Source organism: Adiantum capillus-veneris, chromosome 8 (genome assembly GCF_014529385.1).
Source record: "Adiantum capillus-veneris isolate H3 chromosome 8, ASM1452938v2, whole genome shotgun sequence".
Classification (NCBI taxonomy): Eukaryota; Viridiplantae; Streptophyta; class Polypodiopsida; order Polypodiales; family Pteridaceae; genus Adiantum; species Adiantum capillus-veneris.
The window spans coordinates 28,317,246-28,389,334 of record NC_140938.1 but is presented as its reverse complement, the minus strand read 5'-3'; the positions used below and the strand labels follow the sequence as shown (position 1 = coordinate 28,389,334).

At 41.5% G+C, this 72,089-nt stretch overlaps 1 protein-coding gene across 1 annotated transcript; it reads right to left on the bottom strand.

Moving 5' to 3' along the window:
- Positions 1 to 45,416: 45,416 nt before the first annotated feature.
- LOC147451861 (auxin-responsive protein SAUR78-like) lies at positions 45,417 to 47,154 on the bottom strand. Its single transcript, XM_086518843.1, has one exon. The coding sequence runs from the start codon at positions 46,177 to 46,179 to the stop codon at positions 45,655 to 45,657; it is 525 nt and encodes a 174-aa protein (XP_086374969.1). The 5' UTR covers positions 46,180 to 47,154; the 3' UTR covers positions 45,417 to 45,654.
- Between the last annotated feature and the right edge of the window lie 24,935 nt (positions 47,155 to 72,089).

Genomic DNA, 72,089 nt, shown 5'->3' with positions numbered 1-72,089 from the left:
AGGACTAATGTGCAGACATGCTTGCGGCAGCCTCAGGCTCTCAAGCGCCAAATGGACTAGTCATCCATTATGGAATGATGTCGTAGGGTAACATAGGGATCCTCTACCCGCTAAGAAAAGGACTCATGCATATGCTTTATCTTCTCTACACCATAGTCGAGGACGACTATGATTTCAAGAGAGAGGTAATGTCATAATAATCAATATCTAATTCTCCTAAATGATTTTCTCATATTAAACTGATCATTTAATGTGGGGAAGTGCCAAGGGAGAAAAAGCTAGAATATTGGTTAAGCTAGCAGACCGGCCACAGTAGGGATCCAAAGGAGGGAAAATAGGGATCCAAAGGGGGGGCCATCTGCAAAAGAGCCATGTGAAACAATGGGCCAAAAAGACCCTAAGGTTCAGCCCATTAAGACTTCCAAAATGCTAAGGTTCCAAAATTCAAAGGTTGAGTCCAAAGGTCAACCCTAGGAAAAATTGGATGCTTTGTGTGTGCCCTAAAAGTCCTTGCACATCCCTACATGGGAGGGGGCGAGCCCCAAAGCTAGGGGATGAGAGAGAAAGCCACACACACACACACAGGCTCCCTTTACACAAAGGGAATGAGGGACACATGTCAGCTCCCTAGGCCAGATGCCCACAAGGTGTGCCCAATTCCTATTGGAAGACCCTTGAAGTGGACCAATGAGAATTAAGCTAGAGTAAATCTAGTTTAATTAATTTAAAAACATTTAATAAAAGAAACCAATAAGAATTAAGTGTCCTAGAAGACTATTGGGCAGTCTCCCAAGGGGTCCAATGAGCATTCAGGAGCCCCATGGCTTGCCTGATTCCTATTGGCCAGGAGGCAAAGGGGTCCAATGAGAGTTTAGTTTAATTATTTAATTACCTAAAGCTCTCACAAAAGGGGAAAGGGGGACACATGTCAGAAGGCTATCACTTATGCTGCTTAATCCCTATTGGCTTGACCTGGGGAGGTCCAATGAGGCAAAAGCCAGACTTATTTAGCAGCTAGGGCTCGCCCAAGAGAGGGGGGGGGCTGATTTTTGCTTGGCATTGACACACACACTCTCACACTTGACCATGTGTGAAGGAAAAATACTCTATCTCCTCCCAAGCTTTAATGGAGAGCTCATCACCTACTCCAAGCTTGTGAGATAGAAGCCTACATCAACACTCTCTTGGCATGTGGATGCAAATCCAACCAAGAGCCAAGCTTCAATGCATGCTCATCTTCTCTACCAAGCTAATTACTAAGCTAAGCTATGCTAATATGAGTGATTATGTGAGGAGATGTACTTCTTTCTCGTAAGATACTTCTTTTTCCTCTCAATCTACTCTCATACCCTGCTAGCTCTCACCATTTTCGAAGGTGTGTGAGGTCTTGGGTATGAGAACGGGGATAATTCAAGTTGTGTTTGATTAAGTGTTTTGCTTGGTGTATGAAGCTTCCATCTTCATTGCACTAGCTAGTCTTGAAGGAACACAAAGAATTGTATTGTACAATGTCTCTCTTGATGGGAGAAACCATAATACAAAGCCTTTTGGAGGGGGGACCGGCTCCATGCAAATCCGGTCCTCAACTGTTGTCAATAGCTTAATTGCTCTCTCTTTTGAAAGTATTGTCGATGCTATCTAACTAGGTTTTATGCTTTTTGTTGCTCTCTCCACTCAAGCACTCTTGTAAATCTCATTAGGAATCAACTCTAATGAAATGCCCACTATGTTCATGCTAAATTCCGCTACACAAAAGATTTTAGGCCATTAAATGTTACAGGAAGCTTAAAGATGTTAGGCATGTTCCTTCTCTTTGCAAAAAAATGATCTCTACAGAACAATTGGAGGATGAAGGTCACAACATTGCATTCGAAAACAAACGGTGGAAGATTGGCAAAGGGATCTTTGGTGGTTGCCAAAGGAATATTTGGTGGTTGCCAAAGGAGAAAAGGTTGGTACACTTTACTTGTGTACTGTCAGCACACAATCTTCAACTTGTGCAACTGCTACAGAATTCGCCAACGCATATGCGTGCCAAAGGAATGCAAATCTTTCAATCAAAGAAGCTTCTACCAAGTTTGAAAGAAGTGGACTTAGAGTTCTGTGAAGATTGTGTTCATGGTAAACAAAAGAGTGTAATATTTCAAAAATCAAAAAATGAAAGAAAAAATACAAAACTTGAATTTGTTCTTTCTAATGTTTGGGGTCCAAGTACACCATTGCTTGGTGGCTCATCGTACTATGTAACATTCATAGACGAATCAACTAGGAAAACATGGGTTTATGTAAGGAAAAATAAATCCAATGTGTTTTCCATATTTCAAAGGTGGGAAGCCTTTGTGGAGAATGAATCAAGTACCAAGCTTAAATGCCTCAGATATGATAATGGAGGCAAATATTGCAGCAGCCAAGATTTTGAAAGATTTTATGCTAGCAATAGCATTCAAAGGCAAAGGAAAACCCTAAGGACACCTCAACAAAATGGAATTTTGGAAAGGATGAACATAAAAATCATGGAGCAAGCACGAAGCATGCGGCTACATGCAAGCCTACCGCTTGAGCTTTGGGCAAAAGCAGTAATAAGTACGTTTGTTTACTTAATCAACTGATCACCCTCAACGGCATTGGATGGGGGAGTTCCAAAAGAGGCATGGATAGGTAAACCGGCAAATTATACATTTCTCAAAGTGTTTGGATGTGAGGCTTTTATGCACATAGATAGAAGCCTAAGGTCAAAGGTAGATGCAAAGTCCAAAAAGTATTTCTTCATTGTCTATGGAGAAGCTGACTTGGAAAGCAGTCGTGCAGGGTTGGTGTGGAGATCAGTCTCCAAGCGGGAGATTGTTAAGTACAAAGCCTGATTTACCCCTTTGCTCGAGACTCAATTCGCCAGAATATTCTCTTTTTTGTCAAAATATTATGGCCAGATGGCGATCAAAAAGTGATTGAAAAACGGCCAATTGGTTGGCGGGTGACAGGAAGTCAATGGCCGGTGGCCGCCGGGCGGAAGTCTTTGGCTAGTGGCCGCATTCAATGGCCATTGGCCAATTTCTAAGCGGGCTTGTCTTCTCAAGGGCGGACACACATGGGTGCATTGTAGAGTCCAATTTGGACTTATCTACACAAGGGCAGCTACATATGACCGTCTCTCATGAGAGAGGGCATCCCTTTTGGCGTATAAAAGGAGACCTCTTTTACACACAAAGTGACATTGTGAAATTGATGAAGCAAGGTGCATGTGAGGTGGTGAGAGTGAAGCAAGGCGGGAGTTCCATTAAGGGTATAATCCCTTTGTAGCCTACTTCTACTTTGAAGTACTAAATCCATTGAGTGGTTGCTTTCTCGTGGACGTAGCCCACATCGTGCTCTCTCTCTCTCTCTCTACACTCTATAATCTCTTGTGTGTGAAAATTATCTCTCTCCATTAAGTAAACTACTTTAACATCTACTTAGATACGTCCTATTTCCTAACACATTTAGCCATAGAGAGGTACATGAGCAACAAAGAGGAGCTATCGGAACTCCCAATACTTGATTTGGACATGTGTGCTAGGCTAGAGTTCAGTTCTTCAATGTTTGAACCAAGAATCAAATCAAGGAATCAACCCAACGTATACAAAACACTATAGATGTGAGAAAAATCCATTGTTGTTGGTCGGATTCTAGATTCTAGATAGGACGTGTTCCAAAGTTCATTATCTTGTAAAAGTTTGGTCGTGATGTGTTCAAATTTCAAGAATGGGGATTCTTAGATGTAGTGTGGTCTACAATATTCAACCTTCTATGATGCAAGCAATGCTCAAGATGGCATTCTTTTCAAGTGATAGGTTGATGGTAGCAAATCCAACGTGTATGTAGGGATGTCCATGGTAGCTTCCTCATTGACTTCGTCTTCCTACATATGTCCACTATGAGTTGCAAAAAGGGTATTAAATTTTATGCATCTCATGTGAATGCCCAATGTGTTCTAGCATTTAATTTGTCTAGTAGGTATTTATTTTACTTATTTGACATGATTCTAGGTGTAGGGAAATTTAGTGAGGGGGGTACATAAGGCCTCCAAGTTAGTACATAAGCAACACCTCTACACCCATTGTATCATAATCTAATTTATTGCTAAGTTAGTTGGTTCTAAGCAATGTCTCTCTCCTTCTCTCGTGCAATTGCTCCCTAACTTTGAACTCCCGCATTGTCCACTTTGAAAATCATTAGTTTGATGCTTTTATGAAGTGTCAAGGGCATAGGTAAAGCAAAAAAAATTATTGCATCTACACGAGAGGAAGCTACAAATGGTGGTCTTTTTATTTTAATCTTTATGTGGATGAAATGCTCATTTCTAGGAAGAAAAATCTTAAGGTAGATGCATTGAAGCGAAAGTTGCATGGGAACTCTGACATGACGCATTAGAGTGAAATAATTAAAAAGGGGTTTCTACTTGTCACAGAAATAGTATATTTGCCATGTTCTAAAGTGTTCCCATATGGAGAGGGGGGAGCTATTATCAAATCCATTATCTCAATATGTGAAACAAATCAAGGAGGATTTCCCCAAATCTTATGAGAAAAGGGTTGAGATGGCTAAGATTCCTTACACGTGTGGTTGGTTCTTTGGTGTACGCCATGATTGGAACTCATCTAGAAATTGCATTTGTAGCGGGAGTCATTAGCAAATTATGGCAAATCCTAGTAAGAAGCATTGGAAGGTAGTGAAGGGGTGATGAGATCTTTGAATGGTACAAAAGGGTTGTGCATTTGCTTTAGAGGGAAAGACCCATGTGTAGTTGGATACACGGATGTAGATTATACAAGGAGTGTGGAGAAAAAAAGGTTTGTGTGATAAGTTATGTCTTTACATTCACTAATGCAGTTTCAACGGTCTTGCTTGCAAGATTGTAGCTCTCAGACTTATCATGGATGTAGAGTATGTTGAAATGTCAGATACCATCAAGAAAGTTGTATGGATTACTTGTCTAGTAGGCGATTTGGGAATCAATGCAAAGGTTCCAGTTTTTCATGGTGATAGTTAGAGTGCTATATCCAACTAGCATGGAATCGACCATTTCATACAAAGACAAAGCACTCTCATGTGAGGTACTTGAAGATAAGCGTATAGAGCTTGTCAAGATTCACATAGATGATAACCCTAATTTTCTACTTACCAAAGGTCTACCCTCCAAGAAGCTTGTGCCATGAGTGCTTATGGGCATTGTGCAAAGATCAAAACTCTGCATACCTTATATACAATTATAGCCTGCTTAGAGGCAAATTGGGATTTAAGTAGGAGTTTTGCGAGATAAACGGGACACTATTCTCTATTGACTATATCCGTCCACCCAACTCATAACCTTTACTAACTCATTATTATTTTTATCACTATAAAATCAAATAAGGGAGCTTCATTACTTGTTGTAGAAGCTTGTTGTCTACTCTCTCTCTCTCTCTCTCTCTCTCTCTCTCTTTGCATGTGTGTGTGTGTGTGTGTGTGTGTGTGTGTGTACACGCGTGCACACAGAGCAAAGTGACATGTAGTGGTACCTTGAATAGTGAAAGATGATGTGGACAATTTAATGTTGAATCTATCATTTGAATTCTAGCTCCCTCATTTGAAGGATATCATAAGCACCACAAAGGTTCAATCCACAAACGCTTTTGCTTTCATCTAGATCACACCTTGCATTGTAATGTGGTGAATAACAACATTGATACTTAGCCCATGTACCATTGACAATTGGGTTGCACAAGTTGGCATGAACCTCACATTCAAGGAGGTTTGTAAAATGTTGGAAGGGAGGTAATGAGTAGAGAATCATGGCTACAGATTCTTCCCCTGCAATAACGCATCTAATGGCCACTAAAACTATAGAGAAGGAGTCAGAACATATGATCTTCTTGTAGTTTGCTATTCCTTTTAAATGAGAAGTAGGGCAAAGAAGAAGCTTCGTGCCATGCAATGCCTAACCTTTGATAAGAGAGAATCCGAGGGATCATAACTTTGAAGTGGGGGAAATTGTGTGTACAAAGATGTACGTGTTGTGTCTACAAGCAAGGCCATCCGCCTTGCAAATAACAAATGAACAATGTTGCCCAATCTTAGAGAGAGAATGGTACAGTGGATGACCTTGTTACTAAATGGCATGGCCCAAATTAGGAAACACTGCACATATTTGATCTCCAAGCCTTTGCTTGCCTGGCTGATGCTAATCGTCGCTGGCTGATCTTCTTCTTGGAAGGGAGGACTTCATGCGGGAAGCACCCATACCATGGAGAGTTGGGCTCTGATTCCATGTGCGTGCGTGTGTGTGCAGAAGCATGAGATATGAAATGAAATGAAATGTTATATTAACGTCTTCAAAAGGCCAAAATGATCCATGAGACCAAACTGTTACAAAATTGTGAATATGATACCATGTTTGGGTACAAAAAGACTAGAACAAAAATACTACTACTACTAGAATCCATCCTCATCTGCACTTTGGATGTCGAGAGAGTATGGCTCAAATCCTCTGCTATAGTTTTTGTCGATGTTGTGTAGCCCATCTCCTCTATGTGGTCGTCCAGATTTCTGTAGCTCCAGTGCTTGGTCGATGAGAGTGCCGGTAGTGGTCGAAACCCAAGAAGACATGGTTATCACGCTAAAGCCATGCTATCGCACGACAATGTCTATGAGGGCATAGCAAGTGTACACTACCTTAGTTCACTACCTAGTTCACTCCATAGCTCACCTCCTAGTCTGCCCCTAGTTCCTGCCCCTAGTTCACCTGGACAATGGCACAACGGAGATCAAAGCCACTCCGCACCATCTAATTTGGGCCCTAGATCCTCATGGTGAGGAACATCATGCCATATAGTGACTGTTGGGGTATAAATCCCAATGTGTTAGCCCAGGTAAGTGGGCGGGCCGCCAGGTATGTACACATGTTCTTTTGTAAAAACCTAATAAGAACTCACTATGCTCTACACATTACAGTAGAGCGAGTTCACCATATCGTCGCGCTCTTCTTCTCGCACTCTCTCTCACGTCGCACTTCCGCTCATACTCCTTCAACTGGTATCAAAGCTCAGATCGAGGCTCGGGGCAGCACTGCAGGAGGCTAGAGTCACCAACTCAAATTGGAGTGAAATTCGACAGGCGAAGACACGGCCCCAAATCTTGTGGGAGGGCCCGAAGGCCTTGGTGTTCTCAGAATTTCATTCTAAGGTCATCTCGGCCACCGTTCGGCTTCGACAAAGTTCTGCGCATGCCATTTTCGTCTACGTGGTCTCAGTGGGTGCAGATCCGACTCTGCAAATTTGGGGTTTTCGGCCTACGACTGCAGGTGCTGAGGATATCGACACTCCCAGAGTGTTGATTTGTGGCTGTCTACACATCGAAGGACGGCTCACAGTTCTCGGAAGCGTGTCACATACGACACGGGCGCATCTACACACAGACTGTAGGCGACATCCACTAGTTCATCAGGTAGCTTGTGTTTGCTGCTTGATATTCCAGATTTCATCCTGACATTGCAGGTACTTCCACATGGGATGTATTGTCAGAGATGATGTATGTCTGTTGAGGGTTTGCTGGCTGTGAGTCATGCAGCAAACAACCGCCGTAGCGGTTATAGCATACAGTGGGAAATTTGTGGATGTATGACTTTGTGGGAATTCTATGTACTGTCAGATTTACTGCAGCCTTTGTTGAGGGTCGAGTGAGGTTTTATTGAGCTGGGGGATTCTCGAATGTTGAGATCCTTTCGGTGATACCGGTCTTGGAGCGATCCCTCGAGCACCCTTAGATAAGCAGCTAGGATGTATTGACTGTGAGTTAGACAGTTGGGATTGCATCTTTGCTTTACTACCGTTGAGGCATTGTCGCAGTCTATGCTTACAGGACAGTGACAGGACAGTCAGAGACAGTACAGGTGCATACAGGTTTACCCCCAGCTTACAGTGTCAGAGAGACAGTGTTTTTTGAGCTGTTTTTTGGTCTGTTTTTAGTACACCAGAGCCATTTTACAAAGGAGACTCTGCCGAAATTTATGCAGAATCTGAAGCTTTCTTGGTTCATTTGACAGGTTGATATTGGTTCAGAGGTCAGTTTACAGGGGAAAATCTGCCGAATTTTTCCCACGAAAGTAAACCACTGTGAAGCGTAGCTATGGCTGGATCACAGGACACTGCTCTTTACAATATCAAGAAGCTGGATGGAACCAATTTCCCATTGTGGAAGAAGCAGATTTGGCACGTGTTGGTACAAAAGAAGCAGATAAAACCTATAAAGCTCAAGGGGATAAAACCAGAAGATATGGACGAAGATGAATGGAGCGAAATGGATGAATTGGCACTTTCTACCATTATGTTGACTTTGGCAGAAAGCGTTTACTTCAATGTAGCAGACGAGATGTCGGCTTATCAAGCATGGTTAAAGCTAAGTGATCTTTATGAGAAGCAGAGTGCAGCTTCACAGGTATACTGGCTTAAGAAGCTTGTTGACTTGAAGATGAAAGAAGGGACACCTATGTCCAATCATCTGAATGAATTCAACACAATCTACTGTCAGTTGTCAGCTCAAGGTGTCAAGTTTGATGAACCTGTTAGAGCTATGTCCCTGTTGATCACATTGCCGAAAAGTTGGGACACTTTTCGCACAGCTTTGAGTAATTCTGCACCTCCAGATGGTTTGAACATAGCAGGTGTAGAAGGAAGTCTGCTTACTGAAGAAACCAATAGAAAGACAATGGACAAAGGCAAAGGAACAGCCTTAGTTGTCAGGGGAAGGACCAAAGAAAAGTACAAAGGTGGAAAGAGGAATCAGTCTCGTAGCAAGTCCCGCAGTGCTAAAGGCAAGAGTGACATAGAATGCTACCATTGTGGCAAGAAGGGTCACATGAAAAGAGACTACAGAGAATGGAAAGCAGAAAAAGGCAAAGAGAAAGTTGAAGACCATGGTGAGAAGAACAAGTCCTCAATGAAGATTCAAGAAATAAATGTGACAAACACTGTTGCACAGGATGACAGTCTAGTGTCAGGAGACATCTACTTCTTGAAGAATACAATGGACTCAGCTCTTCTTACAGCACTGAGTGACTGGATTATAGACTCAGGGGCATCGCTTCATGTGTCTCCAAACAAGGAGTGGTTTACTTCTTATGTGACCACTAAAGATCATGTTCGGCTAGGCAATGGGCAGACATGTGAGATCTTAGGTGTTGGAGATGTTCAATTGAAGTTTCAGAATGGCTCTTCTTTCACGCTGAAGAATGTGAGACATGTTCCCGCAATTACAAAGAGCTTGATCATCACAGGTTTACTTGATGATGCTGGCTACGTCACCACTTTTGGACAGAACATGTGGAAGATATCAGAGGGTTCTATGACAGTAGCACATGGAGTAAAGTCTGGAGGACTTTACATGATTTATGTATCAAATGTCTCTAAAAATGTAATCAATGTAACCGAGCAGCCGAACGTTTCTTTGTGGCATAGCCGGTTAGGACATATGTCCAAGAAGGGAATGGAAATCTTGTCTCGTTCTGGTTATTTGCCTGGCTTTTCATTTAATGATTTTGAATTTTGTGAACATTGTCTGTATGGTAAGCAAACACAGCAGCCACATAAGCATAGAAGCAGTAGAAGAGATACACAGTTGGCACTTGTTCATAGTGATTTGTGTGGACCTATGCCTAACCTATCTCTAGGGGGAGCTTCTTACTTTATGACATTTATAGATGATTACTCGAGGAAAGTATGGGTTTACTTTCTCAAGCACAAGGATGAAGCATTTAGTGTTTTCAAAACGTTTGTGACACTTGTGGAGAATCAGAGTGGCAAGAAGCTTAAATGCTTACGCATTGACAATGGTGGAGAGTATGTTTCAAAGGCCTTTCAGGACTTTTGTGAGTCAAAAGGTATAAAACGTGAACTTACTGCTCCTTACAATCCTCCTCAAAATGGTGTTGCTGAGAGGATGAATAGGACCATACAAGAGAAGGTCAGAAGTATGTTGTCTAATGCACAGCTGCCAAATGGGTTTTGGGCTGAAGCTGTATCAACAGCTGTTCATCTTGTAAATAGATCTCCTAGAAAGGTTTTGCAGAAGGATTTAGTGCCAGAGATGGTATGGTCAGGCAAAATGCCCTCATACAAGCATCTCAGAGTCTTTGGCTGTGAGGCATATACTCACGTTCCAAAAGAATTTAGGAACAAACTTGAGCCAAAGAGTAGAAAGTGCATCTTTCTAGGCTATGGTAATTTTGGTGAGATGCGGTACAAACTTTGGGATCCCGAATCCAGAAAGGTTGTCCGCAGCAATGATGTTCACTTTAATGAATCCAAATATCATTCTAAACCAGAGAGGGTTGAGGAGATTAGAAGAGTTGTCTTCCAAGAAGATGGACCTGCACGTGCAAGACAAAATGTCAGGGCTCAAGAAGAGCAAGGACAGGATAGAGTGGAACCACAGGTTGTGGCTGAGCCTGAGCCACCTATTGTGCGTAGATCTGGACGTATCATGCGACCTCCTGATAGGTTTGTTCCATCTATGAACTATGTCATGTTAACTGATTGCAATGAGCCTTCATGTTACAAGGAAGCAGTGCAAATGAAGGACTCCGGGAATTGGAAATTGGCCATGCAGTCAGAGATGACAGCTCTGCATAAAAACCAGACATGGAAGCTAGTTAAATTACCACGGGGAAAAAAGGCTCTACCCTGTAAATGGGTTTACAGGTATAAGATCACCGCTCATGATAGTCAGCCAAAGTACAAAGCAAGGCTTGTTGCCAAGGGCTTTAAGCAAGAACAAGGCATTGACTTTGATGAAGTCTTCTCTCCGGTGGTCAAGATGACTACATTGAGATGCTTTCTTGCATTGGTTGCCATATTAGATTTGGTGTTGCACCAAATGGATGTCAAGACAACGTTCTTGCATGGTGATTTAGATGTGGAAATTTACATGCAGCAGCCAGAAGGGTTTGTTGAGAAAGGCAAGGAAGATTGGGTATGCCAGTTGTTAAAGAGTCTTTATGGCTTAAAACAATCACCTAGGGCATGGTACCATAAATTCCACAAGTTTATGCTTTCTCAAGGCTACAAACGTAGTGAGTTCGATCACTGTCTGTATACAAAGAAGGCTAAGGATGGCAGTTGGCTAATCCTTATTTTGTATGTGGATGACATGTTGATTGCTGGAAAGCACTTGGAAGAAATTTCAGCTTTGAAGTCAAAGATGGCAAAATCGTTTGACATGAAAGACATGGGTGAGGCAAGTCATATACTTGGTATGCGCATTGAGAGAGACAGATCAAAGAAGTTAATTTGGTTATCTCAAACAGAGTATATTGACAAGGTTTTGCAACGTTTCAATATGGAGAAGGGAAAGGCATTGAGTGTTCCATTGCCACCATATGTGAAACTTAGCAAACAAGATTGTCCTGTGTCTGAGGAAGAACAAGCTGAAATGGATAAGATTCCATATGCGTCTGCAGTGGGTAGTTTGATGTATGCAATGATTTCTACTCGCCCAGACATTGCATTTGCAGTGGGAGTAGTAAGTCGATACATGTCAAACCCAGGCAAGAAACATTGGGAGGCAGTGAAAGGAATATTGAGATACCTGAAAGCTACAAAGAGTATGCGTATATGCTATGGGAGTCAGGAGCTAAGTGTAAAGGGTTTTACAGACTCAGATTATGCAGGTGACTTAGACAATCGAAGGTCTACGTCAGGGTATGTCTTTACATTGGCTGGTGGAGCAGTATCATGGCGTTCTAGATTACAAGATTGTGTTACTCAGTCTACTACAGAGGCTGAATATGTTGCAGCATCAGAGGAATGCAAAGAATCAATTTGGCTTAATCGACTAGTAACAGATTTGGGAATCAAAGAAGAGATGCCTATGTTATATTGTGATAGTCAAAGTGCTATACAATTGGCTCGCAATCCAGTTTATCACTCAAAGACAAAGCATGTGGATGTGAAGTATCATTTCATCAGGGACATTAGGAAATTTCGGAGGTCATTTGGAGGGCCTTCTAAGAAAATGTATTTTTTGCACTCTCTCTCTAGAAAAAATGACAAATAAAAGAGCTGGGTCTTTCATAGTAAAACTTCAAAAAGTGTACTTTAAGTAGATTCCTTACCCCTCTGAACATTCGTTCGTAGTGATTGAGGGATAATACTCTTTTTAGTTGTATTGAATGAACAACGTCAATACGGAGGGAATGAGGCTAACATGGAGGGACGAATCCGCAGCCGCTATTCACTTTCCATTAAACCTGCACATTTGGCTAATGGCGCACTCCTCAAATGGCACAAATGTTACCCACAAACGAGCCAAATATCACCTTCACATTGATTTGGACAATGAGTACCAACCATTGATTAAGCGCAGTAAAACAAACACACATATACCTCCCACCTCCATAGACACGCTCAGAGCTCAAGGAGCTAAACACATAGATATCTGGACGAGAGGCTCTCTCTACCCTAAGAATCCAATAACTAATGCGTCTCCACCGTTTGTCAATCCTACAAGCTTATTGACCTTTGCTGGTGATGGAGAAAACGGCCTTCTGGGTTATTGTAAATCACTTACAAGAGAAGCTGGAACTTACAAGAGCATTCTCCAAGCTCAACAATGTGAGATTGTTCGCCTTTCACATTTACATTCTACAGATCAGGTTACCATTTTGCAACATAAAACAGAGGTACAAGAACTGAAAGAAAAGGTGCGAAGTTGTCAAATGAAGGACACCATCTTGGGTGGTCGTATCCGAAAGAAGAAATTGCGCAATCTTGAAACATTGCAGGTTGCATCAGGAGGTCTCAAGAAAAGAATCCGAGCATTAAGGTGATGCTTCTTGGTTGGCTACATTGTCTTAGTTAAGTAATCTCTTTGTTTTTTGTTGTTATGCATTGTTTTCATGTGCCTAAATAGTGTTAGTGAAGCAAATTTTCTGTTATTTACTTATGCATTGTCTTCATGTAGAGACTCAATCTATCCTGACAAGGAAAACATTGACCCCAAAGCCAATATAGGAAAGAGATTGAAGCCACTTATAAGTAGAAGCCTGGCAGCAGATATAGTACATGACAAGAAGTTTAAGGTTCTACAAAGAAATGTAGTGGACCGCTTTATTTCAGAGAACTCAGTGCCTGCAAAAGAGATACAAGGCACACTTGATTCACTTGGTGTAAGCAAAAGAGGATATTCGGCTATCCAAAAGTCTGTCTCATCCATCTTTGTTAGGAAGGGTATAAAATCCAAACTTCTACCATCAGCCTCAAGTGTTTGGAAAGAGAGGCTTCAGCTTAACGAGGCACAGGGAGACTATCTTGGACAGCCCTTTCATATTAAAGCAACTTACAGTGGCCATGGAGCCAACATGGCATATGATGAGTTCAACAATATTTTTATGGACCTGCGGATACTACAGAAGAGAATGGTGGAGTTTTACAACATCACATTTGAAGAGTCACGTGGACTATTACATTTTGTGTTAAAACTGGATGAGTGTGAGCTTGTTAAAGAGAAAAAGCTAGAGCGTGTTACTATTACTTTAATGAATAGAGCCCTCTCAAAGTGTCCCAGTGATGATCCTTTATATTTTAGTGTTCAATCAGAATCTAACATATGGTGGCTTGGTGCGTTTGAGGTAAGCGATATTCTCAAGTAAGCTCAAATATTCAGATCTACTTAAGTCTCATTTATTTTGTGTTGCAGGTAAAGAAAGAAGATCATGAGATTCTATATTGGGTGTTCCATCGAACTAATATTCCGGAGCTGATTGATCGACAGACTAACCAGGGAGAGGTACTACGTCTAGATGGAAGGGGAGACTTTCAAGTTCAGTGGCATCTTGCAGGTGACCTTAAAACATTAAAGTGCATGTATAATTGTGGAATGGGTGCAATGGCAAAGTCACCGTGTTTGTTCTGCATGGAGCCTGCAAAGGTCATGAACCCAAAGTGGTGGAGAAAAGCTCCAACACGTCACATTGAGGATCCTGCTTTTCGACCAGTTTTGAAAATACCACTTGTGAATGTTCACATTTGTACAATGCATGCCCTTTGTAGAATTGTAGAGAAATTGGTCTACTTATACATCGGGTTTGCTTGGAAGATTAAGAACTCTGCAGAACGACAAGTAGCCTTGCAGTGCTTAGAAATGGTACTGTCGGATATGGGGCTTCATGGTGGCAATGTGAAAATCCAGCGGGATGAAAAGAGATCAACTGCTGAGAAGGATGTCCCATGCAAACCATCCATCTGTGGGGTGAAGGCACGGAGGTTTTTATCTAAGCCCCAAGGTACAAGAGATCCAAAGCTAACAAAACATGGAAAAATATATAACACATCTTATGTTAGCAAGGTAGAGTATCAGAGCTGGAAAAAGCTACATATTGCAGTCAAAGACCACGAACCAACTACTCGTAACGCGAAGGCTGAGGTTTGGCGATCAATAGACATCCTATTTTTGATGTGCGACAAAGATGACTGGTCACAAGGTGATATGAACAAGTTCAAGGAAAATCTCAACCTTCTGAAAAAATCATTCAAGACAGCATGGACAGACACCCAGATTACTCACTACATGGTATTATCATGTATTTCTTTCTCTCTTATGTGCAAATATGTGAGTGTAAAACATTCTAACTAATCTGTTTTCATATCCAGCACATCATCTTCAATCATTTGCCATATTTTATACAGAAGTATGGGAACCCGGCAATATGGAATACCCAAGGGATGGAAAAGTCTCATTACATGGCGAGAAATTCTTATTTCAGGCACACACGACATGGTGGCTCTCGAATCAAGGCTAACAGTTTGAGAGAACTATTTGAATGGTTCTATCGTAGAATCATTCATCGAATGCAGGCAAAAGAAGTCTTGGCAAATTCAGCAACAGCACAAGCCATCAGACATTTACAACAACAAAAAGCTAAAAGATCAATGGCATACAACAACTTCGGAGCTCGTGAAAGTCAACGAAGGTGGAGAGAGACAATGGTGTATGTGAATCACAAGTGGAGAAAGATACTCTGAGTGGATGGCATTGTAAAAAATTTATGTAATACATGATCTTATACAATTGCTACTTGAAGTGTATCAAGATTTTGCAGGTTCAATTTTGTTTTTTGGCACGTCACCCTTGTAACGAATCATGAGATGTTTGCCATACTCTAAAAGTTCATCTGGGTTTTGTCTACCAAGAGCTAGTGCCATTGCTGTGTACGTGTAGTAATACGCTGCCCGACCACCTGTATAGCCTGGGCAGTAACCAAAACAATCTCTAGCAAACACTTTGTCAACAAGAATGACTTTATCTGCACTTTTGGGCAGCACCGGTCCACCCAAGAAGCGTGATAGTGTCTTGAATGTGTAAGTTGCTATTGAACCCTCTTGTGACATGGAATTGTGAAAAACTACTATCGGTGACTCGCAGAGCTTTGAAAGGTACTGTGCTAGGGCCGCATCCCTTCCTCGATACTCTCTTGTCCGGCGCCGAAGGAAGTCATCCTTGTCAGCAATCCAAGACTGCACATACAATGTCAGAAATGACACAAACAGAGAGAGAGAGAGAGAGAGAGAGAGAGAGAGAGAGAGAGAGAGAGAGAGAGAGAGAGAGAGAGAGAGAGAGAGAGAGAGAGAGAGAGAGAGAGAGAGAGAGAGAGAGATACCATGAAGCTCTCATCCTGCAGAAAGAGGTTTTCTTGCCACAGGTCTACATATGTAGTTGACCCCTGACCTGAATGGTTAAACCAATCCTCCACTTCTTTGTTACTTTTCGATGGTCTTAGGCTTTGTCTTATTGCTTGGAAGGTGGCTTCATCAGGTAGTGTCTCCTTGTATTTTTCAGCTTTCTCAAAGCATCTTCGAAGGCATTCCATTGGATTGCTGGATGTTTCCATTGCCTCATCATCACTACTATCCTCTGAAACAAATCCACTCCTCTCCTCTTGGACTCTGGAAATAATAGCCAGGGAGAAATCCTCCCTTAAATAAAACACACTTTGCACATCATGTAAGAAGATATAGGTCCTGTCTCCAATCCTGAACTCAGGCACAGCTGGCAACATCATCTGAGCATTCTTCTCAGTGAAGTTACTGACATCCAATGGAAGTTTGATTTCTGTGGTTTTCACAGAGAGCATCTTACTTCTTTGTACTTCAATTGCCTCAACCTCAAGGTCGACTGTGTCTTCAACCTCCTCGACTTCTTGCATATGAGTTGTCTCCTCGCATTCCTCTTCTGGTGCTGCATCCTGCTCCTCTAACACCTCATCAGGATTCTGCATGAGGAATCCAAACAGGCTGTTGAGGTAAATCATAAAGCCAAAGGCTTCCTGAATGAGTTTGCATTCTTTTTGGTGCAAAGGGCAGACTGAATGTCGGCAAGAGGGTGGTAATTCCCTATACTTCTTCACTCCCTGTCCCTTTCCACCACAGTCATTTAAATGCACAAGAGTCATAGTAGGCAGAACAACCCTTCCTACCTGCACCATCACCTCAAACTTATCTCTGTAGGACTGCAAGAAATTACTGTGCTGAGCTAATAGGTCTTCAATGTCAAACTTTGGATTAAACATAGATTGAATTAGATCATACTTGTCCCCAGCACCACAAGATGCTGCAAAATCAAACAGCCTCTCATCAGTTGCAGCTGGGTCTTCCAGAGAAGACACATCATCCTTTTCTTTACATTTTGTACTTTCTAGCACATCTGCATCATCTGAGAAGTCTATATTTCTCTTTCTGGTATTTTTCTTGAGATGTACCTTACAGGGCACCACACCCTTGTCGGGTGAGGAATCTTCTTGCCCTGGTGACCTCTCTGATTGGTCTTCACCAAGAAACTTTTCCTCAGATATGTCCTGACAAAAGTCAACAGTTCTTTTGGCAGATACATTAAGCAACTGAGCCTGCAAGGTTTGAAATCCTGGCACAAGCCCTGGATCTGGTTTCAGCCTCTTCTGCCTACTGGACCTTAATCCTAATCATCAAGAAACATAACAAGTCAAAACCATGAGCAAACATGACAATTCTGCCAAAACCAAACCATCATGATCTCTCTCTCTCCCCTTATAGATATAAATATATCTATAAATATAAATAAATAAATAAATAAATATATCTGTCTCTCACCAAAACAGAAACAGAAACACACCTAGTCTCTCTCTCTCTCTCTCTCTCTCTCTCTCTCTCTCTCTCTCTCTCTCTCTCTCTCTCTCTCTCTCTCTCTCTCTTTGCATTTGTCTATAGGACTAAAGGCGCGCGAGGAAGGAAATGTGCCTTTTGCAAACCTCTCCGCGCGCCTTAAGTACAACTGCCAGCGAAATAACATTACTAACGGCGCGCGGAGAGAGTAGCAAAAGGAACTTTCCCTTCCTCGCGCGCCTTTAGTCCAATGGACAAATGCAAAGAGAGAGAGAGAGAGAGAGAGAGAGAGAGAGAGAGAGAGAGAGAGAGAGAGAGAGAGAGAGAGAGAGAGAGAGAGAGAGATGTGTCTGTGTCTTTGTCTATGGAACTATGGGTATTGAGGTGTGTGTGTGTTGAAGAACACACACACACACACACACACACACACCAACTGCTAGAAATACAGAGAGAAAGAGTGAGAGATCACCTTTTTTTGGTGGGGTTTGCAGGAACTCAAAGGGAGGTGTCTCCTCCATTGCTTTTCTCTGTGTCAAGCGGAGTCTGTCTTTCTCCCTCCCTCTCTCTCTCTCTCTCTCTCCCTCTCTCTCTGAGAGTAAGGACTCCCTCTTTCTCTATCTCTCTCAATCTGTGTCTCTCCCTCTCCCTATCTCTGTGACAAGCTGATCACGCTTTTTCTCTCTCTGAGACTCTCACTCTCTCTCTGTCTCTTTGTGACAATCTGCTCTCTCTCTCTCTCTCTATTGTTCTCTCTCTTTCTCTCTCTCAAAATCACACCTTTAACGGATACACACGGCGGCGCCCCACGTGTCACAATAAATTAAAATATATTTGCATGCGGTCGCACGTGTGGTCATTATTATTTCCGTATACTTTTTGTACGCCATATAAAGCGGTCAAGAGAGAGAAAAACTACACCTCGTGAAAGAGAGTGAGTGAGTGAGAGAGTGAGATAGAGAGTGTGCAAGAGCAAAGCCTGCGTCTTCGACAGCAACCCCACGCAGCGAGATAACGAAGGTCTGCTTCTCCCTCTGGCTTTGCCTAAATCTCTCTATCTCTGTTTCTGTCACCCACACACAAACACACACACACATATACACACCCACACACACACACACACACACACACACACACACACACACACACACACACACACACACACACACACACACACACACACACACACACACACACACACACCCACACTCACAAACACACACACTTACACACAGACACACATCTTAAAAATACACACTTACCCACACACACACACATTCTCTCTCCCTCTCTCTCTCTCTCCCTCTCTCTCTATACCAACGGCGCGCGTAGAGAGTCATACCCGTAGTTCATGTGTCTATGCGCGCCGTTAGTACAGTCCATTGAGCAGAGAGAGAGAGAGAGAGAGAGAGTATCGGTGTGTTATTTTAACCTATACTAACGGCGCGCGGACGTGTTTGTTGAGGTTAAAAAGTGGTCTGTGCGCGCCTTTAGTAATGTGGATTCTCTCTCTCTCTCTCTCTCTCTCTCTAGTTATATATGCTAAGCTAGAGAGAGAGAGAGAGAGAGAGAGAGAGAGAGAGAGAGAGAGAGAGAGAGAGAGAGAGAGTCACAGAGAGAGAGAGAGAGAGAGAGAGAGAGAGAGAGAGAGAGAGAGAGAGAGAGAGAGAGAGAGAGAGAGAGAGAGAGAGAGAGAGAGAGCGAGAGAGAGAGCGTCAGGGAGAGAGAGAGAGAGAGAGAGAGAGAGAGAGAGAGAGAGAGAGAGAGAGAGAGAGAGAGAGAGAGAGAGAGAGAGAGAGAGTCTTAGAGAGAGAGAGAGAGAGAGAGAGAGAGAGAGAGAGAGAGAGAGAGAGAGAGAGAGAGATTCATAGAAAGAGAGAAGGGGATTGAGACTCTTCTTTTGGTGTACAGTAAGATGGCTAGAACAAAAGCCACTGCAAGGAAGGCAGGCAAGGGTCCAGGATTAGCATCGAAAGCAAGTGGTAGATCAGCAACCCCAAAGAAAAGACTTGGAAAACCAAATAAAATTCTGAAAGGGCCAAGGATGAAGAAGCTCCAAACCTGCATGGGACTTTTCAGAGAAATCAGAAAGGCACAAAAATGTGTAGATTTATGCATACCAAAACTGCCCTTCCAGAGGATGGTGAGGTCCATATGTGATGAAGCTACCTGGGGCACCAAAAGGTGGAAGGTGGTGGCATTGATGGCTCTACAGGAAGCAGCTGAGGACTTTCTACTGGAGTACTTCAGTGACATGACCATTGTTGCAGCCCATGCCCACAGGGTTACTATAATGGACAAAGATAGTGAGACATTGAAAAGAATAAGGTGGAGGTATGACAAACTGCTGGTCCCCAATGTCTGCAAGGATAAGAAAATGAGAGAAATTTTGTTATACCCCCCAGAGCTAGTGCCTCAGCTCACAGTTGTAGATGTCACACATGATGTGAATACAAGGGCAAAGGCAGAGACTATTGCTCGCCAAACAGAGGAAATGAGGAAAGCAGAGCTTCAGGAGAAAGCAAAAGTAGCAGAGGTGTCCCAGAAACAAACAGAGTGCAATGTGACCCTGTCTATAGAGGCAATGAATCAAGAAACTCTACTTTCAATGAAGAATGGTTTGCTTGCAGAGATACCATTTGTAGATGGAACCAGAAGCCTAGCTCTGGAAAAGGTGGACATTGATTTATTGCAGAATCCAGATGCTCAGATTTCAGACACAATTATCTATGCTTGTCTTAAGTAAGTGTTACTATCTTGCTAGCTTTGAAAACTCAGCTAATAGGTTTGCTAACTCAGGTAGAGTCTCTGCAGCCTGATCAAAAGTCAACTCCCACTGCACACTCACACAGAGGTGTTTCTCCTTGATCCACAAATGTCTGTAATTATTAGACAAAAGAATAGTCCATCTGGGACATTTGAGAGCTGGTTCCGCCACTGTGCTATGCTGGAAGTTACTGTGATCATCTTCCCATATGAGAACAACCATCACTGGAGTCTCATATGCCTTGATGTTGACCAACCAGCAGTGTGGGTGTTCAATTCAATAAAAGGAACCCACCCTGAAATTAGGCTGTAAGTGTTTTGTGTCAGAAAGTGTTTATTATAGATATCCATGTAAATTTGAAGCCTCATGCTAACATCTTGACATTGCCTAATGCAGTTGTATAAAGAGGTTGTTGCTTGCCTATGGCAAGCTATGTGGAAGGTATGAACTATACAAGGCCACAATCAAAGAAGTACCTGTCCCAAATCAAACCGATGGGAATTCTTGCGGCTGGAGATGTCTTCTCCATGCAAAATATATCCTGCAAAGCTACTTTGCATTAAAACCTTTCATGACTAAGGTACCCATTTTGCAATGCATTCAGTTAGTTTTGGTTTAGTCTATAAAAGAATTCTCATCATGTGGTCTTTCAATTTTGCAGAGTGCTTTAAAAAACTACACATATGATTATTTGCAAAGATACCGGGTAAGTTTAATACAACACCTGCTTACTATGTCTAGCCCTAGAGAGCTTGAAGATAGCGGCTTGGATGAGCGCACTATTGATCTTACAAAACATGACGTGCCACCACGACAAACCCCTACATCCGATACAGTGGAATCGCATCGGGCCGAGGGTGTCATATCAGCAGAAGATCAAAGAGTCGAGGATGAGGAAAGGACAAATGAGCATATGGAAGCAGCTAAGGTTCAACCGGAGGAGACAATAAAAGAGGCAAGTCAGCCTGTGGAACAGCCAAAAGAGCCTATGGCTGAAACCGAAGATGAGGAAAGCAGGCCTATAGATGAGCAAAAGGATATGGATGAGGAAAGCAGGCCTCGGGACGAGCAAAATGATATGGATCAGGAAAGGATGTATGAGGCAAGCTGATCAACCTTGAATCAGGCAGAAAGGGCCATGGGGGAGACCCCTGATGAAGATTTGAATGATGACTATGAAGATAAAGCGGAGGAGAGCAACAATGACATGAACACTACAGAGACCCAGTATGGACCCTTGCTACGTGTAGATACGGTTGTTCCGGTAATGTCTATTCAAGTATGGCAAAATATGTTCAGCTTCTAACTACTTATATGTACTTGTCAACTTTTACAGAGGTTGATTATCTTGGACGTCAATGGATTGCTGCTGATGCGGGTGCCTCTCGGTGACAGAGGACCCTTTGATGATTTGCAAACGTTTCGGATGGGAACTTGTCGAGTCGTGGTTCGTCCAGGAACCAAGGAGTTTATTGAGTTTCTTCTTCCGCGCTTCAGAGTTGGCATATGGTCTTCAATGCAAAGGCAAAACTTATCGCCACTAGTTGCAATAGTTTGCAGTGTATGCCAAGCTCACACGTCAGATTTTGCCTTTTTGTATGATCAAAGAAAATGCGTTACTGTTGAGGGCCACTACCACCCTAAAAAACCAGGATTACCTCTTTTGTACAAACCGTTTAGCCAAATCGGTGTACCCTTTGATGCAACTAATACACTACTAATTGATGATACTCCCGAAAAGGGAGAACTAAATCCGCCGGGAACAACTATCTCACCACCTTCTTTCGAGGGGCATTCCTTCGATTTTTACCTTGAAGACATTCTGATTCCATACTTACAGAAATTGTATCTCAGTCCATTGTTCACGGACGAGTTTGTACTTTCTAATGAATTAAGATGATTCTTCTATCTGTCTTTGTCTTGTCTAACACACACACACACACACACACATATATATATATATATATATATATATATATATATATATATATAATATAGACAGAGAGAGAGAGAGAGAGAGAGAGAGAGAGAGAGAGAGAGATTTGACGTGGTAAACAAATGTATTTCAAGCACACTTTTTCACAGGGCACAATTGAAAAATGAGATCAATAAACTTCATGTCTTGAAAGTCATTTGTATACACTTGGGTTTACAAGAATATCTGTTACATTGACACTACTTCAACCCGACCATCCAACTCTTTGCACAAAATATCTTTTTCTCTTCGCCGCATCACCTTACGGCCAGCTAAGAAAAAGGAAAAATCTGATAGTTCCTTGTCCATTGACTCTTCAATGATGTCATTTCGCAAATGCTGAAGACTGCATAGCTCCCTTATTGTAACCACCAATAGTAGGCCATTCTCTTTATCAATCACTTCCACATCCACAGTAGGATTATCTTCCAAACCTGCAGAAACTTGGTCCATAGGAATGTACTTACCGTTTAGCATTTGTGATCGCATATACCAAAATGAGAGTAATAGTGATTGGCTTGCAATCATGTACTTGACAACTAGAGTATCAAGCGCGACCTCGCACCGTAAACCAATCTCTTCCTTTGCATACCATCCTTTGTCAAGAAGTTTGTCACAGGATGACTGCTGAAATGACTTGCAAATGAACATAGTTTTTGTAACTCTGATGTTGTAGCTATGAAACAGCTCTATGAAGAGTGCAACAGGACAAAAGTTTGCAATTCGAACCAGTTTGGTAGGAACAGAGCTACGCAGAGACCTTTGTATATCCTTGTAGAGCTTACTTCGCATTGCCTCCACCATTGTTTCCTCGGGAACTGGCCAGTCCACAGTGTTCCAATCGGTCGGTAGAGGTAGTTTCACCAACATGCCATTCTTATTGCCTGAGCTGAGTTGGTAAAAGTGGTCATAAAAAAAGATTCCCTCATCAGCCAATCTTTTGCTGCTCCTCTCTGAATACTGTAGAGAACCAATATGGGCATGTACAACATGGAAGAGGCCTATTATGCACTCCACAGGCTCCCATTGCTCATAAGAAGAGGGATAAACATCTGCAATATATATAAGAAGAGTTAAACTAAGAGTATCAATAAGTACAAATGACAAATCTAATGTAATTGAGTTGTGAAGAGTAGAGACATTACTCATAACAAGCGGGAGAAACATTGCAAAATATATAAGAAAAGTTATAATGAGAGTATCAGTAAGTTCACATGTTAAGAGTACTTACAATTGCAACGTGGTTGATGTATATTTGATACATTTCCACCGTTTGCTATCACCTCTGGATGGGTAAACACATGCTGAACAAGAACTTCCTTTACAGATCTTTTGCCGATCTCAACTTTGAAATCCAACACCCTGGCCTTCCATGCTGAGCGGTAAACGTTGATACCACTAAACCTCTTGGGTCTTCTTGGTTGCATGAGGACCCATGAACCTTTGTTTATCCTTTGTCCAACCCATTGGTTGTCTGCACTTATTGAAGCTGGTATTGTAATTGAGGATATGCTACTACTTGGCCTTCTAGGCAAAGTGCCGTTGTTGTTTGTTGGTGTGAGAGACAGTAAACACCTTGAGGCTCTTGGGCGAGAAGACGTGGATGCCATAACTCTCAGAGAAAAGCTTTAGTGGAGGGAGATTCACTTTGAAAGCATTCTAATGGAGGGAAAGTGTTTTAAAATTCCAATATCTTGTGCGGGCTTAATGGTCACCCTCCAGTACGTTAATGACCATGAGAGAATATCAGAAGTGGGACCACACGCAAGCACCTAAAAGCTCGGTAAAAGTAAGGAAATTACTATGCTACAATCCTAGTTTCGTGAAAGTTTTATGCTATTTTCCTATTTTTTGAGTTTTTCCAGGTACTTTTCTACGTAACGTAGCCTTCATGCTCATTGGACGCGCTCTATTTTTCTCTCTCTTCATATGGCCCTCCAAATGACCTCCAAAATTTCCTAATGAATGCTCGAGGATAAGCAACTTCAGCTTGTCAAAGTTCACACCACAGAAAATCCTGCTGATCTACTTACAAAAGGACTTCCCTCAGAGAGCTTTGCCCATTTTCGCAAGCAGTTAGGTGTAGGGTAGTACATCACTTCTCTACATCTCTTGTATATTAGCTTGTATAGTAGCTTCTCTCACACTTAAAGTACCACATTGGACTTTAAGTGGGAGGTTGTTGGGGTATAAAGCCCAATGTGGTCGCCCAGGTAAGTGGGCGGGCCGCCAGGTATGTACACATGTTCTTTTGTAAAAACCTAATAAGAACTCACTATGCTCTACACATTACAGTAGAGCGAGTTCACCATATCGTCGTGCTCTTCTTCTCGCACTCTCTCTCGCGTCGCACTTCCGCTCGTACTCCTTCAGTGACAGGACAACTATCTCTCTCTCTCTCTCTCACACACACACACACACACACACACACACACACACACATTGCCCTCTTAAGTAAAGTGCTTTTCTTCTGATACCTATTTGGAGTGGCAGCCAAAGGAAGCCTTATTAAGTATTCCTAGTAAATCAATCAAAAAAATTGGTAGAAAAAAACAAGCTACTTTCCTTGATTTTAAGCTTCAATTTGTAGGGTTTTAATTTTGAAGCTTCATTTGCCAAACGCTAAATTTTTGTTGGGCCTACATAATTGCTTGTGGACTGGTGGATAAAATTGGTTGATTAGTTTCACAGGTGAAGTTAGTGATTGGAAACTTTTTCTCCTCCTTTTTGGCCTACATAACGCCTTAAAAAAGCATGGGATTCTTAGGAGGAGAATTGGATAAAGCTTTACGTAAACATAGGCTACTGTGAGAGATAGTTGACATTTGTTTTCCTATTTTGGAAGATTAAGTAGTGGGTGACACACTCTATTTCTTCTCCTCTTATGTAGGACATTGTGACGTCTCACCTTGTCGTTTTAGAGGAGCATTATCTAGGAATGATCTTATGTAGGTCATTGTGTCTAGGTAGCTGCCACTAGTTTCTGTCTTGCCTACATTGCATGTAAGATATTTGCCTTGGTGTGTGGAGGCAAAATGTGACGTTTCTTCATAGGCCATGTTAAGCGTGTTCCATTTCCTTTGCACATGCAAGCTACCAACCCCCATTTGCATTGTTGATCGCATTAGCTGATCAATGATGAATTTTTCTTTTCCCATGTTGAGTAGTCAAGGATCTAAATTTGTCCCAAGTAGAGGTCTATATCTTCCCACATGGATTGCTCTCTTGGAAAAAACCATGTTGGTCTAACCAAGTTAAAAAACCAGAATGGGCTAAGCAAGTAACAAGTTTGCCTTGCATTGGATTGGAGAAAAGTGGCAGGTCCTTTTGAGATTGATATCTTTCAAAAAAAGATAATAATGCTATGTTTGCTGTGAAATAGAGCTAGTTCTTCCTTCAATGAAGGGTGGCATCTCTCAAGTAAGGAGTAGAAATGGATATCTTGTCTAGAAGGAGAGATCCCCTTAGGCTAAGATATATCAAACAAAGTCCTTCCTTCTCCTAACAAGGCTTTATAGCAGGAATGCAATGGCTAGCCCCCTCTTCTTCATCTTTCGTGTTCTTGTAGCTATGACGAGTGAGAGGGTGAGGATGATAGGTATTGTTGTTTCCTGCAAATGTTAGCATTTTTATGTGTGTAGCCATTGGTCTAGAGACTGAAAGGGTAGTGCGCACATGTGCCAAGAGAGAGATAAAGAGGCTTCTTGTAGATTTTGAGATAAAGAGCTAGCTCCATGCATAAAGTTTCTATGTTGAGCCAAAATTCCTCACAAGATGTATCAATCAGCCAAGAATGGTGTTAGAACATGTTAAGAGTGGTGGTTAATTAGTGCCTTTTTCCTACATCCATTATAGATGCCATGGGTTCTTAAGTCAAGATATGACCGTCTTTTTTGGTCCTTCTGGTTACACAAGTAGCCATAGCACACTAAAAAAAACTAAATATAATTATTGACCACTTTGTTGATGTATCCAATGAAAAAATGCATTTATTGGTTCACAGCCAAAACACAAGCCGTTTCTGGAAATGCAATATAAAGTATCATGCTAAGCATACAAACTATGAGCAAGATATGGTCAATGTGTCATAACCTAGTCGCCACTCAGTAGATTTTGAGATAAAGAGCTAGCTACATGCATAAAGTTGCTATGTTGAGCCAAAATGCCTCACAAGATGCATCAATCAGGCAAGACTGGTGTTAGAACATGTTAAGAGTGGTGGTAAATTAGTGCCTTTTTCCTACATCCATTATAGATGCCATGGGTTCTTAAGTCAAGATATGACCATCTTTTTTGGTCCTTATGGTTACACAAGTAGCCATAGCATAATAAAAAAAACTAAATCCAATTATTGACCACTTTGCTGATGTATCCAATTAAAAAATGCACTTATTAGTTCACAGCCAAAACACAACCCGTTTTTGGAAATGCGATATAATGTATCATGTTAAGCATAAAAACTATGAGCAAGATAAGATCAATGTAATGTAGAATCCTTGGATTAGGACATGCTTTTATTACCTCTAACTTTGATGGATTCATACAGATACCATCTTGAGAGATAATATGACCTAGGTATTGAATCTCTTGAAGGAAAAATTCGCTTTTCTTTTGGTGAGAAAAATCTTGTTCTCCCTCAATACTTGAAAAATCACTTGGATATGTTGCTTATGTTCTTCCAAAGACTTGGAGTAGATGATGATATCATCAAAGAACAATGAATTTGCAGTAGGGTCTAAAGATTTTCTCCATGAAAAGATTGAACATAGCTGGTGCATTAGTCAAGCCAAAAGGCATGACTAGATATTCATGAAGACCAAACGTTGTGCGAAACGCGGTGTTTAGGATATCTTCATCCACTATCCTTATTTGATGATAGCCACTTTTAAGGTCAATCCTAATGAAGTAGGTAGAGCCTTGTAGCTTATCAAACAGATCTTCTACCTGAGGCACGGGAAATCTGTTTTTGATAGTGGTATGGTTTAGTGCTCGATAGTCCACACACATACGGTATGCACCATCTTTATTTTGCACTAAAAGGACTGGAGAACAAAAGGGAGAGGAGATAGGCCTACCCATCCATTTGTCAACCAATTATTGTACTTGCCTCATGATATCCTCTTGTTGACCTCGAGAAACTTGATAAGGAGGCTTGTTAAGTGGTGAGCTTCCTGGAAGGAGCTCAATGTGATGGTCATCATCCCTCGTTTTGAAGGTAAGTCTATAGGGATATCATCGATGAACACATCTTGGAATCCTTTTAGAAAATTAGACAAATCTAACTCTTCTTGATTCCTACCATTTACACTTGATGAAACATTAGAGTCTTTTAGGGATTCTTTGACAAAAATCATGTACGCAGAAACATAGCTCTTCATTGATTTATCAAAAGCATGAGGATTTACAAGTGGTATAGTGCAGCCACACTCACTAGCATCTATATACATATTCTTTCCCTTGTAGGTGAAGTAAATTCTCCTTTCAGGGAACTTCATGTTGGCAGCCATATGATCAAACCATGGTGCCCCTAGGATAGCATCCTCATGTTGGAGAGGAGAGATGACAAAGTCTTCTTTGTCAACATAGCTTTGGACATGAAGCCTCAACTTCCCAATCAAGGGAGTAACGGAGGCTTGCTGTCCCTTGAAAGCTGTATCAACTGTTACAATATCTCCCATCTCATAAGCTTGAATGCCCAGCTTGGTGGCGAACTCCATTGATATGAAGTTGTGAGTAGAGCCAAGGTCAAACAAGATGAAGGCATCATGCTCCCTTACCTTTCCCCAAGCATAGGAGAGAGATGATCCTTTGCAATGTACATCCTCTTTTGGAGCTTCAATGATGGAAGCCCTAGGAGTCTCATTGCGATCATTTTTCTTGGGACAAGAACAATAGCCATGTCCTTGCTCCCCACACTTAAAACACTTATGGTCCTTGCGAAAAGCTTCAAGCTCTTCAAGAGAGAGTTTGTTTTTGCCTTTGTAAACCCTCTTCTCCTTGGACCAATTGTTGTTGTTGTTGTTGTTGGAAGTGTCTTGGAAAGAATTTTGCGCATTTGTTTCCCCTTTGCATCATTTTTGTCTTTGTTTTCCATGTGCTTGATATTCCGTCTAGCCCCTTGTTGGAAATTGATTCGTGAAGCAACCATGGTGTGATGGATTACTTTGGTGATAGAACCAGGCCGTTGAGAGTTGATGTATTTAGCCATCTCTTTAGGTAATTTGGCACAGAATTGTTGCTTTTCCCCAGCAAAGTCTATCTTTTGGAAGACAGTAGCCTTGAGATGTAAATCCCAAAACTTGTCTACGTACTTGTGGATAGACTCATGAGAGAGAAGCTTCAAACTACACCATTCAGTGAGCACTTTGTCCTTTGCATCGCTTGCAAGGAATTGGTTCATGATGGAAACTTGTAGAGTTTTCCATGTCTTTGGGGCTTTGCCATGGCCACAAAGGCTAGCCCACCATTGACGAGCCAATTTTTGGAAGTGCATAGCTACATGGTGTAGCTTGGAGGACTTTGTGAAGCCCTCGTCTCCAAAGGCCGCATCAAATTGTTGGATGAAGGCCAACACTTTGTCGGTAGCACCAAAGCTGCCATCATAGGTGAGAAAAGAGATACTCTTTCCTCCCTCCTTAAAATTTTTGAGCTTTTGTGACCTTCGCCATGCAGGGTATGATTTATGATGTCCTTCCCTCTTGTATTCTCTAGGAGAATAGCCATAGATTTCGTCAGAAGGTGAAGAAGAAGGAGAAGAGGGTGACCTCTTTCTTTCCCTTTTCTTCCTTTGTTTCCTCTCTTCCCTTTTGAAATGATGAAGAGAAGGATTGTGTGTTGATCTTTTCCTCTTGGGAGGAGTTGGCGATCGTCTAGACCGCTGTCTTCTTGGAGCCACATCTTTATAGGAACTTAAAGTCTCATTTCTTTCTTGCTCTTTGGATTCCTCCTCTCGTATGGGAGAGAGTCTTCTTTTGGGGGTCTCTTCAAGAGGCCTCCTAAGCTCTCTCTCCTCTTGGAGAGGAAGGGAAATCCCATAAGCACGAAGTTGTTGAGTAACTTTGGATTGCAAAGCAGGGTTGCCCATAGCTTGCTGTAATCTAGTAATGAGATAATTGACAAAAATGGGGGCATCATCATTAGCACCTTCATGTGCAAAATCAAAGCTATCAATGTTCATTCTACTCTCTTGGTTATTGTCAGCCATGTTAACAAGATTTCTGTACTTACTTAGTGTATGCTTTGGCAATTCAAAACCTTAGTTGCCACTCCTCTTAGCCTTTGAAAATCGGCTCTTAAGTATCTACACCAACAGTTCGAAGTGGTTAATTATAGAGAGTAGTGGAGTGGGTCTAATATTGCAGAATTGCCGAGGGCTAGCTCCTTTCAGACTTCTTATGGCTCAATAATGGTAAAACCATAGGCAAGTCTAAAAAGACCCCATTATTAAGTCCAAAGCTCTCGAGATGCGCACTATATCCCACATAGTGGGCTCAACAAAACCAATAATAGATACCAATCCCACTTACCCTAATATAATTAGCAAAATCAACCAATTATAAGCTACTTAAGGACCTCTCTTCTTAAGCAAGAAAAGAGAAACCAAATTCTCTGATACCAATGTAATAGAATTGGCTTATTAACTTGAGAGTAGTAGAAATTAGAGTAAGTACTTTTGTGAAATTACTTTGTGAGTGTAGTGGGTGAACATAATTGATGGTAGCAACATAAACATAGCATTTAGTTAACTTGGCATGAACAGTACTTTGCAAGAGAGAGAGCTTAGAGAACATGACAACAGTTGTGGACCGGATTGATGTGGAGCCGCCCCCCCCTCCAATAGGCATTTGTATTATAGTTTCTCCCATCAAGAGAGACTTGTTATAATAATACAATCTTTGTGTTCCTTGTGACCTAGGTGATGCAATGAAGATGGAAACCTTCATGCATCACGAGCATAACATAAACTTTGAGGAAAGCATTAACTATCCCAAGCCTCAGTCCCAAGACCTCAAGCACCTTTGAAAGTGGAGAGAGCTAGCAGGGAATGAGGGTAGGGAAGAGGAAGAAGAAACATTTCATAGGAGAAAGAATTAGTTCCTCGCTTATCATCACTCTTCTTGCTATCATACATAATAGCATAGTAATGAAGATGGAGAAGATGGCAAGATTAAGCATTGAAGCATGGCTCTTGGTTGGATTTGCATTCCATAGCCAAGAGTGTTGGTGTAGGCTCTCAACCTCTCTACTTGCTTGGAGAAGGAGAGGGAGCTCTTGCACTTTGCAATATACACAATGAGAGAGAGAGAGACAGACAGAGAGAGAGAGAGAGTGTGTGTGTGCACGTGGGAAAGTATATACCTCAAGCATGCCCCCTACTTTCTTTGGTCGACCCCCCCTTATAGCTCATTGGGCCCCTCAGGCCTAGCCAATGACAAGCAAGAGTCATACCAAGCAAGCATACTAGTCTTGGGACAAGTGTCCCCCTTTCCCCTTTGAGAGAGAGGACTTGATAAATGTAAAAACAATTAATTAAATCTACTAATTTATCATTGGACCCCTTGGGTGGCCAACCAATAGGCTTTAGACACACCATTAGGGCAACATGAGGAGGAACTTGACAAGTGGCCCTTTTGATTTCTTTGTACAAATCTTGCCTTGTGTGAGTGTGTGTGTGTTCTCTCTCATCCCCCTTCTTGTAGGGCTCACCCCCTCCTTGTAGGGATTGATGATTGACTTTTGCACACCTTACTTCAAGCACCTTAGTCAGCAAGCATGACAAAGCACCTCAAGCTCCCTAGTCGGCAAGCACCTCAAGCACCTTAGTCGGCAAGCGCCTCAAGCACCTTAGTCAGCAAGCACGACACTACAAGAGGTTGTGTGCTCTTGTGACGCTGTTAGCGACGGAAATACACTGGGTTTTTATAACCCCCGGCGTCGCTACAACCGTCGCTACGAGAGCGTCGCTATATGCGTTGCTATAAGCGTCGCTATAAGTGTCGCTATGAGCGTCTCTATATAGCAACGCTCATAGCGACGATCATAGCAACGGTTATAGCGACGCTACAGAGCCATAAATAGCGACGGTTATAGCGACGCCCGAGAGATTTTTTTTTTGGTGACAGGGCATTGAATGCCCTGCCACCCATCAACCATATTGTACTTGATTCACTTTTTAAAAAAAGTGCAAGGGTAGATAATAGACCCAAAATAGTCACCCACAAGACGCATTGTTTGCAAAATTGACAATTGTACACATCATAGCCAAATGAATTGATTGGCAAATGTAATAATGACAATTGTACAACATCATAGGCATAAAGAATTGATTGGCAAAAGGAACTGCGGTGACAAATGTAATAATATACATGGTTCAAAAAGACGTATAAAATCCGTCTCATGATACATAAGCTATGAGAAACCCTAAACTAATGCTATCTAGCTACGGCTAAACTGACGTCGTCTAGTCAGACGTCTCATCGCGTCCAAGCGGCGTATCTGTCAGATTCTGCAAAAAAAGACAATAAGACAGCTTTCAGAAAGTATAAACATATAACGACATTTATAAAACAATACAAAAAATAGAAAAGAGTAAACCCTAATACTAACCATGCCGCCACGAGAACTGAGAATGTCCATCAGGGCGTTTAAGCCCTTCCTGCCTGCGTACTCGCGCTCGTACGGTGTGGGATCACGTCCTGTCATCGACCACTGTCAAAACATACAAAGATTTCATTATGTTAGAATTAAAAAACTCATAAACCCTAAACTATCGAACATAAAGAGCAATGCGAAAACACTTACAAAATCGGCCTCAAATGATGCCCATCCACCGCTCCCCAAGTGGTGCGAGCTCCCTGCCTCTACTCGCGCTCTGGCTGCATCCTTTTGTTGCTTCCACTTGTCGGGATTCTCGCGCGTTGCTTTCTTCGCATTCTTCCAATCTTCTTTGGCCAGCCAATCTGGCCTGTTCCACCCATTCTTGATTGCTTTTTGCACTTCGGAAGGCTTGTGTTTGCAGTATTTGCGCATTCGAATCTTCATCAGGTCTTCATTGAAGCGCTGATCCCGTGTTGGAACGGGAAACTCATCATGAAGTATGCTGATGACTCTGTTTTTTAAATCACTTGGTACTTCACTCCATTTGTTTAGTATGTAGTGTCTAAACAGCTGAGAGCAAAGACCACGCATGCGCGAGATCACCTTCTTGCCGTCATCATCCATGATGATGCCGCCGCTGAAGTCGACGGAGTAAGACAAGCCCTCTGGCCGGTGACGCGTGAACCTGGGTGTCCCGACAGGGGTCTCTAGCGACGTGTCGATGGGGGTACGGACGTCAGGTGTCTCCACCGACGTCTGGGCCCCGAAGGGAGGAGTGTCGAGTGGGGTGGCTCCTGGTGGAGTAGGTAGAGGTGTGTAGCTGCTAGGAACAGTTAGCCGTGCAAAACCTGGCGTAGATGGTGATGCTGTGGCTGGTGTGGAGGCGGGCAAAGAAGGGGAGGGTAAAGAGCCTCGTCGAACACGAGGCGGTGTGGAGGCATCGGTGGCGGAATCCCCACAACAACCGCCACCGCCACCACTAGAGTGCCGGTGTCTAGACGAGTGTGAAGCTCGTCTCGTCGACGCCAAAGCTTCGGAGCGCGCCGAATGCTCCGAAAGAGAGGGAGATGCGGATGGAGTAGGAACGCGCGATGATGCGCCAGAGCGATGACGCTCCATGTACCACTGTCTCTGCTGCGGTGACAAAGAAGAAAGAATCTCCTCATCATCCATACCTGCATTAAACACACGAATATTTAAACTTAATATTGAATGAATAGAGTAGACAATGACGCAAAGACCATTAAATACAATGACGTAATGACGCATATAAATACAATGACGCAATGAATTGAGTGATAGAAGAGGCAAGTCGAAAACTCGGAATTTTCAATCAAAAGATGTGAGCGCGAGTAGAAAAGAGCGTTATACACCATGGAAGGTACTTAGAGAGCCAGAGCTTTTACAACACGGAGCAAAATTGTTCAAATACAATATTTGTGGCTTTAAGAGATCTCTCTCTCATCCTCGCATAACTCAGCATAACTTCCTATATCTATATAGAGCTCTCCGTTTAAACACATATCCTCTGTTTCATTTTGTAGCTCCTCTGCATGCACCCCATATAGAGTAGTAGCATCTTGATGCTCGTCTGGCACCACCGCAGCGGCTTCTGATTGAGCATCTTCTTTGATCTCCTCCATTGATGCCGTTGTGATTGGCACATGGTAGCCTTCATACGTCCTTGCACTACGAGGGGCTACCTCTATGACGTACCACCAGTTTGATGTAGACTTTGTAGGATGAAATATTACCTGCCAGAGCCACATAACTTACATGAGAGCTTTCAAGCACATAACTTGTAAAAGGGGGATGTTAACTATTTACATACTTACTTGTTCACAATGCTCGGGTAGTACGAAAGTGTCTCTTAGGTCAGTCCATTTCTTAGTAGAATCCACCTCAAGAAAACCAGACTCTCCTCTACGCACAGTAGCGTTGCGACCCTCCATGATTATCTTGAACCATTGCACGTCGAACAAGTCGACAAAAAATCCTCTGTAATCGATCCTCAAAATCTCTTGTAGCGTGCCGAAGTAAGTGAGTTCCGCCACCACAGGATCTGCATCAGAGGAACGTCGTCGACTAAACTGTTCAAATTTTTCCATGATTCCACAATCTTGAGTAAAACGCTTTTTGTCGATTTGTTCCACCCTAAAATGTCGACCTTTACACCATGCTGCTGTGTATGACTTATACTACAACGAACAAAGATTATGAGTGGCCGTTCAAACGTTTATAAATAAAGTCACTTGCTAGTCGTACATTGCAAACTTACCTTGGTCGCGCAACCCCGAGAGTACTCCCACTCTTTCTCAGTCACTTCGTCACCGCATTGTTGTGCGCTTTTCAATTGGTTGTGCAACCATTTTAAGCTCATGAAGGTTGGTAGGCTCTCCAGAACCGTCGGATAGTGCATCGGTGGTCGTCTTCCCCGTCTTCACTCGATTCGTGCCCTTTGTCGCTCTTGCTTTGCATCCTCATATTGTGAAATCCACTTTTGCATCATTGGATTGTGAAGCATGCAAAATCGGTTGATTTTAGCCTCTAGATCTTCCGTCATCTTCTTCTCAACACCGAGATTGCACATGACAATCCCAGATATGCGCTCATCATCTATGGTTCTCCATAGCGTGTCCCGGGCTTTATCAAATCCGTCTAGCCACTCTCCAATGTACACTAGGGACTCTGATACCAACCAACCTTCTGCCATGCTACCCTCCGGACGTGCCTTTTGACGCACATATCCCTTAAGCGTTTTCATGAAACGTTCTAAGAAGAACATCCATCTGGAATGAACTGTGTCAGCTATTTCCACCTCATCAACTATGTGAACAAGAAGATGCACCTGAATGGTTAGCATGGTAGTAGGAAAATGTTTCTCAAACATGCACACAAGCTCCGCAGCATTTAGTTTGGCGAATGGTATGGAGTCTACGTTGATCTCCTTTTGTGAGATCCATTGCACCAGCTTTGCAAGTTTGTAGATTGTGTTATGGATGTCGAGAGACAAACATCCCTCAATGGCAACCGGTAAAATAAACTGTAAAGTATGTGCAGCAATGATATTAAAGTCCACATTTTATGCAATGATATTAAAGTCCACTACGAACGTACCTGACACATTTTATGCCAATCGTGTGACTTCAAACCGGTAAGCTTTCCTTCTTTAGTAAAACACGTTCGGAGCGAGTGCATTACGCCAGTGGGGGTCCGCAAAGATCGAATGGTCTCTTTTACTTTGCGTTCTTGGGCTCCTGTGAAAATCCATGGTGCTTTAGGGAGTTTTATCGATCCATCAGACGCTGTTTGCGGCCAATATTGCTCCATACGATCCACATTTCTAAGGTCAACTCTGGCTCCCAAAGTATCTTTCTTGCCGGTCAGATGGTCCCATAGTAGATTACCCACATTCTTGAATATGTGCATTGGATCGAGCAAGTGATTGATCATGAGTCGGGGCCAGTATGGTAACTCGTACCATAGAGATAATCTCTTCATCCCTGGAGGCAATCCGTCATCGCACATCTCCTTCTGCTCTAACCATGCTTGTGCAGACATCCTTGGTGGCTCTCTTCCCAAAAAGCCGTCGCGTAACACATGATTCTCTGGAAGATACGCTTGATGACCTTCGTAGATTTGCTTCTTGAGTGAGGGCGCCCTACGTGCATTCAGTCTAGGTCCACATGTGACACATGCTCTGTATCCGCTTGTTTGAAGCCCTGCATGTATACACATGATAATAGATCAACTATGGGAAAAAACAAGATTTACAGTGTCTGAGTGAGGAGTGTCAATAGATCACCTGAGCATTCTGTTAGCCCGGGATAGTCATGCATGGTCCACATTAGAATGCCTCTGATCAAAGCATTCCGTCGTCCTGTGTGTCGGCTCATATCCACCACCTCTATGCCAATCCACAATTGTTGTAGCTCTTCCAATAGTGGACGAAGATACACATCCATATTCCCCACTTTATATCGCCCTGGCACAATCAAGCTTAGCCATAGGTGCCCCTTCTTCGTAGTCAACCACGGGGGAATGTTGTAGTTGATGATGACAACGGGCCATACACTGTAAGATGTTGATCTTTGACCAAATGGATTTATGCCATCCATAGCCAGGCCTAAGCGCAAATTTCGAGCTTCCCTGGCAAAATCCGACCATGTTCCATCTATATGTTTCCAGGCTGCGCAATCTGCAGGAATTCATAGCACACCATCCGAAGATTTATTCTCCTCATGCCATGATGCTAGGGCGGCCATGGACTTACATTCGAAGAAATGCTTGATGCGAGGAAGCAGAGGAAAATGTCGCAAAACCTTTTGTGGAATTTTTGTCCCGTGGAGATCTACTCGATATCTTTCGGAATCACATTTCGGACACTTCTCCATGTCTATGTATTCCCCTCTGAAAAGAATGCAGTCATTAGGACAAGTGTGGATAGAATTGTAATCCATCCCCAAGTTTCGCAAAATCTTTCTTGCTTCATCTCGGGAATCTGGCATCACATTGTCAGCTGGTAGTATGTGCTCTTTAAGAAATCTACACAACATAAAAATACGATACAATCGTGTAAAAATCTATCAGATCATTATACATTTAGAGTTTTATTAAAGTAAACTAATTGTAATAGATCACCTGAAAAGCGCTGTGACGCTAGTGTCACTCCATCCAAACTTTGTGTGCATGTTGAGAAGAACCAGGAGTGCTTTCACTCTAGACATACGTGCTCCATTATACAATGGCGTATCGGCTTCACTTTTCATATCATCATAGATAAGCCTTTCTGAATCCATGATCGTCTCGATCATTTCATCAATCTCGGGCTCAAACATTGCCTCGTTGGGAATGTGCTCTGCATGATCATCCCCCGAGCTGTCAGAGGGTACATCTTGTGGCCTCACATATGCTGCTTGACCAAAGCGCCTGCGAACACGTCTATTGGGTTCCAAGATTGCTGCTTGTTGGCCAGCGTCAGAGTCCGACGAGTTATAGTTGGCAACAACTCGATCTATAATAGATGGATCGAACTCGCCAAATTCGCGAACGTGCTGCAAAGAAACACGTCTTGTCCGTCGCACAGCATGCTTGCATTGATTACAAGGACATAAGACCCTCGTTGAGAGATAGGTGTTTCGGTTGGACGGTCCCACATCCTCGTCACTACTCATAATGAGGATAAAAATCTTATAACCTGGACAACAAATTTAATATTCTATTGGCATTCTTCGTCTTATCTCTCTCTCTCTCTCTCTCTCTCTCTCTCTCTCTCTCTCTCTCTCTCTCTCTCTCTCTCTCTCTCTCTTTACCTCACATTCTCTAGTCATGTCCAATCCCCGCACACCTCGGTCTAGAGGTGCACGGAGATCAGAACCACAGGGTTATAATCTCGTCTTTATTGGTCAATACCTATATTTGTGGGTACAAGAAATCTACAGACCCACGTCTACATGATACTGCATGTAGTGGACAAAACCCCTTTGCCTCTTCTCTAGCTGTAGCACTTCACAGCATCTTAACATCTTTTCACAGTAGATCTTTTCACTGTTCGTCTAACTCTAAACCCTAAACCGTAAGTAATTCTTGCGTGGACTCGATCTAACGTAAATAAGCGTAAATCTAAATAAACGTAAATCTAACTAAAAATAAACCTAAATCTAATTTAACGTAAGTCTACATCTAACCTAATCTTTAACGTCTTTTGGGATAGTTTCCTACGACGTTAAAACTCTCTTCTTCTTGTGTGTGTGTGTGTGTGTGGGGGGGTAAACCTAAATAAACCTAAGTCTAATCTAATATAACAAAGAACTAAACTAACAGGGATTATAAGAACCTTAAAACTGATTTAACACATAATTTTTCACATAACTCGGCAAGAGTTGGCATTCTCATCACTAAAGATGTGAGAGTTAACTTCCGGCGGTGACGCTGCCTCATCTCCATCCACATCTGACGACAGCAATTGGCCCTTTAGACCGTTCTTGCTCTTGTTACTAACTTTGAAGTTGCTGTTGAATGACTAGAGGTTGTCTAGATGGTCATTGTGTCGGGGATGTAGTGACTCTTGCCGCCCTGAAGATCCACCTTCTTCCCTATCTTCTGAAGACATTTCACCAGTACTTTTGGATCGACGGAGCCCACCATGAGTGAAGGCAGCAATACCCTATATTCCATTGAGGGCTTTCTTCACCCGCTTCATGCAGGCATCGCAGTCTATGGAGACCTAAATCTAATCTAATATAACGTAAATCTAAATCTAGCGTAAATAAACGTAAATCTAATTAAAAATAAACCTAAATCTAATCTAATTTAACTTAAATAAACCTAAATCTAATTTAACGTAAGTCTACATCTAACCTAATCTTTAACGTCTTTTAGGATAGTTTCCTACGACGTTATAACTCTCTTCTTCTTGTGTGTGTGCGCGTGTGTGGATGTGTGTGCCAATAAAAAGAGATAAATGGTATAATCTTTCTATCACCCATGCCAAGTATGATAGATTGATTATGCCATTTCCCTCTTGAATAATAGGTCTTGAGTTCAACTCCTCGTCGGCTAGATCTTTAGGTCTTTTAATTTTAATTAGTTTCCTACGATGTTAAATTAGTTTCTCTCTCTTTCTCTCTCAATGTGTGTGCGTTTTTTTGGATCGTATGCATGTTTTCTCTCTCTTTTCCTCTCTCAATGTGTGCGTTTTTTGTTTATGCATGTTCTCTCTCTCTTTTCCTCTCTCAATGCGTGCGTTTTTTGTTTATGCATGCTCTCTCTCTCTCTCTCTCTTTTCCTCTCTCAATGTGTGTGTGCATTCTTTGTTTATGTATGTGTGTGTGCGTTTTTGTTTATGTTTGTACTCTCTCTCTCTCTCTCTCTCTCTCTCTCTCTCTCTCTCTCTCTCTCTCAAAAACACTATGTGTGTGTGTGTATGTGTGTGTGTGAGAGAGAGAGAGAGAGAGGGAGAGAGAAAGAGGGGAAGGGAACATGAGAATGAGGAGAGGGAAGGAGCATACCTGGCTCTCCTTCCTCTCCTCGTGTGTGTGTGTGTGTGTGTGTGTGGAGAAGAAAAGAGAGAGAGAGAGAGAGAGAGAGAGAGAGAGAGAGAGAGGGAGAGAGTTACCTGCTCCTTGCTTGAGGGCGCCGAAAAACTCAGATCTGAGATCTGAGTTTTTGGGCGCGCTCTGTTATTTTTTTAGCCCAGCCGGCGTCGCTTTGAGCGTTGCTATGAGCGTCGCAAATTTACAAAGAAATTTGCGACGCTCATAGCGACGCTGGGAATTTTTTTTTTGAGCGTCGCTGTGTGAGTGTCGCTAATATGAATAGCCTCTTGTAGTGCGACAAGAACCTTAGTCATCAAGCACGACAAGCACCTCAAGCACCTTAAGCTTGGGCCGTGTTCCCACCTCAAGCTCAGCCCTAGCTTACCTAAGGTTAAAGGACCTTTTAACACTAAACTTTGGAGGTCTTCAATGAAGCAAACCCTAAGGTCTTTAAGCTCCATTGGTTAGCCTTGCTCTTTGACAGACCATCTCTCATTTGGGCCCCTTTATCATGGGCCCTGTGTTGAGATAGATCTATAAGCACATGTCTATATCCTAACCCTTGTTCCCGTTTATTCTCCCACATTAAGTGATTATTTAATATGAGTAAATAAATTGGGTTGGTTAGATATTAGATTTTATGACACTAAGTCCGGAACGCAACACATTCTTCTGAATTGTTTTCCAAGTAACCCCGTTTTCTTAGATAAGTAGACTTCTTACAAAGAGGGTACACAAGACGAGACCCTTAGTGACCATGCCAAAGAAAGTTTAAAAGAGGAAGAAGAATATAATTAAGAATTTTGCTTATACTACCAAAGTCCAACAATCTTTGAAAATATTGTTGAAAAAAAGAAATTGATGACCCTTTATCACCATTTCCTGCAAAGTGAGTAGATGGATGTCTACAACCTCCTCTATCACCTCATCTCCATCTAGTACTTAATTTATGTTGTTCGTCAGGTTAGAGTAATGTAGGAGAAGAAGCTTCATTGTGGCCTCTTCATGCTCACTTATATCTTCAACCTCCCTGTCTCTCCTCATGCTTTTTCCTTTGTTCTTATTTCTCTCCGTGTCCTTAACCACTAGCAAAGCTAGGCCCATGTCCCAATTAAGAAATTGGATACCTTTACACCCCATGCCCAAGTCAATGAGGCCATTGTGATCATCTACCTTGTACTCCCTCTTAGCAAGACCTTTGACAAATTTCAATAGGCAATATAAAAAATTCTTGTTAGATTTGTACATATGCTTTTGAAAATCAATCAACAATCACATGGTGTAAGTCCTTTAAAACGATTTCATATTCACACATGTGTGCCTCCATGTAACACTGCTTATAATTCACTTAATTACTAAAAAATGAGTTTTAAATTATTTTGTTGTGAAGAAGATAAATAGAGAACTTAACTTGTGCACTTGCACAATAATACAACTCTTAGATGCAATTTTCTAAGACTTAATTACTTTTAACGTTGAAATGCTCAAAACTCGAAAAATCATGAAATACCAAAATAATCACACCTATAAAATTGAATTAAAGATTAAAAGAACTTAAATTAAACTTTACAATCAATAGTCATGCACATAGCACGGATGTAAAACAAAATTTCCATTAAGATAAGGCCCTGTGTTTGAGCTTGTACAATGATACATCACGGGGAATGAGATGTCCCTACTACAAGTAAAAACCTTCTCTTTTCTAGACCTTATAATGTTGCTATTCACACAAAAAGAATACTATTCAAGGATTGAGGTACTTGCAAAGATTGCTAATGTGCTAGTCATCATTGACGCAACTATTCGGCACAATATCAGTGTGGGGGAATATTTGAATGTCTACAATCTCTTGAAAAACAATACTGGAGTTGAGCGCCTCCCATACTCCCATTGTTTGCTCCCATCTTCTGTATGGAAATTTCATTGACAAGCCTTGCTTTGCAATATGGTATCTATATACCAATTTTCACCAGTAATAGAGCATTTGATGTGGCATAAGTGTGGCCATAGAAGAATCTCTCTTGTTAGGGAAGCTCTCAAGATAAACACTCTGCTACTCTCTGCATATAAAAGCTTGCTAAGATCCACATGGATAGCTTCCAAGCCGCATGTAAAAGATTCCATTGACTCCCACTGTGCAAAGTTAGATGGAAAAATGTATGAAAGGAAAACACAACAAATTATGCATAGTAACCTAAGAGGTAAAAGCATAAATGGTACAATCCAAAACATGTAAATAGAGACAGAACATGTACAATTTTCAAGAAACCTAGGTTGAGGCAAAGACATATTAATCACCAACAAAGAAGTTATATACACATGTTGTACCTTTGTTAGACACTTGCCATCTCGAGTTTGCTTAAAACCCATGATCTTCCCCTTCCAATGATGTGTCAGAGAAGCCATATGTTTGCTTGATACCTTGTGTAAACTGCATGAACTTAGCTGCATTTTCACCCACATAAAGAATTTGCAGTCATGATAGCAAGCAAAGAACCGCTATCGTCTTGCACATTGTTGCAACTTATTGAGTCAATAAAACTCTCACGTTGACAAGCACCCAAAGAAGCCATGGAAGCAATGCAACACATGCTATGACAAAAATGAAAATTAGTTCATATACACAATTTTTATTAGTGTGGCATACCAAGAAATGCTAAGATGTATACAAAGACATATAATGACACTGCTACAAATCTCTACATGCAAGATGGAAACAAAAACTAGTATGTTGAGTGAGCAAAGATACGAGAACATTGGAATTAGGAATGAAGCTCACCGTTCTTACCAACACATATGCTGAAGAAGCCTAATAATCTTACCCAACAATGCTCCAATGCCAAATCGCCAAAATGATGTGGATGAGTGAGGGTAGATAATTTTGGATCTAGATGAGGAACAAGGACCGAGGAAGGTGTTGATGAAGATACTCAAGAAGCAGCTACTGCTTCAGATCTATACCTTCCTATAGAGGTTTGAAGGTGAGGTTGAGTGATTAGTCTCATTTTCACTCCTAGATGAGGAAGAAGGACCAAAGAAGGTGTCAATGAAGATACTCCAGAAGCAATCGTGTTGCAGATCTGTAGCTTTCCATAGAGGTGTGAAGGTGAGACTGAGTGATCAATGGAGAAGGGAGGTGTTTATAAAGATACCGTAGAAATATCCAATGCTATAGATCTACAAATTTATGTAGAGGTGTGGAAGGTGAGGCTGAGTGATCAATGGAGAAGGGAGGTTTCAAACCTCTGTTGCAAGAGGTATTTGGAGGGAAAAGTGGGCTTGAAGAAGGAGACGTAGGTCTCATAGAGAGAGAGAGAGAGAGAGAGAGAGAGAGAGAGAGAGTAGATGAAGCAACCTTAGAGAGAGTAAAGAGGAGAGAGAGAATGTCATCACATTTTTTGAAAGACCCCTTTTTAGGGAGGGAGGGGGGGGGTCAATAGCCTCTAGAGAGAGAAAGAAAGAGTGGGTTTTTACCCTAGCTTTATGGAGAAAGGTTCAAACTTTCTTATTTTCTCATTTCATTAATAAAGAAAAGAGCCCTCCACCTCTAGGCCTATAAGTTTGACCACTTACTTTTAGAGCTTGCCACACCCACCATTTTAGTCCACATGGTAGTCCCCCATTTGCTCATTCCTTAATCTCATTTTTAATCCCATGGCAAATAAAGAGGCCCTCCTATACCCCATTCCCTTCCTAATGATCTAGCTTAGGAGGCCATTTTCATGGAACAGTTGGTTGGGTTGTTTTCACCCTCTTTAGCTTGTTCATAATTGGTGCAATGTAGACACTCTCCCTAAGTTTTAGATCTTCATTTAGCAGTCTCTCCCAAGGGGTGGCTTGCTTGTAGATCTCGGTAAGCTTGTAGATCAAGCCACCACTAGCTGCATGATTTATCTACAATAAATCTCCGTGGTGGCGGCTTGCTTGTAGATCTTGTTAAGCTTGGTGGCCCTTGGAATGCCTAGAAATGGCCCGGAAGCAGTCTCTTCTGGAAACCCCATCCTAAAGACATTTACCAGAGAATGATGCATAAGAAGAATTGGTCTAGCCCCCTTAACACTAGGTTGGTAACCTAATAGGACATAAAAGTGTCCTTTCAGGGTTTTGAAAAAAACCTCCAAAACCATAGTAGATCCACTCATTTTGTAAAATCCTTTCATGAGGTTATAGTTCAAGGCCTACTACACATGGAAAATATAAGAAACTTGTAAAATTTCTCATCTTCTGGTCACACCAAGCCTCCAAAGTTGATGGACCAGTACATTTTCATCAAAACAGTCATTTCTTATGTTTTGTTGCATAAAAATAAGATTAGGGATTTTTGTAGGATTTGAGATAAATTCCCTAGTTAACGTCAATGGGTTGGTGATCAGAACATATGATTGCTTCTCACTCACTATTTTTTGTTTTGCCAAAAGAAATAGGTACAAAAAAGTTGAATTTTTACCATTCTGCAAACCTATCATCAAAGTTTCTATAGCCACGCTCAATACAAATAATATATGCATGTTTTCTTGGTTCCCTATTGTCCCTTAGGTTCATAAGGAGCCATGGAGCATGTCAAAAGAATAATACATCTCTTACCAAGGGGAATCTTGGGGACAAAGATGAAGTGCTAAATACAGCAAACATGAAAAAATTGGGTTCAACATTATGAGTTGTAGAATCCCATAGAAACTATTCAATATCTAGCCCAATTTGATCCTTATTACTAGATATGATTACTACCTACAAAATGCATGTAGTTGTCACAAGAAACTAACAATATTGAAAAAGCTACACTTGATATACTAGAATGTTTCGTTTTCTTCTATAATTGAAAAAATCAACCATCGTTGTCTACTATGCAAAATAGGGTATTAGGTGCCCCAAAACTCAAGGAATATTAGCTTTATGTTACAATATGAGACATAGAAAATCAAAACTGCATTTGGATATCATGAAAGCCACCAAAAAATCCATAGAAGAGCTAAAATTGGCTAAAAAACAGGATTTGACAATTTTTGTAATTTGGTCATAACTTACAACTTTAACATTTATTTCTCTCTAGAAGCATCAGGACATGTTGAGGACTACTAAAGATAGTTCTCTAGCATTATAGACCTCACAAACATGAATTCTAGAGTGGTATAGTTGCAAAAAGTTGAAAAAAGCCAAAAACAGGACCCGTTTTTTCACATAGTTTAGGTTGTGAAATGTTGTGCAAGGACAAGGTTAAAGATGGAATTGATATTCCAAAAAAATGTCGAGTTTTTTCCAGCTCATGAGACAACTTTCTAGACATATAGCACCTCAAAATCCATTTTGAAACTCTTGACATAATTCAAGGAAAATGGTAACTTAACAGGACATAAAAGTGTCCCATTACCAACCTAGTGTTAACAAGATATGGAAAAAACAATGGCCGGAGGAAAGGTGGGTGCAAGTAATGAAGAACATCTGGAAGCCAAAGGTTCCGCAACACATGAAGGTATTTTTGTGGAAGGTAATTTGGGGTGCTCTACCGACGTGGGTGAAGATTTAGGAAAGAGGGATTGGTCAGATCGATGCTTGGGATGCAGGTTGGCTAGTGAAGATCTGGCTCACCTCTTCAAGGATTGCCCAACTATCAAAGGCCTCACAGGGAAAAATATGTAAGTGGGTCCAAAGAACATGGAAATTGGTTTTTACAAGACTGATCTTTTCCTTGGATGGAAGAATTCAGGTGGTCCTACTATCCTCATCAGCACTCAAATCGTCAGGTACGTCTTCTTACAGAATGTATGGCAGACAAGGAACCGCCGCGTGTTTGAAGGAGGTCTTGAAGTGGCAAGCTTCGCAGAAATTATACAAGAGAGCAAAGTGCTAATATGGACGCTCGGATGCAAGCAACACTTGGAGGATTGGTCTAGGACTACTTGTGCCTTGTTGATAGTAGAGGACATGCATAGGACGGGGGAAAATCTTGGCTATCGGTAATTAAAAGATCTCAGAAGAACATGATAAGGGACCCTATGTATCAAGGATAAGGGGACGAGTTCGGTGGAATGGCTGCCCTGCCGATGAAATTATGGTCCCTGGATGACGTCATGGCTCAACACAAGCATGACAAGACCTTGTAATTATTTGGGTTGATAAATATAATTCACTCACAATTGTGAGTTTTGCAAAAAAAAGAAAAAAAAGCTTGGTGGCCCTTGTAGGACAAGTGGAGGTGCATCTCTATTTCTTAGCTCATTCTCATGTAGCATGAGTCATGGTCGATGGATCCTTAGCTCCCGTTAGGTGTTACTTAGTGTTGTTATAAGAGGGAGATAGAGAACAATTTATCAAGCCTGGTAGAGAATGTGCAGTTGGATGTGACTAGAAAATTACATATGCACAATCATACTATTTTGCAGATCTATTATCTTCTTGAAAAATGCAAAGCTAAGAATTCTACTCACTTCGACTTTGCCAATGCAATGTAGACACTTTGAGTAGGCTTTGGATCTTGTCTTTCCCAAGGAGAGGCACTCCATGACCTCTCCTTCGGCGTGCCTCTCCTTGGGAGATTGATTGTAGATCAATCTCTTACTAGGGAAACTGATCCCTTGAGATTGATCTACAATCTCTCTTAAATAGTGCTTGCTTGTAGATCATGGTGCGCTTGGTGGCTTGATCTACAATCAAGCCGCTACTACGGAGATTGATCTCCTAGGATTGATCTACAATCAATCTCCTAAGTGGCGGCTAGCTTGTAGATCTTGGTAAGCTTTATGAGTTTTGTAGAACAAGTGGAGGTGCATCTCCTACTTCTAAGCTCCTTCTCGTGTAGCACATTCTTCGCGATCGGTGGGTCGCTAGGTGTTACTTGATGTTGTTACAAGAGGGAGACAGAGACCAATTTACCAACAATGATTTTAAAGGACGGCTGAAAATGGAATGACTTTATGTCTGATACTGAAAATAGAACACAATAACAAGTGCACAAAATTATGGTAGAATCTTGAGTTACAAGCTAAACCATGTTATTTCTAGCACGAATCAAGATTGCACGTGGCAACGTTAGTCTGGAGCGTTAAATTGGTGCCAATTATAATCAATCAGAGGAGATGATCGATCTGCAATCTCTTGATGCTGTTTAGGGCAGTTTCGGTCATTAGGAGAAGACAAATAGCGTTAATTTTCATGGCGCAACAGATGTAGCATACTGATAGAGGAGCCATCGCTAGGCATGTAAAGCTCCGCGAGCTCATGAATGGAGTCTGTGCTTTGCAGCGCTGGGTCGTCACTCTCCAGCATCCAAAGCATGTGCTCAAACAAAACCACCTCACACCCTAAGGTGATCCCTAAGCTTTGATTGATTCCACTTGTCTCTGACCTCTGCTGCAATGCTTTGAAGAGAGGATGTTGCAAGAGCCTTGCATGCACAGCATAACGCCGACGTGCCTTTCCTACGAATACGACGGAAAAACCCTCTGGTACAGTGCTTCCGCGGCCGCCCTGGCTAAATGACGAGCTTGCAGCTGCGCTGTTGGCATTGTCTACATTGCAAGTTTCCATGTCGGTGTCATCGTTTTCCATGTCCATGTCGTAGCTCCCGTAATATGTGTGCACCTTACCAACTTTTGAAAGGCTTTGCCACTTCTTCACATAGCTCTTCATTCTTGTCATCTTCATTGCTGATGCTGCCGGGATCGACATGACTCTGGCTGTGGCAGCGATGATGACTACGTTGATGATGTGAGAGGCAGTATTTTGACACTGGATCTAGGTTGTATATCTATACACGTGAAAAGCTAGTGAGAGTGATGATGCAGAACCCAACCTGAATAGATGGCCCATTATTGTGTTTATGAGGAAGGGAATGTAAATTAGTCATTTTGACAGTGTGTAAGCAGAGGCAGAGAGAGAGAGAGAGAGAGAGAGAGAGAGAGAGAGAGAGAGAAGCAGCAGCAAGAAGGGACATTAGTAAGTGTACGCGTGTGCTTATATAGTATAGCTAAAGCAGGGTGTATGATTAACATGGGTGACAACTACCTCTGTGTGTGTGTGTGTGTGTGTGTGTGTGTGTGTGTGTGTGTGGGGGGGGGGGGGGCAATATTTCGCGTGCAAGAAGGCAAGGGGGAAGAGGCTCCTGAATCCTGACTACCCAACTTGTGGGCTGCTGACAAGCTACTCATGTCTCAACCACCTCTCGCACGCCATTCGCCCATCAATCTGCACACACACACACACACACAGTGGCGCACACTCAATCTCTCTCTCTCTCTCTCTCTCTCTCTCTCTCTCTTGCGAGTACGTTTGCGCCAAGCCTTATATATTCTATATAACCAAAAATAATAAATCTCCATCCTCTGGGCTGTACAGAGCGAGCCATAAGTGTACGAGGTCCCATTCTCACCGAACTCTCCATTACACCCAGCTGCACACACACTCGATCTCTCTCTCTCTCTCACCCCCTCAATCTCCCGGTAGCCCAATTATCACTCTAAATTCTGTTTCTCTCTCTCTCTCTCTCTCTCTCACACACACACACGCGCACGCACACAGCGTTGTGTTGTGTGTGTGTGCAGAGAGAGAGAGAGAGAGAGAGAGAGAGAGAGAGAGAGAGAGAGGAAACTATGGTAGCGAGTTTGTGTGTGAGAGTTTGGGAAGGTGGCCAGAGCCAGCCACGTGAAGCTGCCAGATTGCCAATGCAGGATGTATGTGGTTGAAACTTGAGAGAGAGAGAGAGAGAACACCGTATATCCATGTAATGAGAGAGAACAACGTTTTTTAAGTGTTGACCGTAGGCGGAGCAATCCAAGAGGCCTCTAGACTCTGAAATGTTTTAAAGCCGAGTGAGTGGGCCCAAGAGGTTGAGGGATCAACTCCCATGTACATAGGAGAAACCAAACAATGGGTATAAACTTTAGGGTATAACCCTCAAACTCTGTGGGCCGGTCGAGATCAAGATACCACGAGAGAGAGTGAGAGAGAGATTGATTTAGCATTTGAGAGCAAAAAATGATATAAATGTATCATTTCCTAATCTCCAAAGCTTTGAAAAAGCCCTAAGGCCTTTGGTAGAGTGGGCACTTGGAGGTCAGAGAGAGAGAGAGAGAGAGAGAGAGAGAGAGAGAGAGAGCGCAATATAAACAAAGCAATTGCATCCTTCAACCCCCTCCTTGAGCACAATGCAACAACAAATAGTTGTTCTCTTGTTTGGGATGGTTTGTATAAGTCTATACACCTAGTCCTCTTTCTTGTAAACAATAAAGATTCTTGCACAGCATGTGTATCACATACGCACCTCCTAATAAATAATCTCACCACCAACAACACTAGATCCCTACTAGATCCCTACAGCTCCAAAGGTAACACCACATGACAAGCTCTTCTTGAAAAAGGTATATGCTCTATTTTGCAACTAGAGCCACTGAATCAGTGTTCGCGAAAAATCATTTTCACAAACATACAAAAAACCTTCCAAGACAAATCTGAATCGGAAATTTTACAATACTAAGCAATATTTCTGCAAAATTACACTATTTTCCATGTATTTTAAGCGGAGTTTTCTCCTTCTTGCCCTCCCCGCAACCGGCTACTTTGATTTTGCAACCGGCTCAAGGCAAAGCTGAGGCACACTTTTCCCGAACAGTGCATTGAATAACTAGAGTGTTTCTAACTTAAATCTTTAGTTTAGGACAAGCACATTCTCTCCAAAGTCACTTTCCATTGTGAGACTTTGAGCCAGTTCACGTGTCCGGTGGGCTGCCAACATGTTAGCAACCTGTAGAGCCGGGTAACGTTTGATTCACATGTGAAGCGAAGTGCAGTAGCGAGATGGTGAGCGATGGGATTTTTTTTTTTTGAAAAGGGAGAAGAAACACCCAACGAGAGTAAACCCCAACGCTTTTTGCCAAATTTCTTGATTGTGGATTTGTCTTCTTCTATGGTTGCACTCTTGCTCCACCTCCAAGGGTAGGAGCGGGCTCGCAACTACTGCACAACAAGTTTGCAAGAAATTTTTGAAAACTCTATACATGGACCTGAAATGTTTGCAACAAGTTGCACACATGTTCGTAGCCACACGCGCATGTGAACTGGCTCTTTATATGATTCCTGAGAATTTGGACAATGCATTCACTACCCACACTATTTTGCCATAAAAGCTCACAGGATTGTGGGAGGATTGTACTAAAAGCAAGAGAAACAAGTGAAAGGGTCACGACGGCTTTCAAAAACAATAAGAAAGTGATAAAATTATTAGGTTGAATTAAACTAGTATCAATGTTTGGAAAAGGATTGCCTCAGCGTAGTCTTAAGCCGATTGAAATCGAAACTAGGTAGCTACAAACCATGGTAAACGAAAGAAAAACCGATGAAATATGTGAGAGTGTCGTCCAAAATTTTTGCAAATCTCAAAATTTTTGCTAGTATTTCAGGTTTGCTTCTTTGTGAGGAGGAAACTCGATTAGCAACAGCTGCTTAGTAAAAGAGACTTTCTCGAGCGTTAACATTGATTAGAATCAAGCTATAAAATGCAAGAAATGTAAAGCCATGTGTGTGAGTGTGTATATAATTTATTAGAATTATGCAAGGTGAAACTTCACTTTAGCATTCTAAAACAATAGAATGCAAAAAAAAAAAAAAAACCAATGTGTGTGTAAAATTTACTAAAATTATGCAAGGTGAAGCTTCACTTTAGCATTTTAAAACAATCAAATGCAAGAAAAATAAAGACATATGAGGATATGAAATAAAAGGTAAGTCTCCATCATGCACTGAAAACAATGAAAGTCTCCCTAACCCAACACAATACTAAGGGTTTCTTTTAAAAAGCCAAAAAGGGAAACATCCTTTTATTACAAAGAGTATTTTTATGTGTAGTGACCCCAAAGAGTGGCCGGCTAAGAAAGATAGGTAAGTCTCTATCATGCACCGAAAACAATGAAAGTCTCCCTAACCCAACACAATACTAAGGGTTTCTTTTAGAAAGCCAAAAAGGGGAACATCCTTTGATTACAAAGAGTACTTTTATCTATAGTGACCCCAAAGAGTGGCCGGCTAAGAAAGATAATCATAGTGCTCCTTCTAGGAAGGAGGAGGTCTAAATATTTTGAGCTACCCATACAATCTATACTATATATAATTGAGCTTAAACTTTTAAAGAAAGGAGAGGGCATCCGGGTGTCACTCTCTCCTTCGTTTCAAAAACCTTAAGAAACATTTGGTTTGAAATGTAAAAGTAAAGAGTAAGTAGCAAGTACTCTCATGGTAGAAAATGAAAAGACTTAAAAAGACTTAGTTCAGTCTTTCCTTCATTTCAAAAACCTTAAGAAACATTTGGTTTGAAATGTAAAAGTAAATGGTAAGTAAAAAGTACTCTCATGGTAGAAAATTAAAAGACTTAAAAAGAGTTAGTTTTGACTTCCCATTTGTAAAAGTCACAATACTTAGTACTATATTTATTATTTAAACTTTTTAGTAAGGCCATTGAGTTTCACTCCGGTCTTTAATTTTGAAGGGTGATTACTTTTGTTTTTGTAAAGGGTAGCTCTACTTTGCATTTTGAAAGTCATAAAAAACATCGAGCATTATATAGTATGGACGTGGTTAAATGGGATTAAGGGTGGAGGTGATAGATCATGACATGCATGCGATGTAGACCATGCGATCGACATCTAAATTTTTGCAAATCAATTTGCATTTACAATGTAATGCATAAGAGTACCATGATCTTCAGTGAAAGCATGTAAGCGTGGTGGTTAGAGCCCATGCCTTGAATATGATAGGGCGTGGCTTTGACGTGCAAGGTGTGAAACAATTTTGACTAGCTCAAATTTACTTGCTGGTTCAAATTTACTTTTTCACCTTGAATTTACTCAACAATCCAAATTGGACGGTCTGAATGACCCCCAATGTCGATCCCATTGGGATGTGCCCCGGTTAGATTGTGCAAAGCAAAAAAAAACTCCCTTTTTCTTTTTAGCCTTGAAATTTATACTTGAGCTTCAAAAAATGTAGAACTTTCAAAGATTTCACGCATTGAATAAGGTTGAGCTAAAATTTCGCACTTGGCATCTTCATGTATAATTTTCCTTCTAGCCCCGAAAATGTACACATTGCATGTTGTAGCTTTGCACAAAGGGTTAGAGTCGAATGATCTCAGAGTCGATTGGTGCTACCTACACCTTATGTGGCACATCATGAGCGTGCGCGCGCGCACACACACACACACACACACAGGGTTTCTCGAATAGGACCTGCCAAAAAATATTTTTTTTTATCAAAGAAATCTAAAAATAAAAAATTGCAGAATAAAACAAGCTTTTGAATTTTATATTGAAATTTGAAGAATTGATAGTATTGACAGTAAAACTTACAAAATTTAGTCAATTTTCTTCTTTGGTAAGCTTGAAATCTAGCAAACAAATTTGTAATTTTAGTGGCAAAAATATACTAAACCTGGCTTATTGCAAACATTGGGAATCTCAAATAGCCCCAAAATAGAAGAGCATGATAGACGTAGAAAAGTTGAATACCCAATACATCCACGATCACTCTCTCACCACCCCGAGCACACCTATTGAAAGTCACCCTTTCATGGGGCACTGGTGTGTGTTAGAGAGAGAGAGAGAGAGAGAGAGAGAGAGAGAGAGAGAGAGAGAGAGAGAGATGAGCCCTAGAGGCATCCATGTGTTACTTAAAAGGTTACTCTACTTTTCCTTTTGAAGGCCATAAAGAAACTCCAGCCCTCAAATTTAATACTTTTATATCTATACTACTTCTTTATTGAGCTTGAGAAATCCTCGAGCACTGAATCCTTCCACGGATCAAAAAGTGCTCTCTCTCTCTCTCTCTTGCGCGTGGGTGAACCACCACTTTTTTCAGGACTGTAGAACCTCACAGGTATCGACAATCGAGATGGCTGTCACCACTATTTCCATGTCACTACTCGTTAGGGAGCATGAGGTTGGCAAATTGACTTGCGAGAGAAGTTAGAACTACAACGCCACAAGTCTAGGGCTCCTGGTCCCAACTCGCTAGCTACAGCTCTTGCGCACGCATGTGTGTGTGTATTTGTGTGTGTGTGTGTGTGTGTGTGTGTGTGTGTGTGTGTGTGTGTGTGTGTGTGTGTGTGTGTGAGAGAGAGAGAGAGAGAGAGAGAGAGAGAGAGGGATAGAGAGCACTCGCGTCCAACCTCCATGGCATCTGTGTTAGTTCCCTTCCAGCACTTCTCCTCTGCATGTGCGACAAGATTGACCTTGCGACTATGCTTTTTGGCCTTTCATTTCTTAGCTCCCTGCCACACAAGTGGTGTCATCGATGGCTTCTCTCATTGCACCTCCCTCAGCTACGCAATGGATGTTAGGGGCGAAGGAGGTCCTTCCTACACACTCACAACATGTCTTCCATTGGAATGCGTAAGCGAGAACTATTTAGTTTGCAAGGAAAATGAAACCAATTTTGTTACCTTTCCAAGCAAATAGACACATGCTTAGAAGTGGAAGCAAGATAGGCAAGTCTCTATGTGTTACCACGATAGAAAGATCGGGCCCTGTTGGTATAGAAAGCCCTTAAAGAAAAAACTCATGTAATGAAGAGCAAGTTTAGACTCTGTTGGGATCTGCGGTGTCTTTTGAATACCTTGGAATTGTTTACAAACTATGAGCTTAATATTTAAGTGAAAAACCAAGTTTGGTGCCTACACGTAGGTACTATCTATAGAAAGGGGAAGATAATTCAAAGATAATAGTAAGCTCGTGTATGTATAAAAGGGAACTGAGTAAAATGGAAAGGGGATTAGGTAAGGTAGAGAGCTAACAAAAAAGATACCTCATATGGCACTATCAATATATGAAAAAATAAGAAGGATGTTGCTATCGGTTATGACAATATGTAAGGGGTCCATGTGAGGCATGGTGACATATTCAAACCAATAGTGAGGCCAATGCATTTTGATACAAGCATAAGAGGGAAAACATATGGCAAAGTAGGTTTGCAATAGTTTAATTAATAATCAAAATGGACTAAATTGTAGCAAAGCGTGGATGTGCATGTCCATATAGCCATAAAGATTGAGTACAATCCATCAAATGGATGGTGGCAAGCTAATAAAGTTTGTGTTTATTGCTTATCAAAGTTACTATATTGAGATCAAGATGTACATAGTGTGAGGAAGGTTTAGAATATTCTTGGAATTGCAATAACATGCGTGAATCAGATATGCTGGTGGGAATCTGGGATCTCAATGTTTCACGAAGGATCATAGGCTGTGACTTATTGCATGCCTAAAAAAGAGTAGATCGCTAAACTCTACCATTTGAGGTATGGATTTTATAAAACAATATGCTATTCATAGATATTGACAATATAGTAAGAGCATGTAACCCTCTAAAAATACCCTTTTCTCTTGCATATGTTCTTTCTTTAATCTTCTTTCTTTACTATTAAACAACATAGTTCACAAGTTTCGTAGTGGTTCTTATAAGAATACGGAGACATGTTTTTCTTTTTTTGCGTTACCCATTGCATTGAACTTATTGCAACGATGTAAAGTGAGAGCTTAGGGGAATAGCATGCATTAACCCCTTGGCATTGACATGATATACACCATCAAAAGCTTACTTGGATACCAAAACATGGCCCCTTTATCACAAATGTGGTGACCGCCCATGCCAAGCAAGGTGCTCACATTGAAGCAATCACTCCAACACTTTTGGTGTGTGTGTGTGTGTGTGTGTGTGTGTGAGAGAGAGAGAGAGAGAGAGAGAGAGAGATCTCTCTCTCTCTCTCTCTCTCTCACACACACACACACACACGGAATGTGGTCAACATAAAAAACACTCCTTGGTTTTTCGAACCTCATTGTACACACTACATAAGCAACATTACATAGAGCAAGCCACACCTTTAAGGTGGTGGTCACACGAGGCACAATTATCAATAATTGATAATTGTGTCTACTATGCTTCATTTTGAGAAATTCAATGATCATTGAGCCTACTCCATGGTCGTGCAAAAAGACTAAGCCAAAATTGAACCCACGCTGCTGCCACCTGGCGGTTGAGCTCCAACCATGAGCCGGTAGTTGGCCTTAGATACTCCTCACAACAAAACATCTGCTCTGAATGTGCTACAGCTGCCATGGCCGTGTAACTGGCTCTCTCTCTCTCTCTCTCTCTCTCTCTCTCTCTCTCTCTCTCTCTGTCTCTCTCTCTCTCTCTTAAAGAGGTGCAGACAACGTCATCAACATGCGCAAACTTAAAAAAAGAAAAAAAATGTATAGGTGATAGGCCTTTGCAACTATGCCGATTTTGACTATGCAACTATGCCGCGGGTCACATACTAGTTCTCATCGAGTTACTAAAACTTGGTATGGGAATTGCATGATCCATTCACTAAATATGTTTTTTTTTTGGCTTTCTAAAAAGAAACCTTAGAGATGAGTTGAGTTAGCAATACTTTCAATGTTTTGAGTTATGATTGGGACTTATCTTAAATGCTATTTTGGTTTTAAAATATTGAACTGACCTTTCATTTCAAATCCTTGACATGGCTTGACTTTCCTTGCATTCTATTGTTTTAGAATGCCAAAGTGAAGCTTCACTTTGCATAATTTTAGTATATTACACACACACATAGCGATCGAAAGTGTTCGAAAAAGTCATTTTTCCTAAGTGATCGAGTCTTTTGCATGTAAAGATGCAAAATGGAACTACTAGTAGAAATTTTCAAACCTATAGAATTTTGAATAATTTTCTCATATATTTTATCGATTTTTTCTCCTTACCATTGCTTGTAATTGGCTAATCTCGATTTTAGTCAACTCAAGGCTAAATTGAGGCATACTTGTCTTGAACACTGGTGGCCAAGATTCCTCCTCGCAAAGAAGCAAACCAAAAATACTAGCAAAATTTTTGAAATTTGGAGGATTTTTTATCTATTTTCCTACATATTTGTTCGATTTTTCTTCCGTTTACCATGGTTTTTAACCAGCGAGTCTTGATTTTCAACAGGCTTAAGGCTAAGCTGAGGCAATCCTTTCACAAACACTGATTTCAATTAAACTCAACCTAATGATTTTATCACTTTCTTATTGTTTTTGAAAACCATCGTGAGCCTTTCACTTGTTTTAAACTCTAGCCAATCTATTGGTCACCTTTGAGGCCCCTACCACATTGATACGAGCATGAGGGCACCCGGGCATCAATTTAGCAAAAAGGTGCAGATGACTATGAGGTGCTGCCAAAGGAATGGCCTAGACTACTTGACCAATTTTCCAAGTGCGTTGCCATTTGCAACAACTAGCGCGAGAGACATGGCGATAAGGTTTGAACTGTGACGGGCAACGCTAGAGTCGAAAAGTCTACCATCTGACTAAAACCCATTTAATGTAAGGCGAGGATAGCTTTTTATATGTGACCTTGTGTGATGCCAAGGTTGCTCGCCACAATTCTACAAAGGTGTTGGGCACCCGTCCCAATGCGACACGGCCTTGAGGCAAGGAGGGACAATAGTACATTCAAGGGAACACACACACACACACACACACACACAAACACCCCCACCCCCAAAAACACCACCCCCCCCCCCCCCCCCCCCCCCCCCCCCCCCGGGCGGGGCAAAGGGGACCATAGAAAGACAAACACATCCAACACCAAGAGAACACAACCCTGTATGGATGTTTCTTACTTCATGCACATCTATTCTCAAAAGGAACATGTCTCTTTGGACGCTTTTGACCCTAGTGTTATCTTTCTTTGGCTTTTCCCTAGCCAATTTGCAACTTGCATCACTTTTTGTGGAAACATGGATAGTACTCAATGGTCTGAACTTTGAAGAAAGGAAGTGTGGGCCGTGGCCCCTTAACATTTGGGGCATCTTTTCACCATTCTGACGTCCTTTCCATACAAGTGACGATCGTGCTCCCCTTCTCTTGGACATGGGCCTCATACTAATTTATTTCCCTGCACATCTTACTTTGGGGTCTTGTTCCCACACAAGAGCACAATACATCTCACCATCTCTTTATACATAGATAACAAGGAAAAGATTTCCATCACTCCAAAATCCTCCCCTTCACAATCTCTAAAACTTTCCATTACATTGCCCAAGGTTTCAACTTGCAAGTCCTCACCTCCCAGGCATGTGATGACCTATAACCTTCGGTATCAATATGGTCAATCTATACACTACTAGGCATTCAAAGGCTTCTTGACGCAAGTCTAAGCAACACTATGTGGTATCACAGTAAGTAACGATATGGGGTTTGATGTCTATATCAACACCTACTACAACCCAAATTTCAATGCAAATTTTGGAATTGATTCTTTTTTGGGAATTACTACGGGCTTTTTTGAACTTGCGGTAACTTTGAAAGATCAAGAAGACCTTGTTTCATCATGTAAACCACCTCCCCCCCCTTCCCCAATAAATTAAAAAAAAAGAACACACACACACACACACATTGACACACAAACATACACCAAACATTCTACTTACCCACAAAACATTATTACTATCATTAGTCAATATTACTTTTAAAAAGGTGTGTGTGTGTGTGTGTGTGTGTGTGTGTGTGTGTGTGAGAGAGAGAGAGAGAGAGAGAGAGAGAGAGAGAGAGGGAGGGAGGAAGAGAGAGAAATAGTGGTTGAGAGAGAGGGGAAGAGTGTAGAGAAAGAGAGAGATAGGGATGGATAGAGATTTAGGTAGAGAGAAGAGAGATAGAGACCCAAAGGAGGTGAACTTAGAGTCTTTACACCATAAATTTCTAATCACTCTCCAAAAACATGGGCATCAGTCGACTCGAAAGAGACCTGAGAGCTTCATGGCAATAGCAGCTGTAGAGCTTAAACCCTAGGCCAAGCAAAGCTAGGGTTAGCGATGGTAAGCTAATAGTCATGTCTATCGTGTCTTCACCCCCTCTAGTAGGGGGGGGGGGGGGGGGTGTCAATTGAACCTTACCCCACTTCTGCCCCCCATCATGAGAATGTATGGCGCACTTCCAATCCGCTCCCACACAGAAGCCTACTTAGCCAAAAACTCTCCCCTCCTTTCCAAGCAGGCCGTCAAACCTTTTCACCCAACGGCTATTTCAGCATCTACATCAAGATGTCCCCTTTCAGCTAACAGGAGGCACTCAAACAAAGAGATGCCTTTCCAGAGGTCTCTCTCTCTCTCTCTCTCTCTCTCTCTCTCTCTCTCTCTCTCTCTCTCTCTCTCTCTCTCTCTCTCTCTCTCTCTCTCTCTCTCTCTCTCTCTCTCTCTCTCTCTCAGACACCAAGCCTGCATTTGGGCACTACTCAGGAGGGCCCTACTTGGACCTCCTCGGATGGCATCCCGGGCCTTTTTAGCAGGCACAACCAGAGAGCTGATGAAGACAATTCGGGACCAGACAATACAGGTAAGCCTATAGTCATTCTTCCTTTATTTCAAATTAAAAATTCTGAGAAAGACTTAGAGTCCAGGGCCCTCATAGGTCTTATTGCTGGCCCTCGCCCCCCTGTTGAGGTATTAAGAGCTCGGGCTAGGAATCGGTGGGGTAGTAGAGGATGTAAGGTGGAGACTATCCAAGCACTATCAAAAAATCACTTTCTGTTCAAGTTCAAAACCTTTGAGATGGCAAATTTTTAGTCCAGAACACTAGGTCATAAGGGCCTCTCCCCTTTGCCTATTCAAATGGACGAAATCTTTTAGCTCAGAGAAATCTGCCACAGAGAACTACCCTGTTTGGGTGGAGCTTCCTAACCTGCCACTTCACTTTCACCATCACCTTAAGATGATAGGAGAGCAACTAGGAAGAGCGTTAGGAGAAAGACCGCTGAGGGATTACAACCCGTTCTAGCACCCACAAATGTTGATTGAACTAAATCTCTCAAAACCCTTGCCAGAGTCCATCATAATAGCAACTGATGATGGCGAATCCATGGAACAACTATTGCTTACAAATATCTACCTAATGTGTGTTTCCATGGTGGGGTTGTGGGACGCTTTGTAAGGAACTGTCCAATCAAATTCCCCCCTCTTCCAGGTCATCAGAATCAGGCTTCCTCCTCTAACAAGGAGATTCCAAAAGACAAGAACCAGAAAGTAGAAACAGGCCCTTCCCCTTCCACCGCTATCCCAAACAAAAATACGGGTTCTGCTAGGAAGGAGAACAACATGTACAAACACAAGAATCAAAACAGGTTTGCTCTACTTACAGTCAATCAAACCTCTCAGCAACCGCAGGCACCCCTACAAGAAGTCAACTCCAACTTGCCCCCAGAGCCCATGGAAATATCCAAAGACAAAAAAAGATCCCAATCGGCAGTGGCCAAAACTCCCTCAAGGTCCTAGCAAGAGAAAGGGAAGAAAAGACCCAATAGATGAGATAGTGACATGGAACGTAAAGGGGATTTTTGATCCCATAAAAGCTAAAAAGATAAGACACTGGCTAAAGGGAAATCCAATTGACATCTGTGCTATTCAAGAGATCAAAGTAAGTGGGAGAAGATCTGACTAGGAGGCTCAATAAAATAAATGCTGACTTCTCGTGGGTTGTCTCTTCTCATGACAGGGAATTAGGGGGGACTGCTATAGGATTGAAAAAGTAACTTGCCTCAAAAGAAGGATCTTCTCTCAAGCTCAATATTGGTGTGCTATTCCTCAACTTCATCCCTTTAACTGTACGTTTATTTCAATATATGCAGGAGGCACTGCTAACAACAGAGCCCAAGTGTGGGACAAATTTGCTACCATACCAGGACTAGTTATCATGGTTGGGGACTTCAATATGGTAGAACCTCTGAAGGATAGATTTCTAAGACTTGGAATTATGGTCCAAGGCCTTGAGAAGACTAGTTGGGATACTGTAAGGACACTCATTAGAAAATTTCAGAGGTCATTTGGAGGGCCTTTTAAGAAAAATAGATTTTTGACTTTCTCTCTCTAGAAAATAGGCGTGGTAAAAGCAATTGTAAACTTGGAATAACCATTCGAAAAGTGCACTTACAAGTAGATTCTTGCCACAGTGTCATAACGGCCGTGATGATTGAAGAATAAATAGTTTTCAGTTGCATTTAATGAACATCCTAGAATTGGAGGGAGTTTCATGTACATGGAATATATGACTAAAGGAAATAGGGCATTTCCTTCCAAACCCGGTCTCTTCTTACTCTCTCACTGTTTGTACGCTTACCTTAAAGAAATCCTCCCTTTCTTGCCATGTTGCATACATGGCTTCTTCTTCCACCCCCACAAATTTCCTCCTTAAAGGATCCTTCTATCATCTACACATTGACCTGGATCCCCAATATACGCCACTGTGTAAGCGAGGAAAAACTAACATCAAAGTGACACCGATCATGACAGAGAGACTCAAAGCAGAGGGAGCAAAACACTTAGATATTTGGACAAAAGGCTCACTCTATCCATTGAATCCCATGACCAATTCTTTCCCTGCATTTTCAAATCCCACTAACTGATTGACCTTTGCAGGTAATGGAGAGAATGGATTGCTTGGCTAATGTAAAGCTCTAAACAACAAATCAGAAACTTATAAAGACATGCTGAAGCACCAAGAAAATGAGATTCAGAGACTTTCAAACTTGCATCATGAGGACCAAAAGACTCTAATGCCAAAGGTATGGTCATTACAAAACAAAGAGACAATGTTAGGCACTCGTGTGCGAAAGAAGAAACTACGGAATCTTGAAACGTTGAAGGTAGGATCTGGCGGCCTTAAGAAAAGAATCCAAGCATTGAGGTGAGCATTGTAAATTGTCTAATTAATTTAAATTAATCTAAGTTTTTTTTTATGTTAGCTATGCTTTCTTTGTAGAGATTCCATCTATCGAGACAAAGAAAACAAAGACCCGAAGACCAATGTAGGAAAGCATAAAGCCATCGATAACTAGTGGTCTTACAAAGGATATAATGCATGACACAAAGTTTAAGGTTTTGCAACGGGATGTCGTTGACATATTCATTTCAAAGAATGCAGTGCCTGCCAAGCATATACAGGGTACGTTGGACTCCCTTCTTGGAGTTAGTAAAAGAGGTTACTCAGTTATTTAACAGTTTATCTCTTCCATGTTTGTGAAGAAGGGAATAAAGTCTAAGCTTTTACCAACAGGTAAAAGTATTTGGAAGGAAAGACTACAACTCAATAATGAACAGACAGACTTCATTGGACGTCCATTTCATATTCAAGATATTTATAGCTCACAGGGAACTATTGTCACTTATGATGAGTACAACAATATCTTCATGGACCTCACTTTGTTGCAAACTAGAATGGTAGAGTTCTACAATATCACATTCGAAGAGACAGGTGGCGTTCTACATTTTGTTTTGAAGCTAGATGAGTGTGAGATTCTTAAAGAGAAGAAGCTAGAGCGAGTTACAATCACATTAATGAATAGGGCTCTTTTCAAATGTCCCACTGATGACCCTTCATACTTTAGTGTTCAATCAGAAACAAACATTGGTGGCTTAGTGCATTTTAGGTAATGTAGTTATCTCCAATTTTGTAGCTCTAGCAAGCCCTCTATTGTACCTAAATTTTAGATTTATTTTTCGTATCTCATAAGGATTAATCTTGCTGGTAAATAAAGAAGACCATGACATTTTATTTTGGGTGTTCCACCAAACCCCTATTCCAGATATCATTGATAGGCAAATGAATTGAGGAGAGGTAGTGGCTGTAGATGGGAGAGGAGACTTTCAGGTTCAATGGCATCTTATAGATGATCTCAAAACACTGAAGTGTATGTATAATTGTGGAATGGGTGCCATGGCAAAGTCTCCATGCTTGTATTGCATGGAGCCTGCAAAAGTGATGGACCCAAAGTGGTGGCGAAAGGCTCCTATTCGTCACAATCAAGACCTTAATTTCCGACCAATTCTGGATATATCACTTGTTAATGTCCATATTTGTACAATGCATGGTTTCTGCCGAATTATAGAGAAGTTGGTATATCTATACATTGGGTTTTCTTGGAAAATCAAAAAGTCATTTAAACGACAAGTCGCTCTAGAGGCTTTGGAACTAGTTTTGTCAGATATTGGTCTACATGGGGGCAATGTGAAAATACAGCGGGACGAAAAAAGGTCAACCAATGAGAAAGATGTACCTTGCAAACCATCCATAGGTGGGGTCAAGGCACGCCATTTTCTATCTAAACCTCAAGGTATGAAAGATGTGAAGCTAACAAAGCGAGGGAGAGTATATCACTCTACCTACATTAGCAAAGTTGAGTATATGCACTTAAAAAAACTTCATTTAGCAGTGAAAGACCAAGAGCCAACAACTCGCAATGCAAAGGGTGATGTGTGGCGTTCCATTGACATATTATTTCAAATGTGTGAGAATGATGATTGGTCGCAGGATAATCTGAGCAAGTTTAAATAGAACCTTCAACTCCTACTGAAAAAATCCTTCGAGACAGCATGGACTGACACTCAAATCACTCATACATGGTAAATTCAAAGCACCTCAGATAGTCTTAGTACTAAGTTTGGGTTTAAATTTCTAAATAAATTTCTTGTTTTGTAGCACATTATTTTTAATAATTTGCCATAATTCATCCAAAAGTATGGGAATCCAGGTATATGGAACACCCAGGGCCTGGAGAAGTCTCATTACACGGTTAGAAATGCCTACTTCAGACACAGACAGCATGGAGGCTCTCGAAATAAGGCAAACAGTCTGAAGGAGTTATTTTAGTGGTTTTATCGCAGAATCATTCATTGCATGCAACAAAAGCAAGTATTGGCCTCTTCAGCAACCGTGCAGGTAATCAGACATTTGCAACTTCAGAAAAGAAAGCGAGCAGACACATTCAACAACTCAAGTGCTCTTGAAAGTCAAATCAGGTGGAGAGAGACAATCCAATATGCCAATCATCGGTGGAACAAGAGAGTAGAGTTTAGATGATCGGATGTACCACAAATGCCTGTAGAACTAAATTCAATATGTACCACAACTATTTCAACATTTTGATGATTTGCAAATATCATTTGGAACCTCACCCTTGTATCTGATCATTAAATGTTTGCCTTACTCTAAGAGTTCAGTAGGGTTTTCTTTCCCTAAAGATAATGTCATTGCTGTGTATGTGTAGTAATATGCTGCACCACCCCCAATATATCCTGGCCAGTAACCAAAACATTCTCTCCCAAACACCTTGTCGACGAGGATAACTTTATTAGCATTTTGTGGCAACATTGGACCACCTAAGAAGTGAGATAATGTCTTGAAAGCATAGGTTGCAATATTCCCCTCTTGTGACATTCCGTTGTGGAAGATTAGGATGGGTGCCTCACATAAACTAGGAAGATATTGTCCTAGAGCTGCATCCCTACCACAGAATTGTCTTCTTCAACGACGAAGAAAGTCGTCCTTTTCAGCAATCCATGATTGTAAACAAAAGAAGTGTTTGTGTGTGTGTGTGTGTGTGTGTGTGTGTGTGTGTGTGTGTGTGTGTGTGTGTGTGTGTGTGTGTGTGTGTGTGTGTGTGTGTGTGTGTGTGTGTGAGAGAGAGAGAGAGAGAGAGGGGGGGGGGGGGGGGGGTGTCTGCAGGATTTTATACCATGAAAATCTCATCTTGCAAAAAAAGCTCATCCTTCCATAGGTTGATTGATCCGGTTGACTCCTGGGCTGGTTGCTTAAACCAATCCTCCATATCCTATTTAGTAGTTGATTGATTAAGATTAATTCGAATATTTTGAAATGTGGCTTCATCACGAAGGCTTTCTTTATACTTTTCGGCCTTTTCAAAGCAGAGTTTAAGGCAGTCCAATGGGTTACTGGAGATCTCCATTGCCTACACATACACAACATATTACTACACATACACAGCATATTACTACACTATTGTCATGTGAAACAAATCCATTCCTCTCCTCTTGATAGTTGGAGATAGTGGCCAGTGCAAAGTCCTCCCGCAAACAAAAAATACTTTATATATCATGAAGGAAAATGTATGACCTATCTCCAAATTTAAACTCTGGCACTCCTGGTAGCATTAAGGTGGCTTGCCACTCATTGAAACCTGACACATCTAGAGGTAGCTTGATATCTGAGGTTTTTACTGAGAGAAGATTGCTTCATTTCACCTCTTTTGCTTCTTCTTCAAGATTAATTGACTCCTCTATCTCCGTCACTTCAATATATTCCTCATTCTTTTCCTCTTTTTCATATGCTGATAAATCGTGTTCCTCCATGACCTCCTTAGGATCTTTCATAAGACTTGTAAATAATCCATTTAAAAATATTAAAAATCCAAATGATTCTTGAATTAGCTTGCACTCCCGTTCATGTAAGTTGCACCAATGGGGCCTGCACATAAGAGGCAGCTGATTATACTTCTTGTAAGACTGTCTTTTAGGATCACAGTCTTTTAAATGGACTACCAACATTTCACCAACATTAACCCTGCCCTCTTGAGTGTGAAGATCAAACTTCTCTCGTTCCAGCTTCAAGTTTTCACTCTGTTCAGCTATAAAAACATCAAGATTAAATGGAGCATTAAAAATGCAGGAGACCAAATCAAACTTATCACCAATCCCAGTCTTTTAGGACTTCTTGTAAGACTGTCTTTTAGGATCACAGTCTTTTAAATGGACTACCAACATTTCACCAACATTAACCTTGCCCTCTTGAGTGTGAAGATCAAACTTCTCTCGTTCCAGCTTCAAGTTTTCACTCTGTTCAGCTATAAAAACATCAAGATTAAATGGAGCATTAAAAATGCAGGAGACCAAATCAAACTTATCACCAATCCCAGACGAAACTGCAAAATCTAAAAGCCTTTCATCAATCATTGTAGGGTCTTCATAAATAACTGCCTCTTTTCTCTTTTGGATTGTTGTAACACATTGGGCACTCTACAAAGTAGGTGCTGAAAAATCCACTTCTCTCTTAAGTGAGTTCGGTAAAGTAAATATTGGAGGGGACTCTGTTTCGACAGATTGATCAGTATCGAGCTCCTCCAAACCGAGAGCAGGCTCCTCCAAACTCAGGGCAGGCTCCACAACAACAGATATATCAATGGGTTTTGTGAACTCTACATTCCTCTTCATTGATGTTTTTAACAACTCCCAGCAGTCTTCTCCGAACGTTTGCTTGGCCAACAATGCGCTCGGGATCTATTTTCTGCCTCTTCCTCCTATGTGATCGTAATCTTGCCTTTTATTTCATACTCACAAATATAAGTTTCATCAAACATAAATAAAAATAAGAGCACCAAATGATCATATAAGTTTAGAACAAACTATAGCTAGGTATCTCACAGTTATTCCCAGCTAATCGTATAGACATTAACATAAAATGATTTGTATGGATAGAATGCAAAATTGCTTTATAGTTGTGAAGAGAAAAAGCCATACAAGTGGATCCCGGCGCGCAAAGTACATAAACCAAAATCCATAGAGCTCCAGGCGCGCCGTGATCCACTTAAAGGGCTTTCATACAATAGAATAGCTACCAAAACATCAAAGAATATTATTTTTCAAAAAAAATGTTCGTACAATTTCAAAAGAGGATCACGGTGTGCGGAATATGTAAACAAACGTCCACAAAACTTCTCGCGCACCGTGATCCACTTAATAGGCTTTCATACAATGGAATACCTACCAAAACAACAAAGAATATTATTCTTCAAAATAAACATTTGTACAATTTCAAAAGAGGATCACGGCGCGCGGAGTATGTAAACGAATGTCCACAACATTACTGGCGTGCCGTGATCCAATATTGGTTGGTGAATTGTGAAATGGTCTTTTACATTTTGAAGCACAATTCCTAGACACAAGTAAACTATGGACCAAATGAAAGTGAAGAGATTGACTTTACCTTTGTCAGGACTAGACATTGCTGTTGGAGTAGAGATTCAGGACTGGGAATGTTTTTTTGGGTCTTCAACCTTCTGATTCCTGCACCTTGAAGGAGGCAGAGGCCTTCTTAACTCTCTCTCTCTCTCTCTCTCTCTCTCTCTCTCATGCAATAATAGACATTACTGTTGGCGTTTTTAACGAAGCAAGACGAATATTATTGTACACGTGTTACAAGGACATGCATTCAATGGGTGGTACGACCACAATAAGTACTTTTTAACAACCCAAAAATACGTGTACATATATAGTAACAAATGCAACTTGAATTCATGATAAGAGAGAGAGAGAGAGAGAGAGAGAGAGAGAGAGAGAGGGAGATAGAGTTTCTGAGTGTTTGTTGGGTTTGAAAGAGGCAGAGAGAGAGAGAGAGAGAGAGAGAGAGAGAGAGAGAGAGAGTGTGGGAGAGATAGTGTTTTTGATTGCTTGCTTGGTTTGAAAGAGGAAGATACATAGAGAGAGAGAGAGAGAGAGAGAGAGAGAGAGAGAGAAAGAGAGGGATGTCACGAAATGGAACACGGGGCATGATGGACTATTTCTTTGTTTAGTTTTGAGCCTGCACGCCATGATCCACACACACACACACACACACACACACACACACACAGAAAGAGAGGGATGTCACGAAATGGAACACGGGGCATGATGGACTGTCTCTTTGCTTAGTTTTGAGCCCGTACGCCATGATCCATACACACACACACACACACACACACACACACACACACACACACACACAGATTGTACTGCATCTCAAGATTACTATTTTACACACTATTTCATCACCAATAAAATTGAGGCTTGTTGCTTAAAAGGCATGATCTAGATTTCAAATCTTTCTCCATCCACTTGTGGACCACGACGCGCAATAGGCTATTATCCCATCTCAAAGCTGAGCCCACGTGTCGTGATCCACACACACACAGAGAGAGAGAGAGAGAGAGAGAGAGAGAGAGAGAGAGAGAGAGAGAGAGAGAGAGAGAGAGAGAGAGAGAGAGAGAGAGAGAGAGATACTTTGCATTTTTCTCTTACAGTGGAAAGGCAAGAACCAAGGCAACAACAAGGAAGGCAGGGAAAGGACCAGGGCTTGCAAAGAAAGCATGTGGAAGGTCTGCTAGTAAGAAGAAAACTTCAGGTAAACCAATGAAGATATTGAATGGACCAAGAATGAAGAATATTCAAAGAAACATGGGTTTATTTAAGGAGATCAGAAAAGCTCAGAAATGTATTGAGCTTTGTGTCCCTAAACTTCCTTTTCAAAGAGCAGTAAGGAAAATTTGTGAGGAAGCATGTGCTGGTACAATGAGATGGAAGGCTGTTGCCCTGCTCTGTCTTCAAGAAGCAACATAAGATTTTTTATTGGAGTATTTTAATGATATCGCCATTGTTGCTGCTCATGCTCACTGGGTGAAAATAATGGACAAGGACAGTGAGACGCTCAAGAGAGTACGTTGGAGATATGATAAGCTCCTTATCCCTAATGAGTTTATTGACCCCAAAATGAAGGATATAATGCTAATACCACCAGGCCACCGGGATCATGGGGTTAAGATTCATGAGGTTACTCATGATGTGAACACTAGAGCCAGAGCTGAGCAAGAAGAAAGACGTCACCTGGAAGCAGATAAATTAAAGAGGATACAAACTACTGCTGATGATGAAGAGGCCCAGAGGAGAAATCATGGGCAAGTTACCACAGACTTAAATGAAAGAAACAATGATATTTTACATTCCATCAAAGAAGGTCTGTTAGCAACCATTCCCCTTGCTGATGATACTAGGCAATTAGCAGTGGTTTCTGTTGATATTGGGATTTTGAAAAATCCCAATGCACAAATTCCAGACTCTATTGTTTATTTATGCCTAAAGTAAGTGCTCTTCTCTACCTTTAAGATCCTTTTTTTGGTACTTGGTCTCTAATTAAATCCTTCTTTTTTATTGTACCTTAATAAAGAGCCAGCTCCCTTAAGAAACCCATACTGAAATATATGTTTTAGATCCACAGTTGTCTATGCCACTCCGAATAAAAAACACCCCTCATGGCTCATTGGAGAGATGGTTTGTCCATTGTCCAATGCTTCATGTCACAACTCTGGTGTTGCCATACAAATCAAATAATCATTGGAGTCTTGTATGCATTGAACTGGACAAACAAGTGGTATGGACTATCAACTCCATACAAGGAATACATTCAGAGATAAGAGTGTGAATGTGGATAAAACCTTGAGTGTTTATTTGGGCTATGGTTATGACCTCAATATTGTTAATAACAAATAACCTTCACTATTCATAGATGTGTAAAAAGATTACTTCATGTCTATGGAAGGCTTTGTGGAAATCATGAACTCTACAAGTCAACCTTTAAAGCTGTCAAAGTGTCTAATTAGACAGATCCAAATTCCTGTGGTTGGAGATGTCTTCTCCATGCAAAGTACATACTACAGTGTTTTTTTTGCTTTGAATCCATTTATGTCAAAGGTATTTCCTTGCTATGGTTTAGACCAACTTGGTGCTATTATTAATTACAGTATTGACCACAAGTTAACCTAATTTTGCAGAATGCTGTGGAAAATTATACCTTGGAATTTACAAAGGTACCGTGCTTCAATGATTCAACATCTACTATCTCTTTCGACCCAAAGAATTTTAGATGCAGAAGACAGTTTTGTCGACGACCATATAATAACTTTAGCAATGACCGGTGATGAGGAAGTCATGCCAATTTCCACCACTGGAAACCGAATCCCTAAAACTAACCCCATGTTAGAGGAACAAACACCGGTATGCTTTGCAGTTGGAGCAGCTGAATCCGAAGTTGGGGTTGATCAATGTGAAGTAGACCAAGCCCTTGAAAATGCAGATGTAAAATGATCCTCAAAGTCGAAGAATGCAACAGAGGTTCTAGGCCAAGTAGAGGAGGATAAGGGAGTGCCTATTACTGTGGCACAATATGCGGCACATGATCAATATGAGGGAGTCCAATCTCGTGTAATTTCTGATGTGAAGAGCTCTTCAGAGCCGAGAGAAGATACAGAGTGTCTTGACCATGTAGAGGAGGAGGCCAACATTGCAAATCAAATCCAGGAACAAACAACAAAACAGGTTAACCATTCGGCCATGGAAAAACAAGAGTCCTGTATTGCACAACCATAAGAGGTGGATACCCTTGGTAATACAAAAGGGAACATCGACACTCAACAACAGAATGTCAACATTAGACATGACCAGTATGGACTCTTGCTTCAAGTAGATATGGTTGTTCCGGTAATATCCATTGTACTTAAATAATATACTCTTTTTTGTTTCTAACTACTTATATGTATGCACAAAATGATTGCAGAGACTAATTATCTTGGACCTCAATGGATTGTTGCTGCTACGATAGCCGTACAATGTACATACAGAGTTCTCCGATTTACATAGTTTTCGCTTGGGAAATCTCAGAGTAGTAATTCGACCAAGCACAAAGTAATTTTTGAATTTTTTGATTCCACGGTTTAGGGTTGCTATCTGGTCTTCAATGCAGGCCCAAAACCTGAATCCCCTTGTTATCATAGTTTGCAATTTGGCTGAAATTCAAAGATCGGATTTTTATTTTGTGTATAGTCAAAGAAATTGTAATTCCATTGCGGGACATTTCCACCCAAATAAAGCTAATGTACCACTTTTCTACAAGCCCTTTGAGCAGATCAATGTGCCTTATGATGCTCTCAATACTTTGTTGATTGATGACACACCACATAAGGGTTTACTTAATCCACCAGGCACTACTATTTCCCCACCTTCATTTGAAGGGCATCTTCATCATTTTTACCTAGAGGACATTTTGGTCCTATACCTGCAGGCAATGTACTTAATCCCATTGAGCACATTGGAATTTGTACTTACAAATGTACTTAGTAATTCATTGTTTATACCTTAAATTGATACTGTCTACCTGTCTATGTGTTTCGAATACTCAAAGAGAGAGAGAGAGAGAGAGAGAGAGAGAGAGAGAGAGAGAGAGAGAGACTTGAGCAAACACTTGATATTAAGAATAAACTAGTCAAAAAAGTTACATTTGTTTGAAGCCATTCATTCTAGATTACATGGGAACAATTTGAATACGACGAGAAAGATCTCCACACAGAAAATGCTTCTCCCTTCATTGCATTACTCATCGTCCACCCAGCAAGAAATAAAAGTTTACGGAGTCAATGTCGGCAGTCTCCTCCACTATGTCATGTTGAAGTTGCAAAAGATTGCATTGCTGCCTTATTGTAATTACTGTCATAAGATTTAGGTCTTTGTCCACCACTTCCACGTCTATGACAATATTGTTTGCCAAACTTGCTGCCTCTTTATCCATAGGCACATAGCAAAAGGAGATTATTACTGTTTGTGTTGCAAGCATATACTTGACAATGAAAGTTTCAAGAGCAATCTCGCAACATATGCCATCTGTTTCTTTCACATGCCACCCTTGATCAAGAAGCTTATCACTCAAGAGGGAATCAAATGATTTGCAAAGCAACATAGTTTTAGCAACATGCACTTTGCAGGTATGAAATAACTCAACAAAGAGACCAACAGGACATAAATTTTCAATTTCACCAATTTAGTGGGTACAGAGTTTTGGAGAGACCTCTGAACATCCCTATAGAGCAAAACTTCAGAAAAACTCCTTCTAATTCCTTTGATTGAGTTGGTAGAAATGGTCATAGAAGAAAACACCATCGTTTGCCAGGCTTTTGCTAGTTTTTCCAGCATATTGCAAGACCCCAATATGAGCATGGGTCACAGAGATGAGACCTATAATGCACTCCAATGGCTCCCATTCCTCATATGAGGAAGGATAAACATCTGTGAATGTAAGAGAATAGAAATAAATACAAACATCTGTAGAACCTAATTATATACCTGTAATAAGAGAAGAAAAAAACAGATTCACATTTGAAATGTAAGATAACATTGATAGAGGAGTGCTAAATAATTAACTTATAGTTGCACTGTGGATTATGCACCATGGAGACATCACCGCCATTAGCAATCACATCAGAGTGAGTGAAAACATGTTGAACAAAGACTTCTTTCACAGTCTTCTTCCAACCTCGACTTTGAAATCCAGAACTCTTGCTTTCCATGCAGAACAAAACATGTTTGTTGATTTCGAGCTTTTTCTCCTTCTTGGCTGCATAAGAACCCAAGAACCTTTGCTTATCCTCTGCTCTTGCCACCTATTATATGTAGTGAGAGAGTTTGATATTGAGATAGTGCTTATGCTACTACATGGTCTTCTTGGCACACTAATGGTGAGGCTAGTTGGGGATAGTGTAGAGCAACCTCTAGAACTTCTTGGGCGGGTAGAAGACGAAGACATAGGTATAATGGAGGGAGAATGAGTTTTGAAAGCCTTTCATAAAGGTAGTGGATATCTACTAATGAAGGGAGAGAGTTAGCTATCAATCAGTATTCAGGTGTCAGCAACTTGACGGCTACTAGTAGTGGGCCCTACTTTGTGAGACGAGGAAGTTACCTTACGAAAATGGGACAAAACTGAATATTTTAAACTATTTTCTTTCATTTTTGTTTTGTTTTTCATTCATTTCTATGTTACGTAAGGTTGCTCCTCATTGGCTGCACCTTCTTTTCTCTCTCTTCAATAAGGCCCTCCAAATGACCTCCAAAATTTCCTAATGCATGACCTATGGGATGCAGGAACTGAAGGAGAATTCACATGGCAAAATTACAATAGAGACAACTTTTAACCCTCACGGCTCACGGACACCCCATCACCTACGATGGACGTGTATTATGTATTTGGTAGAGTCAGGTACCGGGCTTGTCGGACCAATAGGAAAAGGGTAAGAGTGATCGCCGATGAGAGGCGCACTCTAACCGGGACATTCAAGGGATTAGTTGGCTAAGCATGGGCGCCCAAGTGTGAATGGGGTGAGCTCATATAAAAGCCAACTAAACCTAAAATTCACTTATTCTCTCATTTGTGCAATAGAAGAGTTCTCTTGCTCCATCTTCTTCTTCTTCACCTCCTTGTGTGTGTGTGTATGTGAGAGAGAGAGAGAGAGGGGGAGAGTGTGTGTGCGATCGAGCATTACGAAGGCACGACGGCGGCGAAGCGGTTGAGCGCGGCACGACTGCAGCTTCTTCTTCATCGCGGCGAGGAATCCACCACGAAGGCGAGCGTAGAGCGGTGAGTGACACACCCTTTGCTCTCTTGAGCTTGCTAGATTAGTCTTGTTGTGTGCTTGGAGACATTTGTGGCTCGCACACGGTGTATCGGCAAGTCCCTTGCTTCGACAGTGTGGCAAGGAGCGCACATTTTTGGCGCCGCTGCTGGGGAATCGCCCTGCACTAAGCCCAAGAGGCACTTTGTGCTTCTCCTATGAGTTGTTTGTAGTAGGAAAGAAGAGGAAGAGGAAGAGGAATGAGTTGTTTTTCTGCAAGTTGTTAATTTCTGTATTGTCTGCAAGTTCTGTGATTTCTTCATAATGTTGTGTTTTCTGTTTGCACACAGTCTTTGCACAATTAGTAATCATTAGCTTGTTTGCAGTGAATGAATAAGTAGGAAGGCAATTAGCAATTTCTGCTTGCACACAGTCTATACACAGTTTTTTGTCAAGGTTTGCCTGCACACAGTCTTTGCACAGTAAGGTAGTGAGAGAGGAAGTAGGTGGATAGTTAGCTCACTGTCAGTAAGTAGTTAACAGATTAGTTAGTAGATTAGTTAGTGGTTAGCAGCACTGTTAGGAAGTAGATAAGGTAGTGAGCTGTGAGTTGTTGACTAGGAGATTAGGTAGGTGATAGTGTGTGTGGCCAAGAAAGGGTCACCAAAACCGCGCGCGGTCGTCGCCCAAAAAATAAAAAAAATAAAAAAAACCGAAAATATTTAAGCGTGAGTGACTGGGCGGCTACACTAAAATTTTGATCGGGATCGGGATCATTTCCCCAAGCCCAAGCCCAAGCCCTCAGTCTTATGATATATACTAGACTCACTCTTATATATATACCCTACCCCCTCAAGAGGGAATGAGAGCATGTGGGGCAAGTCCTCCACTCTCCTCCCTTCTCTTCCCACTTGCACCCTTAGACTTTCTAATTTGGGCCTAGTTCCCTACTAGAAATTGACGGTTTTAGGAATTCTGAGGGCATAAAGTGACCAAACGGAGGGCTGTAAAGCACGGCATGTCCCTCTGACCGAGACGCTTGTTTTGAGCTATCATACATTCTATTCTATAGCTGGGTCAGAAAAAAAGGACCAAAAAATCAAAAAATAAATAAATAAGAAAAGACTTGGGTTGCAAAACACCCAAAATTACTAGGTGAGCAGCCTTCACGGGCCCTCACTGACACTTCTAGGGGATCCAAATCATATGAACCTACGCTCTGGAGGAGTGTTAGGGCACGAGCATATTGGTAGTGCCTCCATTTACGCGGGCACCCATTATTCCTCCACCCTAGGTTCTCGAACTTCGGCCAGGACTCAAGGTAGCGCGACCCAAGATCCTCATATCGCGTCTAGTGATTCTTCCTCTGACTACGAAGTCATGGAGGGGTATCCTACACCAAACCCTGATAGTTCAAGTCAAGACATGCATGCCATGGGCCCACGGCCCGGGTCCAGCGTGTTTAGCCGCTTAAAAGAGACCCTTAGTAGAGCTACTCGCTCCGAACATGCGGTTAATGAAATAAATGAACGGAGTGGGGAAGTAAATTCGTCATTCATGCCTAAAATGGACCCTATGCTTCTT

Bases quoted from the DNA above. Each gene is read 5' to 3' on its own strand.
- LOC147451861 (XM_086518843.1), bottom strand. From the start codon at position 46,179: ATGTCGATCCCGGCAGCATCAGCAATGAAGATGACAAGAATGAAGAGC.